Source organism: Equus quagga, chromosome 3 (genome assembly GCF_021613505.1).
Source record: "Equus quagga isolate Etosha38 chromosome 3, UCLA_HA_Equagga_1.0, whole genome shotgun sequence".
Taxonomy (NCBI): Eukaryota; Metazoa; Chordata; class Mammalia; order Perissodactyla; family Equidae; genus Equus; species Equus quagga.
Window position 1 is genome coordinate 49,209,123 of NC_060269.1, and position 72,089 is coordinate 49,281,211.

At 38.0% G+C, this 72,089-nt stretch overlaps 2 protein-coding genes across 3 annotated transcripts; one reads left to right on the forward strand and one right to left on the reverse strand.

The window, feature by feature from the left end:
- Positions 1-27,789: 27,789 nt before the first annotated feature.
- Positions 27,790-36,028, reverse strand: NPY1R (neuropeptide Y receptor Y1). 2 transcript variants are annotated; one of them, XM_046656886.1, is made up of 3 exons: positions 35,952-36,028; positions 29,600-30,449; positions 27,790-29,494 (listed from the first exon to the last, which is right to left on the reverse strand). In XM_046656886.1, exons 2-3 carry the CDS (start codon positions 30,296-30,298, stop codon positions 29,042-29,044), a joined length of 1,152 nt encoding a protein of 383 aa, XP_046512842.1. In that variant the 5' UTR covers positions 30,299-30,449; positions 35,952-36,028; the 3' UTR covers positions 27,790-29,041. The 2 variants fall into 2 exon arrangements, with proteins under 2 accessions (XP_046512842.1, XP_046512843.1); XM_046656887.1 differs by lacking the exon at positions 35,952-36,028 and adding an exon at positions 35,634-35,714.
- An 18,128-nt stretch (positions 36,029-54,156) lies between these two features.
- On the forward strand, positions 54,157-55,527 carry NPY5R (neuropeptide Y receptor Y5). Its single transcript, XM_046657462.1, has one exon. The coding sequence runs from the start codon at positions 54,157-54,159 to the stop codon at positions 55,525-55,527; it is 1,371 nt and encodes a 456-aa protein (XP_046513418.1).
- Positions 55,528-72,089: the final 16,562 nt, after the last annotated feature.

Here is a 72,089-nt window from a genome sequence, read left to right on the forward strand (position 1 = left end):
TTAACAGGATAAAGTCTGTTCTTGAAGAATGGGCTTACTTCTTGCCTTTGTTGCCATATTCAGTACCGCTTAAAATATTTTCAGCATTAGCGAAATTATATCCTCATTTGTTCAACAGCCAGATTTTACACTATTTTTATAGGTAAATTTGCTGAAAAGAAAAGAAGTATTTGAGTAGTCTATTAAAACATATTTTTAAATGGTAGAATTAGTCCTTGAGAGTGGTTCTACCTGAAGTCAGGTGTTTCAAATTCCATATGCTCTAAATTTACAATTTTCTTTTCCTCTAGCTGCCCTACCATCTTATCTGCTTTAGGATTGTTTGGAGCACTTTTCTCTGTACACCCTAATCTTGTGACAAGTCTATTATAAGCTCATTTTATTGTTAGCATTGGTCTTTGACTCTGGTGGAAAAGGCAGTGCCTGAGTTCCCTCATATAAACAGAGGGGGTTACCAACTCTCGGCTCCCTCCGTGCGTGGTGCGGAAGGACTGTGTTGCAAAAAGGGCAGACTAGAGTCCAAGGGAAAGCTGTTGGGTAGACTAAGCCCAACAGCAGCATCAGCTAAATTGTACTGCTTAGACTGCCGAGCTCCGTTCCCCCCCTCTAAACCGTAAGCTATAAATTCAAGGACTTCTAAGATGCTGTCTACATTTAAGTCAATAATTCTGTGATTTCTCCAATTCAGTGGGGGCATTTAAATTCAATTCTGTAGCCAGCATTTCCTAATGTAGGATGTTATCATCAGGAACACAGTTTCATTTCTTTAAAAGGATATAGTTGATAGGCTGGACGCAGCAATGTTAGCTTGGATGATGGGCCAGAGAATCTTTTCACTTATGACAGTCTGGCTCGGCCACGGCCCTGACCTTTGCACACTCCAGGCTAGGCAGTCTTTGCCAGGCTGTGAGCTGTACCAAGACAGAGCAGCAACAAATTGAAATTCCACTGCTCAGTTGCCAAAAATCTAGGATGATGGATGATGTGTGGTGTAATAGGAACGTGAGATTTGGAGCCAGACCTTGATTTGACTCCCAACCCACCTCTCACTGGCGGTGTTAATAGAGAGATAGGTGAATCAGCCCCTGGTGGTAGTGGGTAAGATTCGGTGCACTCACCACTTCCACCTGGGTTTGTTTTCTGGTCAGGGAACCATACCACCAGTCTGTCAGTTCTCATACTGTGGCGGCTGCATGTTGCTGGGATGCTGAAAGCTATGCCACCCGTATTTCAAATACCAGCAGAATTGGCCGTGAAAACCCTGTGAATAGCTGCAGAGCATTGTCTGATAGAGCGCCGGAAGGTGAGAGGATAGCGCAAAAGACTCAGAGGGTTCCACTCTGCTGTACCCAGGGTCGCTAGGAGTCGGAATCAACTCAACGGCACAACCAACAAAGGCAGATCAGGACTGAAGGAGAACCAGGGTGGGTGAACTCTGGACAGAATTCTATAAACAAGGACAGAAATCGTTTTGCTCTCTGCCTCATTTTAAACTGCCTTCTGGACAGAGATGCTCCTGGATCCAGAGGTGTGATCTCCAGCCAGGCAGGAGTGAAAGCTTGAGTGCAGATCGTGCCCTTCAAAAGTAGTCAAGAGAGGGTAAGATGACCTCACAGCAGGTAAGTTAGAGCCATGAGCACAATGGGTACATGAACGTTGGAATCATAGACCTTAAGATTTGGAAAAAGACTGTAATCAAGGCCTAGTCCTCACTGTCCTACTGTATCCTGACCAGTGGTAGTGAACTCTCTGCTTCAGTGTCTCCAATCGTGGGTAACTCACCATCTCCCGAACAAGCCATTTAGTATTCTGCCTTCCTAATTCAGTCCTTCCTAATTAAGTACTATCCTTAATTTTCCTATATTTTTCTTGTGTAATGGGTTGAGCAGAAAGTAAAAGGGAGAATGGAAGAAAAAACAATAGCTGTTCTTGCTAAATCTTGGCCTAAAGATTTGACAGTATCACAATTTCATTGATTTCATTTGCAGGAATAATTTAACCTCAGAATCCATGAATTGCAATGGATAGGCAATTCTTGGTGAGCATTTATTTTGGACTTAGTTTGAATTTTCTCACTTTAGAGAGAACTATTTTATGTTTCTCAAAATTTCACATTATTGTGACCAAGTTTTAGAAAAATGCCAGAACAAGTGGTTTCTGTTTTTATATCTATTTCAAATATATGGTTTGATGTTTTCCCCAAGCTCTTGCTTGAAGTGTGAAATTGTTCCCACTGCTCTGGTAATGCTCCTTGAATTTCTCATTAAAAACAAAATACAGAAGCTTACTGTATAGAAAAAAATCAACGTTGATAAAAACAGCTGATCTTAGATGGAACCAGACCTACAATGTCTATATCACATTTGTAGCCTCCCAAATGGTTAATGGGAATCATTTTCTTCTTTCCTCAAACTAGAGTGTTCTTTTGCATCATTCTCTGTTTCATTAAAAGACAGGGATTATATTTGAGGACAATCAGAACTATTAAAATACAGTGACTATATCTCAGAAGAATAATTCGTGTTTTCTGTAACCCCATTACCATTATATTTTAAAGTCTAATACACAATCAGCAGGAACTTGATTTCACTACTCAGCACTTCAGTCTTTGCACTCAGAAAGAACAAGCATTACTAATTTCTTCATGTATGCAGTCACAGAATAGGGTTATAATGAGGTTGAAGGGTCTAACTCTTAAGGAATCATCCATTTAGGAAATTAAAGATATTTCAAGAGGACTATTTATATATACTAGCCTAAACTGTGAAGATTATAATAAAGTCATACAGAAAAGAGAGCCTACTAGACTAAATTTTTCTAATAAAAGTTACCAATTTTAACACATGAGAACAGAGCAGTGCAGAGTTTGAGAGGGAAGATTCCAGAATTAGTCCCGAATGTGGATTCTGGCTTCACCATTATTACCTATGTGACCCTGAGCAAATGATTTGTATTTAAACCTAAGCCTATAATTATATGCTTAATGATAAGGCTAACGAGTGTTTCACCGCATTAAATTCGAGTGAGGAATAAATGAGAGAATACACAAAAACTATCTCCTATAGCGCCTAGCACACAGTAGTGCTTAATAAATAATAGAGACTGTTACGCTATTGCTTAATTTTGAATTCTAGAAATATTTATCATGTCTGTTATATTCCAGATCCTGTGTGAGGTCCTGGGAATATAAAAGTTTGAAGTCGCTTGCTTTATTGTGTTCTCAAAATCTGGTGAAAAGGAGAGGAACAGACACAAATGGCAGTAAAATGTGAAAAGTGCAGGGATGGAGGGACATGGGAACACAGCCTGGGGGGTTAAGGCAGACATCACAGCTAAGACAACATTAAGCTCTTAGATAGCTTTATAGTTAAAAGTCTTTCCGTTGATGTAGACTTCTAGAAATGCTTCTGATCCTTTATCAGCTATGCTGGATTCTCCAGGGATAAGATTTCTGGGAGTAAATTATGTGCTTCTAAAATCTGCCATAATTTCTTCAGACTGTTAAGGATGCTGTCCAGGCACTATTCTAGTGGTTATCATTAAAGCAGAGCATTCAACGCATTTCCAGAAGCATCAGGAAGGTCTATGAGGTTGTTCGGGACCCTTAGTTGATGGAGGAAACATGTCATCTCCTCTGATGGAATGGTTTAAAGTGTGGCCACTGGAATCATGCTCCTGAGGTTGAAGTCTGACTCTTTTGCCAGCACAGGTTTGCTGTGTGCAAAATACTGTTTCTCTAAGCCTCAGTTACTTCCCCTATCGAATGAGGAGCATAATATTGCTTATTTTATGAATTTTGGTGAGGATTAAAGGAAATAATATATGTAAGGCACTTGACAGATGTTAAGTGATAAATGGACGTTAGCTGTTGCACTTGGTTGAAGAGCTAAAAACTACTTTCATTTCAGAAAAGTCATCATTTTGTATTTGGTTTGTTAGGACTGTGACCTATTAATCAGAATAAAAAGGGAGTATATCTTTTGGAAAAAAAGGAAAAATCTAGAGATGCTGGAAAGAAGACCTCTGTTTGTAATTCAGTTCTTTTCTATTTCCCTGGATGGTGAAGGGTGAAGGATTCTCTAAGTGTCAAATTAGATAAGGGCTGGTTTCCATTTACATTGTTGTGATGGCTCCATTTTCCGTGTGCTTGTTCATAATGTTCTCATTTAATGTGTAAATATGCTTTAGTCCTGACATAGTGTGCTCCTGGTTTTATGACCAAATCTGTTGCCATGCTCCCATAGTTTTATTTTCTATATTTGAGTAAGAATTCACTGGTCCATCCTTTTTCTCAGATTCTTCTCATGAAAAGATTCATGTGAGAATCAGCTAAATAACAACGTTTTCCTAAATACTAAAGACAATCAAAAAGAGAAAAGCAGGGTCTTGGAAAGGAAGACTGTCGCTCACAGAAATATGAAGAATAGACTCTGGACACAGGAAGTGGTGGGAGTGTCATTCATACTAAAATAAGCATGCTGATTAATTAAAATCGCACTCACCATGCCTTGCCTGTGGGCGCTTCATTGTTAGGATCACCAGCAGCAAAGCTGTGTTGTGATTCTCTGATTTCTACAGTTTTTAGTCTGAAATGCTTTATTGTAACTGAAAAAGCAGCTCCAGAATCGTCAACTGCTCCCTGCCACATGACAATAAAAAAATAACCCATTCGATAGGTTCTAACAATTATCCGTATGTATAGCGTTTCAGCAGTAAGCCAAGCTTTTTTCTTTTTCAATTCCTAACCCCAAATACTTATTGCATTCAAATTTGATGGTATTTATGTGAGGTGTTCTGCTTAAGCAAGCTTTTTTAAGCCTTTTCAAAACTGTGAAATATAACACTCATACAGAAAAGTCCATAAAGCATAATTGAAGAGCTTAATGAATGATTACAAGAGAACATCCGGCATGAGAAATCAAAGATGCCCCTCTCTGAGAAGTCCTCCACCTCACTGTGTGTCTCTTTCAGATGCCGCTCCTTTCCTTTCCCGCTGGAGGTAGCCATTGCCTAGATTTTATAGTAACATCTTCTCTATAGTTTTCCCAAATATGTGTGTCCCTAAAAATGTAGTTTAAATTTGTGCTTGTTTGACATTCATATAAGTGGAATCACACAAAATGTACTATTTTTTATTAACTTTTTTTATTGAGGTTATGATAGTTTAAGACCTTGTGAAATTTCAGTTGTACATTATCATTTATCAGTCCTATTATAGGTGCACCACTTCACCCTTTGTGCCCACCCCCCTTTCCCCTGGTAATCACTAATCTATTCTCTTTGTCCATGTGTTTGTTTATCTCCCACATATGAGTGGAGTCATACAGAGTTTGTCTTTATCTGGCTCGTTTCACTTAACATAATACCCTCAAGGTCCATCCATGTTGTTGTGAATGGGACGATTTTATTCTTTTTTATGGTTGAGTAGTATTCCATTGTGTGTGTACATATATATATATACACCATTTCATCTTTATCCAGTCATGAGTCAATGGGCATTTATGTTGCTTCCACGTCTTGGCTATTGTGAATAATGCTGTAATGAACATAGGGGTGCATGGGTCTCTTTGAATTGCTGGTTTCAAGTTCTTTGGATAGATACCCAGTACTGGGATGGCTGGGTCATATGGTATTTCTATTTTTAATTTTTTGAGAAATCTCCATACTGTTTTCCATAGTGGCTGCACCAGTTTGCATTCCCACCAGCAGTGTATGAGGGTTCCTTTTGCTCCACGACCTCTCCAACATTTTTATTTTTTGTCTTGGTTATTTTTGTCATTCTAACGGGTGTAATGTGGTATCTTAGTGTAGTTTTGATTTGCATTTCCCTGATGATCAGTGGTGATGAGAATCTTTTCATGTGCCTATTGGCCATCCATATATCTTCTTTGGAGACATGTCTGTTCATATCCCCTGCCCATTTTTTGATCAGGTTGTTTGATTTTTTGTTGTTGAGCTGTATGACTTCTTTATATATTATGGCGATTAACCCTTTGTTGGATATATGATTTACAAATATTTTTTTCAGTTGATGCATTGTGTTTTTCTTTCAATCTTGTTTCCCCTTGCCTTGTAGAACCTCTTTAGTCTGATGAAGTACCATTTGTTTATTCTATCCATTGTTTCCCTTGTCTGAGAAGACATGATGTCCGAAAAGATCCTTTTAAGACTGACATCAAAGAGTGTACTGCCTGTATTTTCTTCTAGAAGTCTCATGGTTTAAGATGTTACCTTTAAGTCTTTGATCCATTTTGAGTTTATTTTTGTGAATGGCATAAAGGAATGGTCTATTTTCATTCTTTTACACGTGGCTGTCCAGTTTTCCCAACACCATTTGTTGAAGAGACTTTCTTTTTTTTAGGAAGATTAGCCCTGAGCTAACATCTGCTGCCAATCCTCCTCTTTTTGCTGAGGAAGACTGGCCCTGAGCTAACATCCATGCCCATCTTCCTCTACTTTATATGTGGGATGCCTGCCACAGCATGGCTTGCCAAGCAGTGCCATGTCCGCACCCGGGATCCGAACTGACGAACCCTGGGACACCTAAGCGGAACGTGCACACTTAACCGCTGCACCACTGGGCCAGCCCCTGAAGAGACTTTCTTTTCTCCATTGTATGTTCTCAGCTCCTTTGTTGAAGATTAGCTTTCCGTAGATGTGCGGTTTTATTTCTGGACTTTCAATTCCGTTCCATTGATCTGTGTGTCTGTTTTTGTACCAGTACCATGCTGGTTTGATTACTATAGCTTTGTAGTATATTTTGAAGTCAGGGATTGTGATGCCTCCAGCTTTGTTCTTTTTTCTCAGGATTGCTTTAGCAATTCGGGGTCTTTTCTTGCCCCACATGAATTTTATGATTCTTTGTTCTATTTCTGTGAAGAATGTCATTGGGATTGCATTGAATCTATAGATTGCTTTAAGTAGTATGGACATTTTAACTATGTTTATTCTTCCAATCCATATGTATGGAATGTCTTTCCATCTCTTTAAGTTGTCATTGATTTCTTTCAGGAATGTCTTGTAGTTTTCATTGTATAGGTCTTTCATGTGCTTGGTTAAATTCATTCCAATATATTTTATTCTTTCTGTTGCAATTGTGAGTGGGATTGTGTGCTTGAGTTCTCTTTCTGTTAGTTCGTTATTAGAGTATAGAAATACTACTGATTTATGTAAGTTGATTTTGTACCCTGAAACTTTGTTTTAATTGTTGATTACTTCTAGATTTTTTTTGAAATTTTTAGGGTTTTCTATATATAAGATCATGTCATCTGCAAACAGTGAGAGTTTCACTTCTTCATTGCCTATTTGGATTCCTTTTATTTCTTTCTCCTGCCTAATTGCTCTGGCCAAAATCTCCAGTACTATGTAGAATAAGAGTGGTGAGAGTGGGCATGCTTGTCTTATTTCTGTTCTCAGAGGGATAGCTTTCAGTTTTTCCCCATTGAATATGATGTTGGCTGTGGGTTTGTCATATGTGGCTTTTATTATGTTGAGGTACTTTCCTTCTATACCCATTTTATTGAGAGTTTTTATCATAAATGGATGTTGGATCTTGTCGAATGCTTTCTCTGCGTCTATTGAGATGATCAGGTGGTTTTTGTTCCTCATGTTGGTAATGTGGTGTATCACCTTGATTGACTTGCGAATGTTGAACCGTCCCTGTGTCCCTGGTAAAAATCCCACTTGATCATGGTGTATGATCTTTTCAATGTATTGCTGTATTCGGTTTGCCAATATTTTGTTGAGGATTTTTGCATCTATGTTTATCAGTGATATTGGCCTCTAGTTTTCCTTCTTCATGTTGTCCTTGTCTGGTTTTGGGATCAGGGTGATGTTAGCCTTGTAGAATGTGTTAGGAAGTGCTCCATCTTCCTCAATTTTCTGGAATAGTTTGAGAAGGATAGGTATTAAATCTTCTTTGAATGTTTGGTAGAATGCTCCAGAGAAGACATCTGGTCCTGGACTTTTATTTTTGGGGAAGCTTTTGATTACTGTTTCAATCTCTTTACTTGTGATTGGTCTATTCAGATTCTCTATTTCTTCTTGATTCAGTTTTGGGAGGTTGTAAGAGTCAAAATGTACTATTTTTGTCTAATTTCATTTATTCAATATTGTCTGTGGAAGATTTGGAATAGTGCCAGAATTTGTTTTGTTTTGTTGCTAAAAAATATTCCAATCTATGAATATATTATGATTATTTATCCATTCTACTGTCTTTGGACATTCAGATTGTTTCTAGCTTGAGACAATTAAGGACCATGATGATATAGACATTCTTTTACATATAATGTGTCCTAGTCCATATGGGCAGGAGTACTATCCTAGGGTTGAAATTGAAATTATAGGATGTTAAGATAGGCAGTTCTACAATTTTACTAGCTAATTTCAAATTGTTTTCCAAAACCGTTGTTCCCCTTTACAGTCCTACCAACAGTGTATGCAACTCACACAATTCCCATTTTGGCCAGTCTTATGGGTGTCTAGTGGTATTTTAGTGTAGTTTTAATTTGCCTTTTCCTGATTAACAATGACACTGAACACCTATTATATGTTTAGCAAAAACTTGAATTTCCTTATTTGTAAAATTCAAATATTTTGCCTATTATTCTACTTAGTTTTCTTTCTTTTTCTTAACAATATTTTTTATAAAATCTGGATACTAGTACTTTGAGATGGTTTTTTCCCAGCTTTATTGAGGTATAATTGACAAAATTGTAAAATGTTTAAAAGTGTACAGTGTGGTGATTTGATATACATATACATTGGGATAGAACTTACCCCCATCGAATTATTTAAGATATCCATCACCTCATATATTTACCTTTCTATTATTTTTTGTCAGACATTTGAGTTCTACTTTCTTAGCTAATTTCAATTATACAATACAGTGTTACCAACTATAGTCACCATGTTATACATTAGATCCTCAGACTTAATTCAACTTATAACTGAAAGTTTGTACCCTTTTACTAACCTCTTCCTGAATTTCCCCCCACCCTCAGCCCCCAGGAAGCACTGTTCTATTCTCTGTTTATATGAGTTTGACAATTTTTTTTAGATTCCACATATAAGTGGTACCATGAAGAATGTGTCTTTCTTTGTCTGACTTATTTCACTTAGAATATAATGCCCTCCAGATTTATCCATGTTGGTGCAAATAACAGGATTTCCTTCTTTTTCAAGGATGAATAACATTCCTTTGTATTTATACCACATTTTTTTATCCATTCATCCATTGATGGAACTTGGGTTGTTCCATACCTTGGCTATTACGAATAATGCTGTAATGAACAAGGAGGTGCAGATTTTATTCCCTTCAAGACACTGATTTCATTTCCTTTGGATATATATTCAGAAGTGGGATTGCTGGATCAGATGGCAGTTTTATTTTTAATTTTTTTGAAGAACCTCCATATTGTTTTCCATAGTGGCTGTACCAATTTACTGTCCCACCAACAGCGTACAAGAGTTCTCTTTTCTCCACATCTTTGCACTTTTGTCTTTTTGACAATAGACATCCTAACAGATATGAGGTGATATCTCATTGTGGTTTTGATTTGCATTTCCCTGAGGATTAGTGATATCAAGCATCTTTTCGTGTGTTAACTGTTGGCCATTTGAATTTCCTCTTTGGAAAAATGTCTATTTAAGTCCTTTGCCCCCCCCCCCCCCCCCGCCCCCTTTTTTTTGGTGAGGAAGATTGACCTAATTTCTGTTGTCTATCTTCCTCTTTTGCTTGAGGAAGATTGTTGGTGAGCTAACATCTGTGACAATCTTCCTCTACTTTGTATTGTCACAACATGGCTTGATGAGTGGTATGTATGTCTGCACCCAAGAATCAAACCCATGAACCCCAGGCTGCTGAATCAGAGTGCATGAACTTAACCAACTATGCCACCGGGCTGGCCTCCTCTGCCCATTTTTTAATTGAGCCACTTGGATTTTTGAGTTGTATAAGTTCCTTGTATATTTTGGATATTAACCCCTTATGAGATATGTTGTTTGCAAATTTTCTCCCATTCAGTAGGTAGGCTTTTCATTTTATTGATCATTTCCTTTGCTGTGAAGAAGCTTTTTAGTTTGATGTAGTCCCACTTGTTTTTTTTGTTTTTGTTTTTGTTTTGTTTGCTTTTGTTGCCTTTGCTTTTGATGTCAAATCCAAAAAATCATTGCTAATGTCAAGGAGCTTACCCCCTACATTTCCTTCTAGGAGTTTTATAGTTCCAGGTCTTATATTCAAATCTTTAATCTGTTTTAAATTAATTTTTGTGTATGGTGTAAGATAGTGGTCCAGTTTCATTCTTTTGCACTTGGCTGCCCAGTTTTCCTAACTGGATACCAGTACTTTGGTATATATTTTGCCAACATTTGTTTTCAATTCTGTGACTTATATTTTTAGTCTATTAATTATGTCTTTTGGTCGACAAGAGTTCTCATTTTAATGTGGTCAAACTTACCAATTTATTTCTTAAATATGCTTTCTTGTGTCTCATTTAAGAAGGAAATCTTTTCCTAACCTCGAGGTTATGAAGATAGTCTCCTAAAGTATCTTCTAAAAGCTTTATAATTTTGTCTTTTACATCTAGTCTATAATATACCTGGAGCTGTTGCTCTTTGTATAGTCTGAGGTGGGAGTACAATTTCTTTTCCGAGGGAGAGGACACCATTTTTTCATACATGTGACTATATTGAAAGACTATGCCTCACTCATTGCTCTGTAGAATAACTTCTGTCAATAATAGTACTAACAACAACAATAATAGTAATAATAGTCATGGCTAATATGGTGCTCATTTTATATACTCAAATATATACTCATTTAATAAAAACGTGGTTCTCTGTAGACTCTCTCTTTAGTTCTATTGGTGTATTTGTCTATTTATCTATTTCTGCACCAATTTTGTCTTAATTGCTATAACTTTGTACGCGATTAAGACTTTTTAAGTAATTACAGTGTAAAACTATATTGCGGGTATTACAGGATAGTAAAACATACACATCTCTTAGTCAAGTTTCATAGTTATTAGTGGTCAAATTGATGATCAGAATCTATGTAAGATGTTTAAATGTAGTTAAATCAAGTTTAACTTGATTTAGTTAAAGTTTAACTTTAAATCAAGTTAAATCAAGTTGCTTTTAAAACATGTTGATTGATTCTTGATGATCTAAATCTAGTTTTAGAAGATAATTTATAATGAAGCAAATGGGGAAGCAATGGGTCTTAAACAGGGGAACCCATCAGAATAAGTTGTGGAAGTTTTCAAATTCATGTGTGGTCGCTTAGTCCCAAGGAAGTCTGGGATATAGGGTGGATGTGTATTTTGATAAAAACTATGTGACTTCAATCATCATTGATGGTGATAATTACTCCAAAGACTCAAAAATTTGACTTCAAGTGTCAAATCCACCACTCACGAGCTTTATGGTCTTGAATATATTACTTAAACTATGCTTCCTCAACTGTAAAGTGGGGACACCTACCTAAAAGGATTTTTAAAGGCTAGTAGGCATCAATAAATCTTATTTCTCTTCCTCTTTTAATCTTCATTTCCTGATCTGTAAAGTGGAGCTAATAATTGTTGAATACAAAGAGTTGTTGAAAGTATCTAAATAAAGCAAACTGTATAGAAGTGATTTGTGAACTGGAAAACATGATTTAAATATGAAGTATTTTCATCTAAAAAGCTATCAGGTCAAGGAAGGGCTCAGGAACAAGTGTAGTGATTTACTTAGTACAAGGTCCGATGCAAACTTTAAGGGATTTAGTATCAGGCTTTAAGCGACACTGAAAATAGCTTTTTGTGCTCCTTCTGAGGCACCATCTTCTTGTGCATGTGGTCATTTGTCAGGTAATATAAAATAGCAGGGGGAGGAGTGGGCAATGGTGTTCCCTTAGCCCCGATACCACGTCAACCATATTGCAGGGTCTCCCTAGTGCCACTCACTTATAGGCTATGCCCACTTGAGCTCCCCTTACTTTACTTGGTTATTGTTCGGCAGCCAAAGTAACTTGGACAGCAAATTGGAATGTAATAATCTTATCAAACAAAAGTTAGGAGCAAGTCAAGACAGCCAGAAATAATAACCTGCTGCATACCCACAGACATCCCCAAGAGAGCCTCTTCATCCTGACTAATAAAACGGCTTCTGTTTCCAAAGCTGATTGCTTGAATAGCAAAGAGTTTCTGCTTAAAATAAATGAGAGTGCACTTGGGTGTCACATGTGTCTATCACCTTCAAATTTCTCACTTATACCATAGATAAATCCACAATAAAACCACACCTTCCTCAGTAAGCTTAAATACCTTTAACAAACTTCTGAGTCTCCAGGACTGTCAAAGGTGCTACCCATGTGCCAACAGCTGCATTCGAGGAAGAAACATCCCATAAACAATGAGATTTGGAACCAAGAAGTTAAAGAGAAGCCTGGTTCTTAGCTATGTTAATTATTTTTCCATCACTGTGAACATCAACTGACATTTTGTTTACACTTATCTTTGATTATCTCCTTTCTCAGATAAAATACGTCTTGTTCTTATTAAATGTTTAAAAGTAACTTTTGTTTTGAATGCATAAATTATGTATAACATAGGCAAAGGGAAAAAAAAGCAAAGGAATTCTAATAATTTTGTTGTATGCTATCTGACCCGGCCAGATGGAGTTTCTCTGTAATTCTTCCTGTCAAGTAGCAGCCTGCCTTAATGCCTGTAACGCTAGCTCTCACTTTCAAAGCTTGCTTCAGGTGTCTTCAAGAAGCTCCCTTCAGTCTTGTCTGAGTCAGGTATCTCACAGAAACCTGAATATACAATAAGGGTTACAGTCACCATCTGCTGTATGTTAAAATAATACATTTCTGAATATGTCTCCCATTGAACTTAACGTCTGTCAAGGGTAAGGACAGTCTTGTTTTCCTGCCAGCATTTTCCACAGAACTTCGCACCATTTGAGTTACTCATTAAATGTTAGTTGAATGGAACTGAATGGATACTACCTTTTGCTGAGACCCATTCTTCTCTTACACAGATAAACTGATACTGAGATGATCGTATTCTGCTAAACAAAGCGTGGATATGAATTCTTAACTATGGAGTCTGCTGTTTCTCTCTTACCCACTCTCCAGCCGAGAACACTGTGTTTTAACAAAGCTGGCTGGGAAAGGAATATTATGTCCAAACTATAGGAAGCATAAAAAGTAAATAAAAGAATTTATTTAGAAGTGTTAATATGACTTGGAAACCAGGAGCTATTGAAATATTTTCCAAGTGTAAAGTGTGTGATTCCCTCAAAAGTAACATATTTGAATGCTTAGCTGTATACTATTATATGGTTTCTACTTTATCAGCTTACTTTACTTTTACTCCATTCTTATCTGAGTGACTTTTTTTTTTTTTAAAGATTTTATTTTTCTCCTTTTTCTCCCCAAAGCCCCCCGGTACATAGTTGTATATTTCGTTGTGGGTCCTTCTAGCTGTGGCATGTGGGACGCTGCCTCAGCGTGGTCTGATGAGCAGTGCCATGTCCGCGCCCAGGATTCAAACCAACGAAACACTGGGCCGCCTGCAGCAGAGCAAGCGAACTTAACCACTCGGCCACGGGGCCAGCCCATTGAGTGACTTTTTTGAAGACTCTCTAGTAATGCTGAGGTATTTAGAGTACTATCATGGCTATTTAATTATAAATTATAATTATTTTCAAGATATGACTTTTAAAGTTTCAAGATGTGACATTATTTAATTATATTCAGGTACAATTTTCCCCTAAAAAATACTTAAATGGTAAAATATTTCCTTGAAAAATGCACTTTTTTTCAAAATTATCTTGGGTTCTTATTTAGCATTAAACATAGGCTAATCATAGTATCTTGAGATTGGAAAAAAAAAAAAGACTAGCTGCATTGCTGTGCTCAAGCTGCAAGCCATGTACGTATTTTTTAAAACTCCTGTTTGGCTGCTGGTGGGAACTGTAATAATCCAGTGTTTAAGTGGACATGCTTTGGAGTCACCCAGATACGGGATTAAATTCAACTTTTGCAAATTACTGTGATTTGGAAGATACTGTGTAATCTCTGTGAGCTGCACTTTTCTCATCTGTGAAATAAGCCTGTCTAATTTATGACGTTCTGAGCTACTCAGTGCTCAGTCGGTAACTTAGTATAGCCTCTGTGAATAATTTTTATTACCAGTCACGTCACTTGATTCAAAGGATTTCTTGGTCTTTAGCCCCTTTCCTTCGTTCAGAAGGAGGTTGTTTTATTGCTGTTGTTATTGTTGCTTGCTGTCATTTTGCATTAGTACTTTCTAATCGAATGTCTTCCAATTTCAAAATTTTTATTGGAAAGACAGGTCACTGTCTTCCTTTGAATACTTACTAATTGCTAATTTCCTCTAGTTCCTTGAACCTCCCCACAATCTCAGGGTCTCTCTGATCCTATGCTTAGTGTAGTCTGTATCGCATCTGAAGTCCATCTTGCATGTGGTCTGTTAGTTTGGCCAATTTGCTTTCCTCTCCCCAGCTGTATTTCTAAACGTCTTGTTCTCATCCCAACTGCAAAATGTCTTTTATAGGACCTTTAAAAATATTGTCCACTTTGAAAATTTGGTGCATCCCCCCGGTCGGCTCCTCCATACCCCCTACTCCCCCAGTCTGCCTCAGTCTTATATTCTGTTCCAGCCAAACTCATCTGCCTTTGGCCACATGCTTCAGCTTCTACATCTTTCCCCAGTCTGTCCTTATGTGTGGCACAGGCTTCTCTCTGACTTTACTGTACCATGTCTCTCCTTCTTTTTCAGGGTGCTTCCTCTTAGAGGATGTATTATAGATAGAACATTTTATCTACAAATAGCCCCTGACCAGATCTCCCCTTTCTATTAGCGCATTCCTAGACTTACTTAAATGGAATCATGTAATTCTGGAGCTGATATCTATCTTAGGTTTTATTTAGTCTAATTTCCTCATTTTGCAAATGAGGGTGCTGAGGCCCAGAGAGACTGGTACATAACAAGCACTGCCTGTCTTTTCTGTCCAATTAAAATCACTCTGTGAAAGTAAAGATTAGATTTTATGCACATTCCGAGTGTCTATAAAATCTAAGTATGCTTTGGTGCTGAGAAAATAATTTAACATTATAAAAGATTTTGATAGAATTTTAGCGCCTTATTATCAAAACACTGTGTCTGTAACAGGTGATGCTTGTAGTCAGTGCTTAATGGCAATGGCAGAGGGTGAACGGGAACTCTCGCCTCTGCCGTGGTTCTCTGGTTGTCCCCTGCCATCCATTAGGCCTTTGGATAAACTCAACGCCTATAAAGGGCAGGGTGTTGTGTGTAGCAAAGAGTTCATGGGCTTTGGGGCTGGACAGATCTGGATCAGAATTTACTACTTACTAGCTCATGGCCTTGGCTAAGTCTCAGAACCTCTCTGGGCCTTAATGGGAACAATAATACAAACCTGAAGCGAGAACTGGAGATAGATGATGATAAGCACCCAACACATAAATACTCTGTGTTTGGCCGCTATTATTATTAAAGTCAATTCCTTATTGTCTAGAGGGAATGCGTGTGTAAGATAGATGCAACAGTCTCCAAAGTAGTCTTCCAAAAGACAATAAGCAATAAAACAAAAGGAATGAACTAGAGAAAATGTTTGAAAGGGATGCTCATTCATTTCATTAATTTTTTAAAAGCTGTAAAATACTAAGGCTCAAGAAGAAAAAGAAATAAAAGCGTGGGGGCCAGAAAAACTAGTAAAATTTAGTTAAAAAAAAACAAGAAAAACAAGTCACACGTTTTTTTTTTAAGCACGGTCTTTTGCTTTATTGCCTTTACTCCCTTTTCGACCAGCAGTGTGGGTTACATGAAGCACAGGCAAAATGAGTAAACCGTATGGTGTCATCTACTTGCTCACTGGTGAAGACGTATAGAAGAAACAGCCATGGATTTTGCAATCACATTGATCTAGGTGTGAATCCTATCACCTCTTATGGACATCAATCTACTCATTTATAATATCATGAAATAATGTAGAAATAAAAGCATCTGACAAAACACCATGAGTCAAACACATATTTTAATGCAATATTCCCAGCACACAATTTTAATCAACAAATCTTTCTCTTCTATCTTCCTTAGTAGAATAAAATGCAAATGAAAAGCCTGACATCAGTATAAGTCTGAAGATTTGTGGGTGACATTGTCTCTAGGGGATGTTTAGTGCATATCCAGTGAATACATATGGGCACTAATGCAGCAGCTCTCAGTGGAAGACGTTGAAATATTGCACAGAATTTTCTCATTTAAGGCAAACAGTAATCATCTGAATAATTTTGTTCTGACCAAGTTGAGGAATGTTTAGAAAATGAGGGACGTAATCAGATAGACTGGAACTGGCACAAGTGTTAGAGTCAGACATCAATTAAATGCCTTCTTTGCCCTTTATGGACTCAAGTGAGTTTGGAATGCCCTTTAATCTGTCTGAGCCTCAGTTTCCTTATTTGTGAAATGAGGGTAAAAGAGGCTACTTTGCAGATATTTTTATAAAGACCAAATGAGATAACATATATCAAATTTCTGGCACATAGTAGGTGCTCAGATATCATTTCTCTTCTGGTTTTCTGTACCTTTTCCTCCCCTTTAGAAATCACTGTGGAGGTGGGCCCGGTGGTGTAGTAATTAAGTTCCCATGCTCTGCTTCAGGGCGCCCAGGTTCGCTGGTTTGGATCCTGGGCGTGGACCTACACACCCATCAAGCCATACTGTGGAGGCATCCCGCATAGAAGAACTGGAAGGACTTACAACTAAGATATACAACTATGTACTGGGACTTTGGGGAAAAAAAGAAAGAGAAAGATTGGCAATAGATGTTAGCTCAGGGCTGATCTTCCTCACAAAACAAAAAAGAAATCACTGTGAAAATGAAACTAAAGTTTGATAGTCATTCAAATGCTTCTAATGTCAGTTATCCTCCTAGGAATTTACTTTTTAAAAAAATTATTTTATTGAGGTCATATTGGTTTACAACGTTGTGCAATTTCAGGTGTGCATTATTATATTTCAGTTTCCATACAGACTGCATTGTGTTTGTCACCAACAGTCCAGTTTGTATCCATCACCATACATATGTGCTCATTTATCCCTTTCACCCATCCCCAGCCCCCTTGCCCTGTGGTAACCACCGATCTGTTCTCTGTATCTATTTGTTTGTTTATCTCCCACGTATGAGTGAAATCTCCCTGTCTGACTTATTTTACTTAGCATAATTCCCTCAAGGTCCATCCATGCTGTTGCAAATGGCACTATTTTGTCTTTTTTGTGTGTTTGAGTAGTATTCCACCATATACATACGCCACATCTTTTTTATCCCTTCCTTTGTTGGTGGGCACTTGGGTTCCTTCCAAGTATTGGCTATTGTGAATAATGCTGTGATGAACATAGGGGTGCATGTATCTTTTTGAATTGTTGATTTCATGTTCTTAGGATAAATACTCAGTAGTGGAATAGCTGGGTCATATGGTATTTCTATTTTTAACTTTTTGAGAAATCTCCACACTGTTTTCCATAGTCGTTGCACCCGTTTGCACTCTCGCCAGCAGTGTATGAAGCTTCCCCTTTCTCCACATCTTCTCCAGCACTTTTTATTTCTTGCTAGGAACTTATATTTTAAAATTAAATTTAGAAAGGCAACTCATAGAATGAAAGAAAATATTTACAAACATATATCTGATGAGGGACTGAAATCCAGAATATATAAAGAACTCTTTCAATTCAAAAAGAAAAAGAAATAACCCAATTTAAAAAATGGACAAAAGACTTAAATAGACAGTTCTTCAAAGAAAATATGTAAATCCCCATTAAGCACATGAAATCGTACTCAACAAGGTTAGTCATTAGGGAGGTGCAAATCAAAATCATGGATGTCACTTTGCAAACTCTAGGATGAGCATAATCAACATGACAGACAAGAGTGGAGAATCTGGAAACTTCATACATTGCTGGTAGGAATGTGCAATGTGCAGCTGCTTTGGAAAACAGTTTGGCAGTTCCTCAAACGCTAAACATAGAGAGAACAGATAATCCAGCAATTTCACTCTTCGCTATATATCCAAGAGAAATGGAAACATATGTCCACACAAAAATTTTGTGCACAAATGTCCAAGCAGCATTATCCATAATAACCAAAAAAGTGGAGACAACCCAAATATCCATCAACATATGAATGGATAAGAAAAATATGCTATATCCATCTATTGGAATACTGCTTGCAGTAAAAAAAATATATAGTATTGATACATGTTACACCATGGGTGAACCTTGAAAACATTATACTAAGTGAGAGTCAACTCACAAAAGGTCACATATTCTATGATTCCATTTAATGATGTGCCCAGAATTGGCAAATTCCTAGAGACAGAAAATGGACTAGTGGTTGCCAGGGAGGAGGAGGATAAAGGAATGAGAGGTCCTAGCGGGTATGGAGTTTTTTTCTTCTTCTTTTTTAAAAAAGATTTTAATTTTTAGACCAGTTTTGGTTCACAGCAAAACTGAGTGAAAGATGTAGAGATTATCTGTATGCTTACCGTGTATCCTGCAAACTTACTATAATTGCTTATTGGATTCACTAGTTTTTTTGTTGGTTCTTCTATATTTCTACATAGATGATAATATCGTCTACAAACAAAAAACAGTTTTGTTTCTTCCTTCCCAACCAGTATACTTTATATTTCCTTTTCTTGTCTTAGTGCACTTGCTAGGATTTCCTTTATGACGTTGAAAAGGAGTGGTGAGAGGGGTCATCCTTGTCTTGTTCCTGACCTAATGGGAAAACTTCAAGTTTCTCACCATTAAGTATGATTTTAGCTGTGGGTTTTATGTACGTAGTCTTTATTAAATTGAGGCAATACCCTCTATTCCTAGTTTGCGGAGAGTTTTCATTATGAATGACCCTTGGATTTTGTCAAATGCCCCTTTTTATGTCTGTTGATATGATATTTTTCTTTTGTCAACTGTTAATGTGATGGATTACATTAATTTTTGAATGTTGAACAAGCCTTGCATACCTGGGATAAATTCCACTTGGTCCTGGTGTATTATTCTTTTTATATATTGTTGGATTCAATTTACTAATATTTTATTGAGGACTTCTGCATATATGTTCATGAGAGCTATTCATCTTTAGTTTTTTTTTTCTTGTAATGACTTTGTCTCATTTTTATATGAAAGTAAGGCTAGTTTCATAGAACGAGTTAGGAAATGTTCACTCTGCTTCTATCTTATGAAAGATATTGTAGAGATTTAGTGTAATTTCTTTCTTAAATGTTTGGTAGAATTGACCAGTGAACCCCTCTGGGCATGGTGCTTTCTGTTTTGGAAGGTTATTAATTGTTTATTCAATTTCTTTAATAGATGTGGACATAGTCATATTGTCTATTTCTTGTTGCGTGAGTTTTGGCAGATTTTGTGTTTCAAGGAATTCGTCCATTTCATTTAGGTTATCAAATTTGTGAGATAGGGCTGTGCATAGTATTCCTTTATTATTCTTTTTAAAGTCTATGGGATCTGTAGTGATTGAACCTCTTTCTTTCTTTCTTTTTTTTTTTTTTTTGCTGAGGAAGATTAGCCCTGAGCTAACATCTGTTGCTAATCTTCCTCTTTTTTTTGCTTGAGGAAGATTAGCCCTGAGCAAAATATCTGTGCCAATCTTCCTTTTCTTTATATTTGGGCCGCCAGCACAGCATGGCTGAAGAGTGGTGTGAAAAGTGTTGTAGATCTACACCTGGGATCTGAGCCTGCAAACCCCGGCCATCAAAGTGGAGCACGCCAAACTTAACCACTAGGCCATGGGGCTGGCCCCAACCTTCTTTCACTGTTAACATTAGTAATTTGTGTCCTCTCTCTTTTTTTGCTAGTTAGCCTGTCTAGAGGCTTATTGATTTTATTGATCTCTTCAAAGAATCAGCTTTTGGTTTCATTCATTTTCTTTCTGATTTTCAATTTTATTGATTTCTGTCTAATTTTCATTATTTCTTTTCTCCTACTTACTTGGGATTTCATTTGCTCTTCTTTTCTAGTCCTAGGATGGAAGCTTGGATTACTGGTTTTAAATTTCCCTATAAACATTGCTTTTATTGCATCCCACAAATTTTGATAGGTTGTATTTTCATTGTCACTTAGATCAAAATATATTTTAGTTCTCTTGAGATGTCTTCTTTGACTTCTTGTTCCTTGGAACTGTGTTGTTTAATCTCCAAGAATTTTGAAACTTTCTAGCTATCTTTCTGTTATTGACCTATAGTTCAATTCTATTGTGTCTCAGAGCAGACATTGTATGATTTCTGTTGTTTCAAATTTGTTAAGGTGTGTTTTATGGCCCAGAATGTGGACTCTATTGGTGAATGTTTCATGTGAGCTTGAGAAGAATGTGTACTCTATTGTTGTTGGATAAAGTAGTCAACAGAAGTCATTGTTTCCAGTTGATTGATGGTGCTGTTGAGTTCATTTATATCCTTACTGATTTTTGCCTACTGAATCTCTTCATTCCAGATAGAGGACTCTTGAAGTATCCAACTTTAATAATGGATTCATTTATTTTTCCTTGTAGTTCTATAATTTTTTACCTCATATATTTTGTTAGGTGCATACACTTTAAGGATTATTATGTCTTCTTGGAGAATTAACCCTTTATTATTATGTGGTGCCTCTCTTTATCCGTGATAACTTTCTTTGCTCTGATGTATGCCCTGTCTGAAATTAACATAGTTACCCCTGCTTTCTTTTGATTAGTGTTAACATGATATATGGTACACACATTTCTCTATCTCTTAATTTTTTCCAGTTTTTTTATTGTAGTGAAATTCACATACCATAAAATTTACTATCTTAACCATTCATAAATGTACAGTTCAGTGGCATTAAGTACATTCATATTGTTGGGCAACCATCACCACCATCCATTCCAGAATTCTTTTCATCTTGCAAAACTGAAACTCTATACCCGTTAAACAATAACTCCCAACTGTCCTCTCCCATAGCCCCAGGCAACCACCATTCTACTTTCTGTATCTATGATTTGGACTCCTCTAAGTACCTCATATATGTGGAATCATGCAGTATTTGTATTTTTATGACTAGCTTATTTCACTTAGCATAATGTCCTCAAGGCTCATCCATGTTTCAGCATATGTCATAATTTCCCTCTTTTTAAAGGCTGAATAATATTCCATTGTATGTATCTACCACATTTTATATATCTATTCATCTGTCAATGGACGCTTGGGTTGCTTCCATATTTTAGTTATTGTGAATGTTGCTGCTGTGAACATGGGTGTACAAATATTTCTTTCAGACCCTGCTTTCAATTCTTTTGGGTATATACCTACAAGTAGAATCCTGGATCATACAATAATTCTATTTTTAATTTTTTAGGAACCACCTTACTGTTTTCCACCCCAGCTGTACTATTTTACATTCCCACCAATAGTGCATAAGTGTTCCAATTTCTTCACATTCTCATCAACACTTGTTAGTTTTTTTTATATTAGCCATCCTAATGTTATGAAGTGGTACCTTATTGTACTTTTGATTTGCATTTCCCTAATAATTAATAATGTTAAGTATCTTTTCATGTGTTTATTAGAAATTTATATATCTTCTTTGGAGAAATGTCTATTCTAGTCCTTTGCTCACTTTTGAGTTGGGTTTTTATTGCCATCCCCTTTCTTTCTATTTAATGTTGGTTTCTTATAGACAACATATATTTGGGTCTTTTTTCCTTTAGTCACTCTGATATCTGTGTGTTTTAATTGGTGTATTTAGACCTTTGACATTTAAAGTGATCATTGATACAGTTGAATTAATATTCACCATATTTTTTACTCTTTTCTATTTGTTGCCCTTGTTCTTTGTTTCTATTTTAGTCTTTGACTCTTTTACTGTCATTTGTGGTTTTAATTGAGCATTTAATATGATTCCATTTTCTGATTTTTCTTACCATATCATTTATACTTCCTTTTTTTTTACTTTTTTTAGTCATTACCCTAGAATTTGTATGTTTACAACTAATCCAAGTCCCCACTCAAATAAAACTATGTCACTTCATAGGTATTGCAAAATTATAATAACAAAATAATCTTGGGGCCGGCCTGGTGGTGCAGAGGTTAAGTGTATACCTTCCATTCGGAGGCCCTGGGTTCACCAGTTCAGATCCCAGGTGTGGACATGGCACCACTTGGCAAGCCAGGCTGTGGTAGGCATCCCACATATAAAGTGGAGGAAGATGGGCACGGATGTTAGCTCAGGGCCAGTCTTCCTCAGCAAAAAGAGGAGGACTGGCAGCAGATGTTAGCTCAGAGCTAATCTTCCTCAAAAAAAATAAATAAATAAAATAAATAGATAATCTTAATTCCTCCCTCCTATCCCTTGTATCATTGCTGCCATTCATTGTGCTTATATATAAGCATATATATGTATATGTATATATATCCATATATGTTAAATTATGTGTTTATATATGTAAATTAATAATAGCAACAATGTATTCAATTATGTATGTTTATTATGTATTTTTTGTTATTATTATCCCTATTATAATTTTGAACAAATTGCCATCTGTTAGGTCAATTAAGAAAATGAAAAATAAAAGCTTTTATTTTATATTGACTTATTCCTTCTTTGAGGTTCCTCTTTTCTTTACATAGATCTGAGTTTCTGACATATCATTTTTCTTCTGTCTGAAGAACTTCTTTTAATATTTCTTGCAAGGCAGGTATACTAGCAATAAATTCCCTCAATGTCTGTCTGAGAGAGTCTTTTTATTTCTCCTCCACTTTTGAAGGATAACCTCACAGTGTATATAATTCTATGTTTTTTTCTCCCAATACTTTAAATATTTAACTCCCCTCTCTTCTTGGTTTCTGAGAAGTCTGACATAATCTTATCTTTGTTCCTCTATAAGTAAGCTGATTTTTGCCTCTAGCATCTTTCAAACTTTATCTTTGATTTTTTGAAGTTTGACCATAATATGTCTAGGTGTAGGTTTCTTTGTGAGGTTTTTTTTTTCTTTAATTTCATTTGTCCTCCTTGGTGTTCTCTGATCTTCCTGGATCTATGGTTTGGAGTCTGACATTAATTTGGGAAAATTCTCCCTCATTATTGCTTCAAATATTTCTTCTGTTCCTTTCTTTCTTTACTCTCCTTCTGTTATTCCCATTACAACTAAGTTACACCTTTTATAGTCGTTCTACAGTTCTTGGATATTCTGTTCTGTTTTCTTCAGTCTATTTCTTTGCTTTTCAATTTTGGATGTTTCTGCTGATGTATTCTCAAGCTCAGAGATTCTTTCCTCAGTGGTGTCCAGTCTACTAATGAGCCCATCAAAGCCCATTCATTTCTGTTACAATTTTTTTGACCTCTGGCATTTTTTAATTGTTTCTTATAATTCCCATTTCTCTGCTTGCATTGCTCATCTATTAATGCATGCTATCTACTTTATCCATTAGAACCCTTAGCATATTATTATAGTTATTTTGAATTCCTGGCCTGATAACTCCAACATCTCTACCATATCTGAATCTGATTCTGTTACTTGCTTTGTCTCCTCAGACTCTGTTTCTTGCCTTTTAGTATGCCTAGTAATTTTTTCTTACTAGCTGGACGTGAGGGACTGGGTAAAAGAAATTGTGTGAATAGGTCTTTAGTGATGTAAAGGTAAAGTGTGGGAGGAAGAGGATGCATTCTAGGTCCTTAGATTAGGTCTCAGTGTTTTAGTGAGCCTCTTAACTGTGAATTTCACAAGTGCTTCTCAGTTGGTTCCCTCCTCCCTGCCTTTCCCTGCCCCCCGCCCCCAGCTGTAGTAGGATAGGAAGGCTAGAGTGGGCTGGATTTGAGTATTTCCCTTCTCCCATATGGAGGCCTACAGGTGGCTAGAGTTGGGTATTTCCATTCTCCAAGGTCAATTAAGTTTTGATAAAACCCCAGTAGATTATGCTTTGATAAAATCGTTTCTCTTAAGGGAAGGACTTGTTATGAAGAAGAGAATGCTCTGGTATATTTCAAAATGGTTCCTTTTCCCCTCCTCCGGCTGGGCACAGGAGGGGATTTTTCTCTGATATTCACTGTGAGAACTTGGCCAAGCTCTTGGAGGTAAAACACACAAAAGTGTGGGGGGCCCCACTATAACGGGTCCCTTTGGAGTCTCTAACTCTTGGACTAGCCTACTCTAAGTCTCCATCAAGTCAGCAATTCCAGTTCAGGTGTTTCTACCCCAGAAGGAGTTCCCATGGACGTTTCTGCTTAGTGGTTTCTGCTCTAGTAAGTTGTGATTTTCTGTATCTGCCTATCTGTCTCTCCAGTTTTGGGGGTATCAGTCTTGCTCGTGACCTTACTTTTCTGAAGGATCTAAGAGGAGCTATTGGTTTTTCAGTTTCTTCAGCTTTTTACTTGTTAGGACTGAGTGACATCTTCCAAGCTCCTTACTTCCCAGACTGGAAACTGGAAGTTGGGGTTTCTTTTTGGAGTGATGAAAATCCTCTGGAGTTAGATAGTGATGAGGATTTCACAACTCTGTGAATATATTAAAAACCCCTGAAAAACACTTTTAAAAAGTGACTTTTATGGTATGTCAATTATATCTCAATAAAACAGTAAAGGAAAAGATTGGCCAGAAATTCAAATGACCTTCACAATTTTCATTCCTGATGTGAAAATAAACAGAACCTTAGGCAAGGCTGTTTTTGACAAAGGTACTCCTGTAATAAAATACAGTTTTTGTTTAAAATATGTCAAAAAAACACAGCCCATAACATAACGCTGCTAAATGAAGAGGTAGTTTTGTAATTCCATCAATAAACTTTGCTTCAGTATATTTTTTGGCTTCAACGAAACCCTGTTCACCTTTAGTCAACAATTTTAATTGATAGCCCTTTGCGTTCTCTCCTAGGCAAGATTCAAGAAGTAGAAGTCAAGCCGTCCTTGTTCTAAGACTTTATTCAATGGCAGTTCCCCAGCCTGTGGGCCAGAGAATGAGACCATAAGGTAATGCTTCAGGCTCCAAAGAGGAAGCTTGAGAGAAACTACTCAGGTTTCAAACCTGAGCCCCGAACTAGGAAAATGATCCTAGAAGATGATCCATGCACTGACTGGGAGACTAGAAAGACTAGGGATTGTATAAACCGGGAGGGCAGAGGAGACAGAGACCTGGAGAGACGGAAAGCTGATTTGCGCTGATAATCCTTGGGGGGGAACAGATCTGTGTCTCAATCCTGCAACTGCACCCTTGAAAAATATCTATTTTCTATCTTTCTGAGGTCATTTAGGGTTGGGGCAGGCCTGGTCTGTAGATAGAGGTCATGAGTAGATCCAATAATGGGAAGATAGGAGAGACAGAGGTTGGGGATTTCAGGCAAAGTCTGGAATGTGGGCAAAGTTTTCACTGTATGTTAAAGACTCACCATCACTTTGAGACTCAGGAACCAAATTGCCTGGATTTGAATCCTGGCTACATCACTTACTAGCTGTGTGACATTGGACAGGTCACATAACCTCTCTAAGCCTCGGTTTCTTTGTGAAATGAGGAAAGCAATAGTTCTACTTTATTAGGGTAGTTTGTGATAACTGTTATATAGGTGATAGTCTTTATAAGAAATTAAGAAATAAATAGCAATGAAAATAAACCCACTGAAGAATTATACAAGTTTTAAAAATATAGATTCATACCCATACAATGTGTGACATTTATAAACACACTTACACACACACACATTAAGAGAGAAATCATTAAATAACAGAAATTTGGGAAATCTTATTAATTTGCCCTAGAAAGCTGTGCTCTCAGTCTCACCGGCTCAGACTCTTAAGTCCAACATGCCGTTTGATAGGCCTCAGGGATAAGTAGATAAAGAAAATCAGGAGACTGTGAAAGAATCCATGTTCACTGAGAACCTACATTTTCTAGCAGAATCCTTGATTGTTAAGGAAAGCAATCATGGCTGTGACAAAAGACCTAGCAGTGCCCCAAAACTCACTGAATTGCATTGAGAGAATGAGACCAGCGTTATTCCTGAAACCCAAGCTTAAATTTGTCTCTTTCCACCAGTTTTACTGTGCACGTGGAGTGATACTTTCATTTCTAAAATATACATTTTTTTGGCTGTCAAATTTTGAAATTATAGTATGATATGGATTTATATTTCCTTGGAAATTTGTGTAATAGCAAAGGGGATGAGAATATCCAGTTAACAAAAAAGAAACAAAGCTGATATGAATAATCAAATTCTATTTTTAAGTAGAATTCTCTAAGTCAGAAGGTAACTATGGATACATTACGTAATCACAGTGGCCATTTTATCCCCAAATCTCCCACTTCACACCATTCCTAACTGCAGCTAAAATCAGGAAGAAGATGAATGGTATTGTTATGCTCTAATAACTAACTTGTAAAGGGAGAAAAACAAATTATTTTCTAAAACTCTGTCATACGTTCAGCTCATTGATTAGTTTAGTAGCTCTTGACAGACCTTGGGCTGATTCCTGCTGCACCTGTTACTCAGTGTGGGGCTCAAACTTTTCAACTTGAGCTTCAGTTTCCTCTTATATGAACTAGTCATAATATTAGTCACACATCCTCACAGGTACTCAAGTACTTGACATAGTATTTGGCACACGCCAAGTGTTTAAAAACTCTAGCTATTATCATTTGATTCTAAATTTATATAAGCTACATTATAATTATGCTCCTGTAATAAACCAATTAATTGGCTTTTGTTCTTGGCTTGAAGAAAACCCAATGGTTCCATAGTTTGCATTTAACATAAATGTTTCTTCTTGAATTAGAATGGATCTGTTGTTGACCCTAGACTTTACCAGCATTAGTTCATCAACATCTTTGGATAAAAGAGAAGAATTTGGTATCAGTTCATTATTTATGTAAAGTTAAGGAATCAGCAGCCTACACAGCTGAATGAGAAGCTCCGAAATGGCCATCTCAGCAAATGCACTAACAAAAAGCACCTACGTATTAAGGCTGTTCTCAAGTAGCAATTTGTTTCCATAGAACCTAAGTAGAGAAAGACAAAATTTCCCAATATTCCCCCAAAACAGAAAAACATCAAGTAGTTTAAAAAATTTCAGGTTTTGGTAAGGAAAGATGATGATAATTTCCAACGTACATTAAAAGTTGATTTTAGAATTTTTTTTCTTTGTTCACTTAACAGAAAGTCATTCTTAGGATCTAATTTGAATTCATATTATATTCAATGTAAAAAAATTTGATATTTGTTTGACTTACAAGACTAATCATGCAAGTTTCTAAAATCTAAAGTGTCATTTTTGCTTAATTTAGAAGGGAAAAGCATAATAAATACCTCCTTGGTAAAGATGAACTTAGGAGGAGTCCAAGAAAGATTCAGGATGTGAAGTCAATATGATCATAAATGAGAAGAAAGGAAATTTGGTCATTATTTATTCATTCATTTGTTTTAGAAATATTTTTTGAAAATCTTCTAAGTACCTGGCACTGTGCAAATGCACTGGGGACAGAGAGTCACATAAAACAGTCCCCACCTTCAAGAAGCTTAAAGAATCACAGGAGGGAGACTGGGCCATCCATGGTTGTACCACACTGTAGAAAATGTTCTATTATCAAGCAGACATAGGATTCTGTGGGAACATCATGGGAGGGAAGGCATGGGACCACAAAAAACCAGAAATGAAGCTGAAGAGACACAAAAGGGACTCCTTAGAAAAAGCAAAAACAATTTTAATAAAGAAAATGTCTGCTCTTCTAAAATCAAACACATTTAATACTTTGACTGTATAATACATCGAAGATACATCTTGTTCTTTAAGTTATCTTTTCTCCAAATGATTCTGAGGCTCGATCATGATTACAGGATACATGAAATTAAGTATATCAACGTGACACAACTACTCACTGCTCTATGTAGTGCATTACTTATAAGACTCCACAAGGCACACAGTTTATACACGTTAACACGGGCTATATGAAGTGTTCTCAGCTTTCAGGTATTTAGCCCTGCTAGCCAGGGTGAACATTCTTTTAACATTGTACCTTGGTGTCCTTCTTTGAAAGATGGACACTGAAAGTTAAAAATAAGTTTTACTATATAGGCACTGATGTATGGAAAATACACTTTGTGTTTTTATATACTGTAAGCTGGAAACGCTTTTTGAATTACGTGTGTATTATGCTAGAAAGCTTGACAAACACTGAACAGTCTGTGAAGAATGGAAAACCTCTTGATGATCAATTCAAAGGACTATAATTCAACTATTTGCAGCAATAATAATTTACTTGTTAAACCAATTATTCTGAAATCCTTTGGTTGTCAGGTACCAAAATAATTTTGAAGTTAGGGAGCTGCTTTGCCACTTAATTCTTGTGGGTGGCCCAATTCCCCATGTTATTCACAGCTGAGAAGTATTTTTTTAATGCATTTTTATCTTAAGTGATAATCAATTAGGAGCAAATTAAATCCTGTCTTAAAATTTAAAAGAAAATTGTGAATCACACCTGAATGACTTCAGACTGCAGGGATGCAAAACATAGACTCTCTTTTAGCTCCACATCCTGAATGTTGCTTTTGCATGCTGTCGCCTCTGTAACAAACTGAAATGATGCCTATCATTAGGTCAGGATTGCCCAATCTATTGACAGTCTAATCTAATCAGGATGGCCCAAACTAATGAGAGTACCAGATGTAGGGCTTCTAAAGTCAGTTAATAGTAATACTTTAAAGAAATTTCATTCCAATAAATACAATATAAAAGCCTTTATATTATATGCGTAAGTTTACAAAAAGCACTTCAAGGCTGTCTGGTCAAAACTATTACCAGAAGATTTCCAAACCCATACATTTTGTTCCAAATGTAATTATGACAGCTACAACAGAAGCAGTAAAAAGCAAAACAAGAAAATCCTGGTCTTTCTTTAATGATTTCAATCCCATTCCTTGGGAGAACAGGTTATGAAAGCATGTTCCAGGTTGTGCTTGTTTTCAAATGGATGTCATCTGTGACCATCTACTACAGCAGTTTCAGATTTTGTCATTATCATCGTTGTTGATTTTTTTAAATGCGACTGGGCTTGCTTGCTTTAAAGAAGTCTTGGAAACATCTGTGTGCATGGTAGACATGGCTATCGTCTCATAGTCATCATCCCGAGACCGGAAATCACAAAAGTTAAAGAAGAATTGCAAGTCTCTCTGAAAATTTTTGTTCAGGAATCCGTAAAATATGGGGTTGACACAGGTGGATATCATTGCTGTGAGGTGGCAGAGCAGGAATAACAGATTATGGTTGCAGGTAGCAATGATCTGATGATTCCAATCGAACACAGTGTTAAAGATGGTGAGTGGCAGCCAGCAGACTGCAAATGCCACCACGATGGAGAGCAGCATGATGTTGATTCTTTTGGTTTCACTGGACCTGTACTTACTGTCTCTCATCTTGTCCATCATGTTGTTTCTCCTTTTTAAGCGTATATATATCTATAGAAGAAAAAACAAAAAGTTCAAATAGAACCACTCGTTTAATGAGGAATTCTGTGGAAAAAGGTAAAAACAGAAGTGGTAAGGGGAAAAAAGCTTTCTTACCTTGAAGTAGCAAATAAATATAAAACAGAGTGGGCCAAAATACTGCAGCACCAAGAGCAGAGTGGTATAGGACAACCTATGAGAGTCCGATGGAAATTTATCAAAGCACACATATTTGTCCTTGTACGTATCGAGTGTTAGATTTTGGAACGGTTCATCAGTCAGTACTTGATAGATCAGGAAGGGTAGAGAAGAAGCCACAGCAAGGACCCAAATGACAGCAATACCTATGTAAGCATGTCGATTATTTGGTCTCCACCCTCGTGGGTTGATTATTAGCTGATGTCGTTCCACAGCAATGAGAACCAGAGAGAAAATGGATACAGTGATTGAAACACATTGCACAAAAGGATTCAACTTGCACATTGTCTCACCAAAAACCCAATGGTCCATTAATGTGTAGACAAATGTAAAGGGGAGACACATGATGGCAACAAGCAAGTCTGAGAAGGAAAGATTCACAATTAAGATGTTGGTAACATTTCTCATCTCCTTTTGTTTCAAGATGATTACGATCAAGGCCAGGTTTCCAGAGACCCCAAGAATGATCACAGCTCCATAAGCAAGAGCTAATGTAAATATCATGGCCAAAGGCAGATGACAATCATCATTTTCAAAAGCCAAAAACTGAGAATTCTTGTCTGAAAAATTATAGTATATTGAATGATTTTCAACCTGCGAAAATAATGTTGAATTCATTTTGATTGGTTTGGTTGTTATAGATTACTTTAGACAAGTGGACAGTAGGTTTCTTCAAAGCAGGTCAAATATTCAGCTTATTCTTATTCCCCATATTGGAATCCATTTATCAAAGTTATCCTGAATTCTTCATTCCCTTGAACTGAACAATCTGTAAAGAGAAAATGACCAATTGCATTACTAATTTTATTGAGGGCAGTTGAAATGAATTCTGACTCATAAAACTATTTAAAGTGAAGACATTGAAATAAATAAAATGTAATCTGTATAAACATCTTTTTAAAATAGCAGAAATGGTACAACATTTTGAAAAAAAGTCATAATGTTTTTAATTGGACTTGCTTACACATGAGTTTTGGCAAAACAGAGTGGTCTGAAAGTAGTAAGGTGTGTGTAAACCTCACGCCCCAAATCTTGTATAAGCAGTCTATCAGTATATTTTCTAAACACTGTAAGAATACAAAGATGTAATCAAATCTTAATGCACAGCTTAAAAAATATATGAAACAAGCAAAGCAAAACAAAAAAATTACCTAATTCTTACTGTAGAAATGAAAGAATTCATTGCAAGGTCAAGTTGTGGTAATAGTTCCACCATACACTGAACTGCTCCTTAAGGGAGACATTATTTACTACAAGTATATTCAAAAGGACATGATCAATAAAGTGAAACATCAAAAAACTTTGTCATGTGAAGTACTATTGAAGGAACAGAAGATGTTTAGTCCAGAAAAGACATAATAGGCATGGTAGAGACGTCTTCTCATATTTGAATGGGTAGCACGTGGCCTAGGGCGCTGGGCTTAGAATAGTATGTCAAACTACACAAGTTTGAAGTAGGACCAAGGAAAGTCTATTATATTAAATAACAAATTTCACATCATTATGAGAAAGAAAAGTTTAATCAAATGAAATGAACTGCCAGCAAAATTAGCAAGTACTCCATACACAAAAGATGATGACTACTCGTTGAAGGACTTTCTCGGAGTTCTTGCATCGCGGAGGAGAGTCAACCGGATAACTCCGAAGTTCTCCTCTAACATTAAGATTCTATGATTTTATTAACATGTCAGAAGCTTCCAAAGGATTTCTAAAGTTTTATTCACGTACATATCTTCCCTCTTCACCAGACTGTATACAGATAAAATGCAGGGCTCTAAATTAGAGTCATAATTTTAATTTTTCACAGCATTTTGTGATATAATCTTTTCTTACCAACAAGACAAATGACAATAGCGTTGTGGAGATTAAAAGCTCCTTTTTAAAAGATCTCTGATTTCCCCTACATTACTAAGTCAATTTATAAGACAGGATATCTCGTGTTAATTAACAGGCCATTGTGTCTGTGTTACGAAAGAGAACTGCATTGCTTTCTTTCTTGTGTGAGAACAATACGGAAAATCATGCAGATTTTCTTCCATTGAAAAGGAGATAAGAAATTTAATGAGAAAAAAATGCACTTGCCTTTTAAGTGGTGCCTCTAACGAACCTTTCCTTGAGTGTTTTTGCTTTCTAGAATATGGAGTGTTTTTTTATTATAAAACCACAACTCGGCTTCATAGCACTGAATAAGAATAAAAAGAAAGGTTGCTAACATTAAGTGAGAATGAAAGTATTAAGAATAGGAAGGGTAGTGGAAAGATTTCAAGGGTGAACATTGTATGAAATATGGTTCTCCCCTCCTCTATGCAACGACCTCTAATGATTCCTTAACTTATGTGGCAATCAACTTTTTCTCTCAAGAATACCAAAGGCAGAGAGAATGACCTGTGTCTCAGCGTCTGAGAACAAACCTTGAAGAAGCAATTAATAATTTAAAAATTCTTTGGAAATTTCTCACTGAATTCAAGAAAATTTTGCATCATACTTCACATTCAGGTTGCCATCAGGATATTTAACATTACTTTTCGGTTAACTGTGAGTTTTTCTTCATTATTTAAAGGAAAACTAGCATGATAGGAAAGTGCATCTTCTTTAACTTACAGCTTCTCGTGGCTCCCTGTTACCAGCACCACCTCCCTGTACCATCAGCTGAATAAGCATCCCCGTATGTAACAGAGGAGGTATGGACCATTGAGTACATTCCTCAGCCTGCCACTTGAAGACCTCTACATTGTGCCTTCCTTCTGCCTTTCACTTCCTGCTTTAATAATCCCATTGTGAATGCTCTGTTCCAGGCAGGCCAGTCTCTTCACAGTCCAGCAAGTGTGCCTGACCTGTTTTAGCATCTCCATCTGCGCCACTGCCATTCCTGTTGCTGGGTGTTTTGTCTCATCACCATTCCAAATTCTACCCATTTTCAAAGCACTATTTAGTCCCTAGAATCCTTGATTGGCTCCTCTCAATTATAACATACCCTCTTCAAGGTAGGTACTGTGTATACCTCACAGTACCTCGCAAATATTAGATTTAGAATAAGAATGCGTTGACTGACATAGTAGATGCACGGTTGGAATAGTAGGCTCTTGTGTGACTTCACCTTAACATCAATATTTCAATTCCATCACAGTCCTTTTGCATGCAAAATGGATGCTAACTGCAATAGTCATTTTATTAGGTCAGGTAAATAGGGAGAAATGTTCCACTTTGTGTAAAAAAACAAAAAGGAATCGTCTCTGGAGGAAAAGTCATTCATTAAATAAATATTTATTGAACCCTTATTTTGTGTCAGGTGTGGTTTTAATGGAGACAGCAGCAACCTTTTCATTGAGTTTTGTCTTGGGGGCAGAGAAAGACAAGAAAAAATAAACTAGTAAAAGAGATAGTATGCCAGATGATAATAAGTGCTATGGAGAAAAATAAAGCAGGAAGGGGGAACTGGGATTACTGGGAGTTGCAGTTTATTCCTGGGTGGTGGGGAAGGCCTGAGAAGATGGCATGTGAGTTAAGACCTGAAAGGAGGGAGTGAGGGAGCCATGCGGTTATCTTGGGGAACCACATCTCACACGGAAAGAACAAATGTAAAATGCTTAAGGCTGGAGTGTATCTGGTGTGCTAAACAGCAATGAGAAGTGGAATAAATAAGGGAGAGGCTAGTAGGAAATTAACTGGAAGGGGTAAACAGAGGAAGAACCCACTGTGTAGGGCCTTATTCCACGGGACAGTCTGACTTTTACTCTGAGAGAGACGAGGAGTCGCTGGAGAGTCTTTGGTGAGGGCATGAAGGTACAGACTTGTTTGAATATTATTACTCTAGCTGCTGTTCTTAACAAATTAAGACAGGAAAGAGAAGAAGTAGGGAGAGTCATTAAGAGGCTAGGGAAATAATCCAGGTGAGACATAATGGAAGAACAGACCAAGGTGTTAGCAGTGGAAAGGAGGAAAAACAGAAATTTTACATCCACTGACTGACTTTGGCAAAATTCAATACATATGTGAATTAATGTAAACATTTACTAAATCATTATAATGTATCGGGTACAGAGACGGCTTTCACGCAGATGAGTTAGATAATATACTGACACTCTATTCTGATACCTTTGAAATTATATTTGATAAACACGCCTTGTGAGAAACAGCAGTTTTCCTACTAAGTAGAAGTTAACTTAGCTCCACACAAAATGCAAACTTTATCTTTTTTAAGTGTTTGCAAGCTTCCTGCTAAGTGCACATTCGGTAGCCCTTCCAGTTGGATGAAATAGTTCTGCCTTGGATAAAATGTGTATTTTCAGCCTACTTTAGTATAATTTCAAGAAAGAAGAACTGTCAGAAAATAACAATACTAAGAGAGGAAGAATTTACATACATTATCTCTGCAAGAGAAAATAATTTGATATTTACAATTCCAATATATATTTCTAAAATAGGGTATGCAGCTACAGACACTGAAAAATTACACGTTGCTAAATCTCAATATAGTTGTCGCGCATTTAGAGACAAATTAGAGACACTACATACATCACCACTTGGCAAATAAGCCCCCTTCCCATGGGAAATTTTCTTGTTCTTTCCAATTAGCATGTTGGCCTTTCACTGCTTGCTGTTGTTAGCGTGTTACTAACTGAAAATATAGCTTTCTGGTCATAACGTGCTGCAGATAAATTTTTTCATATACTCAGAACGGCTGGTCACCTCACTTGTTTTGGAAAAGAAATGTCAGCCTTGTGACACGCAGCCTCCCAAAGTTACTGTTAGTTTATCTACAGGAGTTACATAATTCTCTGTTCCTTCCTGTCCGAGGAGGGCTTGTTCAACAGACAGCCGCCTTAAAACAATAAGGAAAGACTAATAAAGCAGTAGCCACCCACCGAACAGCACTCAGTCTTTCGTCATGGGTGGGGAACTGGGCCAGACAGCTTTCTGCTCTCTCTTGCTTCACCGGGGAAGCAGCCTAGAGTCTTGGGATTGACAGCTCCTGTTTCTCCGTTTCTGTCCGGTCAGAGACAGGCATAGTCTGCGCTTCCCCCGCCCCGCCTGTGTGTGCCACCTAGCAAGTTATGCTTTCTCGTAGCCAAATTCGAGACCAATGAGGGGAAAAAAGAGTGGAATGCTAAAACACACGCCTTCTCTCTTCCCTCTCAGGTTTTTCCCGTGCTCCAGGAGTTACCAAAGAATGAAATGGGGTGTGTTAAACAAATGGGCATGCTTACGCGCCCACCTTTTTCATATTGTGTAGCTAGGTGAATCGTCCCCAATTTTCCCCATTCCTAACCTCGCGCCCCCCTCCCCCATTCGCCTTCCATCTATTCGGCAACGTCTCTACCCAAGATGATGAGAGACTGGCAAAACAGAACACATCCAAACCAACCAAGCACAGCGAGCAGAGCCCAAACTCAGTCAATTCTCTATCCCTAGCCCAACATCAGTCCTTAAAACATCCGCCTCTCTCCCGTCTACCTGGGGACCAATGGAACACTCTTAAACCACCTCCGCCTCCTGTCTATCCCTAATAGCCAAACCTTGCCAGGCTCCATCATCAATCTTCTAAAAGGAGCTAAAGAGTTCGATGATTAAAACTCAGAAATAGGACGGTGTCTACCAGGGCGCAGCGACAGACTGGGAGGGCCCTGCACAGGGGGAGCAGGGCTCGATTCCAGCCCAGTCGCGGGGAAGCCACAAGGGTCCCGGGGGCCACGCCTGCTGGGGTCCGCGGCCCCCGGGGCGAGCCAGCGCCTCCGCCCGCTCCCCGCCGGACACGTGCCGCGCGAGGAGGACGAAGGCGGACGATCCTCCAAACCCACCCTTCCCAGCCCATGCCAGCGCTAGTTCCTCCGCGAAAACTCCAGCGCAGCCGTCCCCAGCAGAGGCTCCAGCCAGCTCCAGAAAAATGCGAAAGATGAGAGAGATGAGGGCAAGACCAACTAAGGGCACCTTCCTAGCCCACCGGCTTTCTTACCAGAGAACCCGACGAGAGAACTCGGATCCCGTCCAGAAATCCTCCAGGGGAAGCGTTTGCGGATGCCGCGAACTCCCGGTTACCAACATCGGCCCCACACCCTTGGGCAGGAGCCCTGGAGTTATCCGATCAGTCGGAGCATCCTGCGACCTGAGCTCTCGGGGAATGAAACCTTTTGAAAGGCTGACTCCGCACCCCACCTCAGTTCCCCGGAGTCAATTTCGGGCACTCATCTGCTTTTTCTTCTTCTCTCATCCTTCACCTCATCAATAAGAGATTTCTCAAAAGTCCCTTCAAAGGTGTAAACTTGAAACTTACCCTCTGTTGGATTTGTCTTTTTTGCCCCTGTTGATTAAAGCGAGAGGGGTAGTAATGGAAGGGAGCAGAGACGGGAGAAAACATCTGCTAGTATTTCTCCTGCTCAAATCCCAGAGATTGATGAAGATAGGAAGAGACGCCCCCTTAAAGCCTAACTCCACCTCATCCCGGGATCACGTGAGGGCGCCTCGCGAGTAGCGCCTAAAGCTCCCCCACAAACTCCTCACCTTGGATGTACACCTCGGGAGTGCGTTGCCTGGGAATTCTGGAAAGAAAACCAATGAAACATATCCACACATTGTTAGACATATACGCACGGTGCAGAAGGAAAGTACGCCTCATCCCCATACAGTCCTTGACTCCGGGAGGGCTAGGCAATTTTTCAAGGCTTTTAAAAAGTCAATGCCACTGTATCTTCCTTTGTTTGCAGGTCAGTGCCATCTTGTGGCCGAAGCCGTACCCGGCTGAAAAACTGGAGAGTAAACCCAACTCAAGAATTGAAAGGGGCTATTTACGGGAAGAGGAAACGTGAAATTCACCGCAACAATGCCACTAATATGTTTTTTATTTTCTTTTGTGACGTTCAAATATTTCTCATGCCAGTACCGAGAAATTTTTTCCCTCATTTTAAAAGTGAACAAAGAGAAGATCTTAAAAAAAGTAGAAGTATAGCCTGGCCTTTTAGTCCTCCTTTCTTTCCACTGAGAACATGCTTTGAGTCAGATTTGTTCCCAGCGCCCAGCTGCTTTTTTTAGGGGAGCACGACGAACCGAGCATTTGCCTGGCGGTCAAAAAGAGTCAATGCCATTTCCTCGGTGCTTAATCTACTACAGTACTGAACGTTTTGAAGAAGAGAATAGAATGTACAGGGAGTACATTGATGGTGGCAAAACCATCATGGTGCCCGATGATTCAGGCTAATTACTGAAACAGTGATCTCAGATGTTTTACATACGTAGCTCTGCTCTGCTTTGAAAAGTCAAGGTTGTGTAATTCACATGCATACACAAATTATTTACTGAAGTAGATGGACAAAACTTCTGCCAAATCAAACCATCAGAAAATAAAGTCTTCCTAGTAAAGCTATAGGACACCACCTAGGCTATGCATAAAAGTTTTATTACATAACAACTGTGATTGTATTCTGTCCTCAAACTAAAAACAAAACAAAATCCCAAGACCTATGGAATCGCCTGAACTTTATACTGTTAAGAAATGTTTTCTTTTTTCTGGTTGTTAGGCTGAATAAACACTATTTAAAGCTCAGTATAAGCCAGAGCTCATTTATGTACATAGATAGGGATGTACACTATCTCTGATTTATTTTTTTCCTTAGGAAAGCTTTCTAAAATATTTGTCATTAGACATATTTTTATATAGTTGGAAAGGGATTATGATCAAGAACTAAAATATCATGGTCATGTAAGAAATGTACTATAAGAATATATATGATCATACATTAAAAAATCCTGTAATAGAGTAAAATGACATATATATTTTCTTTTTTTTTCTTTACCAGCGATGAAAATACAAGGCATAGTTCAGCATTTCAGTTCTTTTAAAGAGCAATAACTCGTTTAGGTTTCTATTGACCCTCCGCTACTCCAACCCTCAAGTCACATTCTGTTCCTAGAAGCAAGTTAACCCTAAGGGCTTGATCATCGAATTGGCTACTTTTAGCCTGCTGCAAAAACTGCAAATGAAGTAATTTAATTCTTCACTAAGAGTACATTTTTACATAAGCATTTTTGCTATATCAGCAAGTATTTTGGGCTTGAGAATATAATTTGGACTCATTAGACACTTTCCTTTCTGTGTTTTCAAAGGATGCTAACAAAGGCATGTCAGCAACAATGCCTGAACTACTGTGGCCATTGTATTTTGTCATCTTATTAACTTAATTTTTATAAAGTGATCCCGTAAGGCAAAATTATAAAGCTACCTTCTGGAGATATTAATATCAGTTATCAGTCTTCGAAAGATCACTGGCCTCAACAGACTTTTTTCTATGCCAAATTTTATGGTACAAGGGGAAGTTTTGAAATGTTCAAGAAAAACAGCAAAATTATATAATTCTCTAGGAATGTCATTTACTAAGGACTCTTTGCAATGTGCGAACTAGAAAAAAATAAGCATAGTATAATAACCAAATACAACATAAGATCCTCTTATAACGTAATCTTATGGAAGGTTTCGAATAAAGTAATCTGAGTTCCTCAGAAGACGCGTTAAAGAGAAGATATGTGTTAAATACAGATCATTTCTTTTTCCACTCTTGAGCGGTCAGTTGCATACTTTCGTACTTGGGATTCAAAGTAGATAAAATCTCACCTTTGCTGAGGAGAGAGAACTTTTTTGCATTCTGTGTATTTCCTCCTAGAACTTCATAGCAGCCTGACCTATAAACCATGACTAGGAGAATTAAATTAATGACCTCTTCTCATATTCTCTTCAGCAGCAGTCTTGTTCTGTCATTTAAACAAGGAGATAAATCTACTCATTAAATCTCTGTAGATCTTATCATCTAAAAATTAGAACATGATTGTAGTCTGGCCCTTCAAATTCCATGATTCAATAACTGTCTAGATAAAAATGCGTCACTATACTTGCTACTAGAATTTATCCACTGTAATTACTTTATGGGTCTCCTGATGAATTTCTGCTGCAAGGGTTAAAGCTCCTGAAATGCTCTTAGACCTTGATACAGGTAAAGCATCCTAAATTATCATTCAGAAAAATCTTGATAGGCATTAATACTATATGTGAAAACTTGAATGGACATAATATTGATAAGGGGGAAATTGCATCGAGGTAGAATTTACTATGAAACATGTTGGTAAATCAGTTCCTATTCTATGAATTAATTATACACCAGTTTTTCCTTTTTTCTATGACTTAGCTACTGCATTTCTTTGAATCTATAAAGCCGCAGAACGTTAGTTGTGACATTATTTTATGAACCACCAAGAAAGAAAAAAAATATTTCCAGTAAAGCAGTGACATACAATCAATTGTAAATGAATCTCAAAGTTGGAGTATCAAAATGTTAAAAAAAAAAAATCTCCATCTTGGAACCAATGAAATATAGTAGGTTAAGAGTTTTGACTAAGGGCCGGCCCCGTGGCCGAGTGGTTAAGTTCGCGCACTCAGCTTCGGTGGCCCAGGGTTTCGAGGGTTTGATCCTGGGCGCGGACATGGCACTGCTCATCAGGCCATGTTGAGGCAGCATCCCACATGCCACAACTAGAAGGACCCACAACTGAAAAAAAAACAACTATATACTGGGGGAATTTGGGGAGAAAAAGCAGAAAAAAAGAAAAGATTGGCAACAGTTAGTTCAGGTGCCAATCTTTAAAAAAAAAGTTTTGACTAAATTGGTTCGTACAGTTAGTCAATGCAATCACTTTATTCAGTTGTCTTTTTGAGAGAATTAACTAGCAGAAAACAATAACAATTTACTTAAAACGTTAGTATACAATTATATAGACAAACAACTCAATTATCTTCCTTGTGTAGAAGAAGACAAATACTATTTGTGGATTTACTCTTGATTTTAAATGGGAATGCACTTCAAGAAAGTCTTCACCTGATTACATAAGCTACAAATTTAGGGCATTAAAAAAAACTGTCAGAAGAAGACTCTAGAAGACTAGGATCTTAAAATTATTTAGTAAATATCCAAATATTTTCCCACAGATCTCATATTGTCAGACACCCTTTAGACATTCAAGGAAGTGTAATGTTAGGTTATAAAAGTATAACATTATGCATTTATTGCATGGTATAATAAAAAGAGCATTGTGATTATTACTATTACTGTTTTTGATTATAATTCTTATTATTTCTCTCATATCTCCTTTCAAGGAGATGGAATAGGAATAGCTGGTAAGAAGGGCAAGTATGAATGCCACCACTGAACCTTCCATCATCTATGACACTCTCTCTGACTGTTCATCTTGCCTCATCCCACCCTCAAAATCTCAGGCTTGGCATTAGACCCTTTCACAACACAGTGCTTCAGGTAGCCAACATCAGTAGATCAGACTTGGTCCCATGATGTACAGCTATTTCACACTCCTGAGATAGGGCAATTTTTCCCAAAGATAGGATAAAAATTCCTTATGCGCAGCTACATAATATCACAAATGGGCACACAGGTGGTATGAAGGGTTCCCAGGTACACTTTGCTTAGGTTAAGTATCCTTTCTTTATGCCTTTGTTTCAGCTCTAGCTGTTGCTTTTCTTTCCCCAGATACATATAAATCTAGAAAGTGGGTAAATATCCAAGGATGAGCTGTGGTATAATCTGACTATTCTCAACCTAGGAAATTGCTCAGCTACCACTTTCTGCTAGCATAGCAGCTAGTTGAAAATAACGCAACCAAACAGACTTGCAGCTACAAATTCAAGCCTTGAACATTACCCAGAAATTCTTGGGCTTGGGTGACAATCAATTCTTCTCCTGTTAGAAGTTATGTCAAATTATCACCCCTTTCCCCCAGCCACCTACCTCATATTCTGTCTCAGTGGACTCATTCTTCCTTCTAAGATGAGTAAAAGCCATAGGGCGTTCACTCCCTAACTTTCATATCCCTCATTTTAGCAATAGATCCCCCTGCCCAGCTGTTTCAGCGCCCAGGCTTTGAGTGACCCTAGCCCACTGAGTTTTCCCAGCTGATGCCCCAAACATCATGTGACAGAGACAAGCCATCACTGTTGTGCTCTCTCGACGTGCTGATCCACTCAATCCATCAGCACAATATCTGAGTTGTTTTATTCCCCTGAGTTTTGTGAGGTCTGTTACATAATAAGATGACTATAATACCTGTTTATTCAATGATTCACTTTTTTTGGCTCAAGAATAAAATCAAAACAAAAACAAAATTGTTCAACCCTTTCTCATTGTAACTCTTTCATCCATGTCATCTTCTCTAGCTGACTTCTCTTTCCTGGCTAGCTTTTCCAAGAATAAGGTACATTTATTGTCTTCTCATTTGCTCCTCAAATAAGGCCCACCTGAGACTGCTTCTGCTCAGGACACCAATGGCCAAGGTCAGCAGATACAATTCAGACTTGACTCTATTCTTTCTGTTGCATTTGACTCTCTTGACCATCCTCTCCTCCTGGAATCTTCTTTTCCTTTGACTTTCCTAATTCTACACTTTAGGCTTTTCTTTCCTAACTGGCTGTTCCTCATTCTTCTCCCCCAGGATCTATGGTCTCCATCTACTTCTTAGGTGTTTTTTCTCCCTAGGATCCTGTTATATAAATGGGCCAGTGATGGCTTTTGTATACTAGCCTAAAATGGTCCCCATATTCCTTCTTCATGGCAGGCTAGGACTATTAGCACAAAGCCGGACAGCACCAAACTCAAATTCACTCACATCTAATTGCTTTAAATGTAGTCCAAATAAGTATATTTTTAGCCATTTAGAGCCTGCCTACTTTACATATCCTGAGAGACGGCACCCGTCACCTGCCAACCATAGATAAGACAAATCCTGTAGCCACAGCAGACACCAAACCACTGCTTTCCTTCAGAGCTCTCTGATCCAAGTCTCTCCACCGTGCTGCTGAGTTACGTCACCTAGACAGGTAAGCTACCTCTCTATTTTCTCCTTCTCCCCTGAGAGTCCCCTTGTCCTACCCGCCTTCTGTGTGGCAGCTCCACACTGTTGTCACTGGAAGCTCTCGCTGGGAGAGTTCCCTGTTATGCAACCTGGTCCAAGACCACCAGAATGAAGCTCACGTGTCCTGCTTTTTGTACTCCTGTCTCTTCCTTGCTCAGCCCTGAAATCCTCCAATTTACCAGAGATCTCATTCTTAACCTTCACCTTTTTTTCATTTTTAATGCATAATTAAACCCTCTGCCATCAATTGCATGATTGTATGCTCACAAGCCTAAATTTCTATGTCAATTACAGAACTCCCTCAGATTTCCTTGGCAAATGTGCTTTTCAGCTGGTGGACCTAATCTTAATCAATGACATCATCTCTATCACTCAAGCCAGACCTAAGAATCGTCCCAGTATTTCCCTCTTTCACACGCTCAAATTCGATTGGTCACAAATTCAATTGGTCCATTGGGAACCGATCACAGATTCTTGTTGATTTTACCCCCCTAAATATCTCTCAAATGTGTTCTTTCAGATCTACCAAGCTCTACTTATTTCTCTACTAAATGATCTCTCTGCCACCAGCTGCTTTCACAGCAGTCCAGTTATATCCTTCCCCAGCTTACATCATCTAGTTGCTCTCCAGATCCTTCAAGTAAAGTGCAAACAATGTTTTTTTTAACCGACATTTTCAGTATCATCCTCTACCACTTCCACTTCCCACACACTTTCGGTCATACTGAACTATCTGCACTTCTCTGAATGCTACACTCTCTCTCACCTTCATGCTATTCCCCCACTTATTTCCTATCCTCTCCATCTGCTGGTTTAACTCACCATATCCTCAAATTTCAGTTCAAGTAGCTTCTCAACTATGAAGCTCTCCCTTCTATCTCCCCAGCTCCCCAAACCCCTGCGTAGGCTGAGTCCGCATTCTTATTTATATTCCTACAACATTCCAAGTTTATTCTAACACAGAATTTATCCCACTATATTGCAATTAATTATTTATTTGCACAGATTGACAACTACACTGTGATCTCTGGAAGGCAGTGACACTTTTTTTCACTTGTTAAACTTAGAGCTTAGAATAATATCTGGCATATCATAAGATACCGAAAAGAGTTTTGTTGAAGAATTGAAGAACAAGAAATAGAGAGGATTACATAAATTGGGAACATCACATATGAAGCCCATTTGTTCAACTCAAACAATAAAAAAAATGTCTTGAGCAAAGTTGTGATGGATTATTATTTTTATACACACACATAATGCATGTATACATTTTAGACATGTATATGCTTACTACTATACTCCTCTTGATAATTCTCATATTTTTAGATTTTCTTACGTGTTGATTCTGCTTTCCCCATTAGGTGTAACCTTGAAAAATGTGCCCTACTGCCTTTGAAAATGTGTATAATGTCTAGTAAAGGAAATGTCTCATATCTTTTCTACCTGCTGAATAATATACTTTTAAAAGCTGAATTACCTGTGAGGATGATAAGAGTAAGAATACGGTAACACATGCACTTTTGAGGACCATATTATTCAATCATATCGACTTTTGATTCTGGGCTTATGCTTTGAACAGTTCTCTAAACATTGTTTTCAAAGACTATTCAAAACAAACCAACATACCAAAATTAAATAAATAAACTGTTCCTCTTTCATTTCCACTTAGCTATATTTAGACTTATAACCAGATTTAAAATATTAACCACGAAAAATTAGCTAAGAAATGGAAATTTACTTTAAAAAAGCAATATTGGGGGGATACTTCCTGACAATACCACTTTTTGTGAGGAGTTTTAACCTACAAAAGGGAAGAATATGTGGCCTATATATGGATTTACATGGTAGAATATTTTGCCTCCAAAGGAATCCATGTTCTCTTCTTTTATATTTTTTTGCTGAAATTTTAAACATAATATAATGAGATAAAGAATGATTTGTTGATATGTATGACACTCACAACTTTTTAAAAGAATGAATCAAATATCACTATACAGTTATTAAAGCTGCAGGGAAGAGAATGTGCCAGTAATAATGGGAAGCTATCAACAGTATTTCTTTCTTCTCTTTTTTCTCTAATACGGAGGGGAGACAAACAATTTATGTGACTATTAAATTTTTCTGAAGATCAAAAAAGGTTCTTTTTCTACAAGTATGTCTGCCATGCATGCTTGTTAATGGCATAAAGTCATAGGTATTCAGAGCTGAAAGGAGGCTCCAGATCTGCCAGTCAAAACATTTCATTTTACAGACAAAGAAAGTGAAGACTAAAAAGATTAAGTGCTTTGCCTAAAGCCGCACCATTAATTTGGGATAAAACCTGGCTGCAATCCAGGTGTTCTAACAAGTGCCCATTATACACATACGTATGTGATATGTGATTGTATAACTATATCTGTGTGTATCACCTATGAGGGTATGCATTTTTAGCATGGAAAATTTACTTTAAAAAAAGAAGTGTAGGGGCCGGCCCCGGGGCCGAGTGGTTAAGTTCCGGCGCTCTGCTTCAGCGGCCCAGGGTTTCGCCGGTTCGTATCCTGGGCGTGGACGTGGCACCGCTCATCAGGCCACATCGAGGCGGCATCCCACATGCTACCACTAGAAGTACCCACAACTAAAATATACAACTATATACTGGAGGGATTTGTGGAGAAAAAGCATAAAAAACAAAAAAGATTGGCAACAGTTGTTAGCTCAGGTGCCAATCTTTAAAGAAAAAAAAAGAACTGTACATTTTTTCTCTGAATCAGTCATTGCTTTATATTTAATGATTTAATCATTAGGGAATCAAAAGGAGAGAGAAAATTTTGCTAAAGTAGCACTGCGCTTGTCAGAAGAAGGTAATGAAATGCTTATAGTGCCCCCTTAGGACCTCAAACTTATCATTGAATTGTCTGGGAAAATAACTCTATGCACACAATACTTTGGTTTAACTTTTTAAAAAAAAAATAGCTTTTGTTCCTTAAAAAAAGAATTTCACGTATCTCACAATTATAAGTTAGTTCCTTGTTTTAAGTCCTAAATATTGATTATATGACAAACTACTACTATTCCAAATAAATCAATGCAGCAAGGAACATCATAAAAATATTTTTGATGACGCACAGAAATGGTCCTTTCCACATCTTTTAAAAATTAAGAATTTAAATTTACCATGATAGAAACACTGGATAAAGAAATGTTTACTCTTAATGAATATAACAAAAATTGTCACAGAAAAAAAATACATCAAATAAGATGATATTATTTTCTCTAGTTTATTTATCCCCACTGTTCCTATAATTAATATATCAAGATCACAAATCATTTGAGATTATATCAAAACACTTCAGTAGCTGTCCTTCACAAATGGTAGCTGTTATTAAAATGCAGCAATAACTTTGGCAAAAACAACAGGCATGTTGCTCAGAGAAACGTTACCCGCGGCACTGTTTGGAGATTGTTTTATTATTCTAGAATTTGTCTTCGGAGCCTCTAGTGATTTTAACTTTCACCTTCGTAGATAGCGCTTTCTTTCATAACTGATAAAGAACCATAAGAAGTGGGAAATAGCCAGTTTAATTTTGTAACACACATAAAACCCAACTTAATTTCCCAAATGCGTATTTTATAAATACTGAGTAGGGACAGCACACAGAGTAGAGGCGGACATTACTATTTCTGTTACTAGGAGGAGGAGCCCTCCTGCCTCAGAGTTACTCCATAAAATAGGAACAAAATTACTCTTAGGTTCTACAAAGAGTGATGAACATCAGTCTGGAATCCCTCCTGGGAAATTTGAAGATAAAAGCACACTTATTCTCATATCTCCCTCTTTGTGTAGCGTATTGTTGGAATTTTCAAATTGACAGTATCTTCAAAAAAAGGATTCTTAATAATTTTTGCCATGTGTATCGAATGTGTACTTAAAGAAGAAATTCTGCCTGCCTTTTTGAGGCTTGCGTGTATGTGTGAGGGGTGGGAAGGGAAACGCTGGCTTAATAAAAATTTTCATCTCCATGACATGCTGGCCTTTTATACTTAATACTCTAATAAAAAGTTACTACAACCTAAAAGTTCATATTATCAAAAGAAAAAATAAATTTGTGGAAAAGAAAAAATGAAATTCATCTTGAATTTTAAATATCTGAAAGCCCGTACCATAGACTGGTTGTTTGGAAGACAATCGCAATGGGGTTCATTTGGAAGTCATTTTAGAGCCAATGTTATTCCAAGTAGGTGTGTATTATAACTGTGCATGGGATGAAGGATAGAAATTTCTGTGGCAATGTGTAGTACATTGACTGCACAGAGGTTGGAGTTAAGAAAGTCTAAGAACCAAGCTTTACTTTCTCTCTGGCAACCCCTTCTTGACACTCCCATCCCTGCCCTCACCCAGGCAGAATCCCATGGGCCTGCTCACATTGGCTATCTGTTAAGCTTTGGGAGAGAAGACACTACTATTCCAGAAGGAAAACAGAAAAGAATGAAATAGGAACTGGACTGACTTGAGGTATTTAAAAGCTCTTGGATGACTCTCCGGCAGATACAATGACAATCTATACAGACCACCTGAGGATCAAATGGTAAAATTCAGCAGAAAAAGGGCACAAGAAACTTTGTCTGACTTCTGGGATAACAGCTAATGTTTGCTGTCCCCAGAAATCAGATTGACAAATTGCACTGCCCCTAAAGGATACAGCTCTCTCCAGTTTACAGTGCCGGTCCCACAGAATTGCACTCATCACCGGACACACGAGGTTGTGACTGTCACTTAGTGTCCAGCTTGAAAGTGTGCAATAAATATACGCTTTCCCTGGCATGGCTATGGTCAAAGATATACGAACCCCTCCCCAATCTCTCTCTCTTTCTCTCTCTCACACACACACACTCACTCACACAAACACACACACTACAAAGAAGCCTAAAGTACCTGCCAACTAATGACTAGCTAAAAGAAGGCAAACCTGCGCAATACATTTTTGGAAACACTGGGAATGGAAATCACGTTGAGGAGAAACAGGAGCACAAGTTTTGTTGTTTATTTTTTAACCTATGACAACTCTTTTTGCCCCCTCATCTTTTCTCTCACTGAATATAGACTTGAGACGCGCTGATTCCATTTCACCCTCACTCCTGGGCTCCACGCCGCTGGCCATGCCCACCACTCCTGCTCCTTAGCACTGGGAAGAAATCCTTTTCGCCTTCGCGGTGCATCACCCCGGACTCTCTTGCATCCCCGACACGTTCAGGTCCATCTCTCTGCCTACACTTCTCTCTTCCTCCCTCCAAAGAAGGTGGAGAATAGAGCAGTCTTCGATTTTGGTGTTGTTTTAAATTCTTTTCCGAACAAAGAGAAAACCTGGGCTTTCAAGCTTGTTCTCAGGGAGTCTAAGCTCTTAGAGATACCCCCGTAGCCGCACACCAGCCCAAGCCTCCTCCGAGTTCTTCACGGGCTGGGGACAGAGCGGGCAAAAATCCCACTGTCGAGTTAACTTGGCCTCCGCGGGGACCAGAGGCCGGGGAGACGGGGTGCCATCCCGGGGGCCTGCAGCTTCTCCCTAGGGTCCCCAACAGCAAGGTAGGGGCAGAGACGCTCCAGCCCCGGGCTTTGGGAGAGGCTGGCGCGGAGCAAGCGCTCTGGAGCAGGGGCTCGGGGGTCGCGGGAGCAGTCACGTGCTCCCGAGGCGCCTCTAAAACCCCCGCGGCTCCCCACCCCCTCCTCCCCGCCGCCAACTCCAGGTCCTCCTCCTGCAGCTGCCGCCGCCCAGGCGAAAAAGCCACAGCACTCGGCCGCGTCCCCCGGAGCCGATGCGCCGGCAGCGGCCAGGGCACCCCGAGGTACTGGGGTAGGACTCTCTCCGCCGATCCCCACTGCGCGGGGGTGGGCCCGCAGGGAGGGGTCGTGGCCGACCCCGGCGCGGGCGGTGAGTCCGCGCGGGGCCCCGGGAGCCGCACTCCTGTCCCCTATCCCCTGGCGCTGTCCGTGCTCTCGAGAGGGTGGGGTGGGGAAGCCAAACTGGAAAAGTGGGGGTTTGAGTGGCGGATGAGGCAGTTGTTTGGCGTGAAGGGAGATGGGGGGAAGGGAGCGGGCAGCATCCTTTGGTGCGGGGCAGGTACTCACCCAGGGTGGAGCAGGCACAGGCCGAACCCGGGAGGAGAGTCCGGGATCCGCGTGGGAGCCCAGGCGCAAGGCGCTGGAATGGGGTAGGGGGGCTCGGGGAGGACGAAGCGCGCCCCCTTCGGCGGAGCGAGCCCCGGGTGCGCCAGGCTGGCGTCCGAGGCTGGGGAACGGCGGCCCGCTGGGGGCCCTGGCCGGTGCTCGGCCGTGGCCGGGCTCCGGCGTGGGCCCGGGCGCAGTCCACCGGACGCCTCTCGGGCCATCCAGCTGCCGCGCCGTCCCGCAGCTGGCCGGAGAGCCGGAGGCAGCTGCGCCTCAGGGGCTACGCTCCTCTTTGCAAGGTGGCCTCATTTGACAAATGCGAGCAATAACACACGTCCATAAACCTCGAATTTCAGAAACAGGGAATTTCTATTTCCAAGTTTACCGACCTTTAGTTATCTTTTAAAGGAACGGAACCATCGTGTTGGATCGAAGCCAAGAGACTTTACAGTAGACTACGGAAATAGCTTAAGGTTCTTTCAACAAAATTTTGCAGCCCTATGCAATTTGAAATTGCGGATTTCTTAAGGGAAGAGAAACTCGGCGCTTAGAATTGATGAGAAGGTGGCGCGTGCCTGTGTGTCTGCTGCAGAGCTGTATTTATCTTTCCAACTCAAATTTTGCCAGATTCTAGCTTTAAAAGTAAATCGTGGGAATATTTGGGAACGTGGAATCTTGCCATTGTTCCAGGATCACAATATAGTAGGCAACAGTTGATAGTTTTATCATTGCAAAAAAATTACATGTGTTTTATTATTTTGTGTGATTGGCATCCTTTGTGAGAAGAAAGAAGTGCATTTTCATAAGGCAGGAAATTATCCTAACAAAGAAACCTTATTCAAATGTATAAGCTCAGTCTTTTAGTGTCCAGCTCCCTGCAGTTCCTCCTATTATTCTTTTTAAGGACTATCTACTTAAAATACTGAAAATCTATTCAGAAAATTTCGTTTGTCTTGGTGTCAGATATAGATCAATTTTTATAAGAAAGTTGCAATATAAGGAAATTACAATGCTTTTACAAAGACCTTACCTTTAATTTAAAGTCGCCACAGTTTGACCAAGAACTTTTATTTTTTCCGCTTTTTCTGGGAATTCTGAATGTGGGAGATAAAACGATGCAAAAGAAAAGAAGGGAATCTGTTAATAGGCACAACATGGGTTTCACAGAATCGATATCGGATTTCTTGTCAAATAATATTTCATATTTAAAACATTCTTTCTGGTTATATATCATAATTTCTCTAATAATCTGAGATGAAGTAAAGTGTATGAAATTACTATTATGTATAAAATATTTATGTTGTATAAAATAGTGCAGCATCCATTATAACACTTGTTGAAAAGCAGAGAATTATTCAACAGATTTACATTTCCATTATAGGTTTGCTTATTGTGCTTTTCAGGAAAAAGGAAGTGAAGACATAAGTTTAGGAAAGAAATCCTTTGTGCTTTTTTTCTTGCATTTTAAGGTAGTTTCTCTACCTTAATTTTTCAATTTAGAAAACAGAAGACAAATCTTATTGGGTAGAATTTTCCTAATGTTTAAAATATCTTCTAGCTATAAGGAGGCACTTTCATCCCCACCCAACCCATTTGCAGTATCTGTTATTTAGTTGTGAGAGATCATTCATTGGAGCAGAGATTCATGGAATGCTCATTTTGTGCAGAGCACGATATTGGGTGTTAGGTGTCTATATGTTTGCGGTAGATGGGGTGGGGTGAGGCTAGAGGGAAAAGAGATTGACTATGTAGTCACACCAAAATAAAATGAATAAATGAATGTTAGAACAGAGAAAAAGCATGTGAAAAAATGATAATTTATCAATCTATCAATAGGTACAAATTAGTATCCATTATATTCAGCAACAGGGCAAGTGTCCAGGCTCTAATGAAAAGAGCACATCACTGGCAGTCAGGAGAATGCCAATCATTTATTCATACATCATCCATTTAGGGCCTTTTATATCTCTGGCACTTGCAGTCTGCAGTTACTCACTGTGTAACCTTGAATTAATCTCTCATAGAATATTCCTCACATAGCACATTTTATTGGTTATCTCTATGCCCCCAGAGCCTAGCAAAGTACCTAACATATTAGGTTTCAATAAATACTAGTTGAATGAATAAAGAAAAGAACAACTTATCTTTCTTAGCTATTCATTAATGAGAAGGGTCTCCCCTCTTTAAAATTATATATAAATTAGTGGTTTTTAGGGAGGGAAAGAAATGTTGCTCTGTTTTTCCTATGTCTGATGAATATTCAGGATGGCATTTCTTTCACTTTCTTACTAATGATACAGTAGATTTTATAATTTAATGAATTCAATAATTTATGTGCATATATTATAATAGAAAAATTTTAGTGACAAACTGTGAAATCTGATGTACTTTTTCATTTAAATAAAAACATGTTGTAAATATTTTTTATTTTAGTTTTATGTTGCTTATGTGATAGCCTTTATCAATGAAGATAATCTAATTTAAAAATTTAAAGTGCTAAACTATCACATTTGCCTTGTCAACTTAAAAAGTAAATTTGCCTATTTTATCTCCAAATGAGTTTATTCGGGAATAGCCAAAAGAAGTTCAATTCAGGATGTTCATGCTTCGACAAACCATAAGCAAATCCAGAAAAGAAAGAAGGGGGGAGTTACTTTTATAGAGGAAAAGAGGGAGTAGGGAGGAGCTGTTCTAAAGGAAAGTACTTTGGGAGAAAGTACCAGTTCAGGGCACAAAGGCTTCTCATTACCTGAGCTGCACCATTACTCATTGGCTGGGCTGTTGCCAGGTGGGGAGAGAAGTCTTCCCTCAGTAGAAAAGTAGTTTTACTTCCTGTCCAAGATGCAAGCTTCCCTCTTTTCCTGTTTGGCATAATTGACATGTGTGATAGGGCATGGGAGCTCCCCCTATTAGTTAATGTTTCTTTTATTAGTTTCCACAGTCTGTGTAGGTATCTTCTCATTTCATTTTGGGCCCTTTGGAAACTTGTCTAATTTCAGTGGTTCCAATGTATATGTATATATAAATAGACATACACATTATATATTCCAATATATATGGATATGTGTATATATGTATATGTCTGTTTACTCAGACATATACATATATATACATACATACACACATAGTGATACTCTATCCTGAATTTGCCCATAGTTCCAGGATGATTAATTTCTATTATTTTAAAGCTGGGAAAATTAAACTACTTTTCTAAAATGATTAGTAACAAATATTTATTTAGCATCCACTATGTACAACATACTCTATTAGGCACCATTATTATCATGAAAAGAATTAAGACATCTTCCCTTATCTCCATTAGAGTTCACTGGAGAGGACTGACCACATACATTGGAGGCAATCTGAGATTTAGACTCACAACCACATTGTTTCTATTACCACAAATTGTGCTGCATTTCCTCTTCAAAAAGTTCTGTACGGTAATGTTTTACTCCAAATGAGTGTCATCCTAGAGTTCCATGCCCCAAGAAAGCACAAAGTCCTTGTAAGATCAACTATCCAATGTCTCTCTTGTCCTTGCCTTTGTAGTAGAAATGGCAATCGGTAATTACTGATCTACAACAAAAAAGGATTCTTTGAAGAAAGTAAGTCAAAAGAAGAATAGCTAAGCAGGGTCACAGTAATGAATGGCCTGGGCACGTTGTAAATATAAATGGGATCAGGAACAAGCTGCACGGAGCCAGGTGGCCATCAGAACTCAGGAAATCAGGCAGAAAGGCCAGGCAAGGCTGCTTTGATTAGAAGCTCACTGACCTATCCAGGGAAGTTGCAGGGGAGCCATTGACTAGTAATATGATGAATAAGATGATCCAGTAGGCCACATGAGTCACTTGTACAAGTTATGCTTTCTAACTTGAGATGCTATCAACGTAAACTGTTGGTTAAGGTCTAAGAATGAATGAATGAGATGCTGAGCTTTTTGAATTAATTTATCTTTAAAGGGATGAAATTAGCTTCCAGAAAGTAATTCCATTAACATAGAATCAGTTGTAGAAGTGTGAAAAACTTAAACTTTCAGATTTTCTCATAGCACGATGATGTCTGTATCATCCTGTTTGAAACTTACTGTGCATAAAACTGAAGTTAAAGTTATTTATAATGAATGTATGTATACAATAGGATTTCCTGTTTGGAAATTTATTGGACTACGACCTATAAGTCCCTTATAAATTGAAGATAATAGTATTTACTATTAATTTAAATATATTTTTTTTTATAGTTTTAAGTCTAATTACCCAACTATAGATCTAGAAATAGGTAGATAAATATATATTGCTCTTAGTGAAAATGCTTTTTTAAGCTACATATGTATCAAGATCTCTATAGCAATGTGTATTCATAAGAATTAACTATTGCTGTGCTGGTAATTCTGTAAGAAATTCTTACTAAAAAGGTGACAGGGATTACTTTTTTAAAGAGGAGAAGGGATTCCTTTTGCCTCATTGAAATTTAGGCGTTTTTGTGCTTCATGAGATGGTACTGTCAAATTTCTAATATGTAGAGGTAAATAAGTAATACCATTGTGGTATTAATAATATTATGTTATTAATCTCCTTTGAAATGAGAAAACTTATTATGGGGTGTTATATTAGTATCACTTCTACCTTTATTTATTTATGTTTTTAAAGATTTTATTTTTTCCTTTTTCTCCCCAAAGCCCCCCGGTACATACTTGTATATTCTTCGTCGTGGGTCCTTCTAGTTGTGGTATGTGGGACGCTGCCTCAGCGTGGTTTGATGAGCAGTGCCATGTCCGCGCCCAGGATTCGAACTGATGAAACACTGGGCCGCCTGCAACAGAGCATGTGAACTTAACCACTCGGCCACGGGGCCAGCCCCTACCTTTAATCTTAAGATACAATATTTTCCTTAAACAATGTGAGTACGTTGAATCTTTTTTAAGCTGAGATCTATTTTCAGTTTTTTTTTTTTTTTTAAGGAAGATTAGCCCTGAGCTAACTACTGCCAATCCTCCTCTTTTTGCTGAGGAAGACTGGCCCTGAGCTAACATCCATGCCCATCTTCCTCTACTTTATACGTGGGATGCCTACCACAGCATGGCTTTTGCCAACCAGTGCCGTGTCCGCACCTGGGATCTGAATCTGTGAACCCCAGGCCGCCGAGAAGTGGAACATGTGAACTTAACCCCTGCACCACCGGGCTGGCCCCTCAGTTTTTAAGTTAAAAAATAAACAGGTAAATTTTGTTTTTAAAAACACTAGCAGCACTGGTTCAGTGGTTCTAATTTGTAATAATCTGGAACAATATTCAAAGGACTGAGGATTGATCATGGAATGATTTTGCCATCCAGCATTACATTCACATACTCATACAGCTTGATAAACTGAGTGCCTATTATATACATTTAGGTCCTGGGATAGTGTTTCTCCCCTTGAGAAGCTTAACTTTGAACACTGCGTGAACTGGATAGTATTTAGGATACTAGGTTTTTGTTGAATTTTTCATTTTCTTATCAATATTTTTTTAACACCTGCAATGGTGAAGTTACTGTGTCCTGTATTGTGGTAGATACCATGGTGAATGAGGGACAGTTTCTGCTTTTGCCGTTACATTTAAATTGCCTTTAAATTGATAAGGCAGACGGGTATGCGTTGTCATTGCAGTGCAAAGCAGACTGTGACATGTAGCATCAGATCACTATAAACAGAAGAATATGGGCTTCTGAAGAGGAGCTCGCATCTGGCAGAATAGACAAAGGAATAGTTTAGGACAGGTGACTTTTAAGTTAGGCCTGATTCAAGTAGGAAAGGAAAGAATGTTTAAGGCAAGATTAAGCAACTGTACCATGTATCAGGTACCTTGACTAGAAAATAACATTAATGAGCTATTGTAAATTAGGTATCTTGAAGTTCTTATGTACATTTACCTTTTCTGTCCCTTATGTTATTTCCTACACAAATTTAGAAAACAAGTTCTGCTGCTGTAACAGAAGTTAACACACCGTAGAAATGATAGAGTTAAACTTACTGTAATTGTTATTGGCTGATATTTGCACTCCACTTGGAACCAATTAAAACCTCAGGAAAGGGGCTGGCCCATGGCCGAGTGGTTAAAGTTCTGCGTGCTCCACTTCGGCGGCCTGGGGTTTGCAGATCCTGGGTGCAGACCTTCTCCACTCGTCAGCCGTGCTGTGGAGGCATCCCACATACAAAGTAGAGGAAGATTAGCTCAAGGCTAATCCTTCTCAAGTGAAAAAAAGAGGAGGATTGGCAATGGATGTTAGCTCAGGGCGAGCCTTCCTCACACACACACACACACACACACGCACACGAAAAATCACTACACTCTCTTCAGAGATTGATAAGGTAATGGGAGCAAATTGTCAAATTTAGTTTCCCTCTCCGTGGATTAAATTATAGTAGTCATGTAATTTTTTTCAAGTTGTTAACTAATGTCTTTTTATTCCAAGCAGGATTATAATATGGATTTAGAGCTCAAGGACTATTACAACAAGACTCTTGCCACAGAGAACAGTACTGCTGCCACTCGGAATGCTGATTTCCCAGTCTGGGATGACTATAAAAGCAGCGTAGATGACTTGCAGTATTTTCTTATTGGACTCTATACATTTGTAAGTCTTCTTGGTTTTATGGGAAATCTACTTATTTTAATGGCTCTGATGAGAAAGCGTAATCAGAAGACTACAGTAAACTTCCTCATAGGAAATTTGGCCTTCTCTGATATCTTGGTCGTGCTGTTTTGCTCACCTTTCACACTGACCTCTGTCTTGCTGGATCAGTGGATGTTTGGCAGAGTCATGTGTCATATTATGCCTTTCCTTCAATGCGTGTCAGTTCTGGTTTCAACTTTAATTTTAATATCAATTGCCATTGTCAGGTATCATATGATCAAACATCCTATATCTAATAATTTAACAGCAAACCATGGCTACTTCCTGATAGCTACTGTCTGGACACTGGGTTTTGCGATTTGCTCTCCCCTTCCAGTGTTTCACAGTCTTGTGGAACTTCAGGAAACATTTGGCTCCGCATTGCTTAGCAGCAGGTATTTATGTGTTGAGTCGTGGCCGTCTGATTCATACAGAATTGCTTTTACTATCTCTTTATTGCTTGTTCAGTATATTCTGCCCTTAGTTTGTCTAACTGTAAGTCATACCAGTGTCTGCAGGAGTGTAAGCTGTGGATTGTCCAACAAAGAAAACAAACTAGAAGAAAATGAGATGATCAACTTAACTCTTCATCCATCCAAAAAGAGGGGGCCTCAGGAGAAACTCTCTAACAGCCAGAAATGGAGCTACTCATTCATCAGAAAACACAGAAGAAGATACAGCAAGAAGACAGCATGCGTGTTACCTGCTCCAGCAAGACCTCTTCAAGAGAATCATTCAAGAACACTTCCAGAAAACTTTGGCTCTGTGAAAACTCAGCTCTCTTCATCCAGTAAGTTCATACCAGGGGTCCCCACCTGCTTTGAAATGAAACCTGAAGAAAATTCAGATGGTCATGAAATGAGAGTAAACCGTTCTATCATGAGAATAAAAAAGAGATCTCGAAGTGTTTTCTATAGACTGACCATATTGATATTAGTGTTTGCTGTCAGCTGGATGCCACTACACCTTTTCCATGTGGTAACTGATTTTAATGATAACCTTATTTCAAACAGGCATTTCAAGTTGGTGTATTGCATTTGTCATTTGTTAGGCATGATGTCCTGTTGTCTTAATCCAATATTATATGGATTTCTTAATAATGGGATCAAAGCTGATTTAATGTCTCTTATACACTGTCTTCATATGTCATAATTCTCATTGTTAACCAAGGAAAGAAAAAATGGGATCATTTAAAAATATATTTATGATAACTATGTATGTATAATAAACAAATTTTGTTAACATATGGAATTTAATTTATGTAAGCGTTCTGGATTTGAATGTCAGTTCATGATATATGGAAGATAATTTTAGTGTGTTATAATACAAAGAATTCATTTGGTTGTATTAAGTCAGTGTCAATCCAACCTGTAAGGTTAATTTAAAAAGTAGTTATATTACCTTTCATTTCATCTTGTCTTGTAAACAAATGAATTATAATTTTTTGTTTAAAATAAAAGCTATGCCTAACCAACTCAGTATTTTTTGTTCAAAATTATAAGCAAACTATATCTTTCCTGAGGAACATTTAACTTCAAATCTGAAGAATATTTATCTTTGTTTCTATAGGCTTCTTACTGTTCAGTTTGTGAAAATACAGAAAATGTTTAGTGTGCCCCAAAAATCTTAACTAAATGACACATGTATGCCCAAGCCATGATTATAATTGTAAATATTGAGGACAGTTTTGGAACTCCTACAGGAAAATTCTTATCTTCTTTTATGGGTAATTGATCAAATTGTCAACTTAGCCCCACTGTCTTAGTAATATACAATTAATTTACCAAATAAAAATGGATATTAAATCTTTTCGAGGCTTATACACATTAACACTATCAAATAAAGATTGTTTTCATATACATCTTTTACATTCTAAAGTGTGAAGTATAGATGGTATCTGTGTTTCCAAGTATTAAATAATTTTAAAGAATACTTAAAAGTGTCCACAGGGGGGAAAGAAAAGATAGTTAATTTTTTGGGCCAAGATAGAGAATGATTAATGTGCTTTAAGCTATTTCGGTACTGAGATCTCAGTTGCTATCTTACTAAATTGAGGTCAGTCTTTTCCATTGGAAATTTTTGCTTGTTTTAGCCAGTTATCTAAAGAACAAAGTCCCCGAAAATAATTGAATATTTTCACATAATGCTCAGATGTGTAATATAACATTGCTGGCTTAAGTTCCTATAACTGATTTAACCATCCCTGGTATTGATTCTTTCATAAGGGGAAACAACAAAACAAAACAAGAAACTTTTTAAGTTTGCAAATAATTCGTAATTTTCGTAGTTAATGAATTGAAAGTCCAAAATCTCTTTCCATCCCCTTGTTCCCATCCTCCTTCCCTAGCTGATGTCCACACACAGGGAAGCTGAAAATGGTGCCGGTCCACACAGGGCCCTCTGCTGGCTCCTGCTTAACTCCAGTTAAGGAGTAATCATCTTGCCTGGTCTCCATGTGACATCAGCCTCTGCCTGTGCTGTATCATGTATGATCTGAGAGTCTAGCCCCAGAATCCTCCACTGCCGCTGACATTGTCCGATGTAAATTCTCGTTGACTATGTGGTTACTCTGAGTCTCAGCCACATCCTCCATTTTATTCTGAGCCTAGGCTGTCTACTCCATGGGATCTTGCCCTTGCCAACTCTGGGGACTATTCTGGAACTTTAAATTCATCTGCAGGAACTTAGGAAATTCTACTCCTCACATAGGTCCAGGAGAATTGAGACAGGCAGCAAGGCCCTACGCAGGCCTTCTCTGTTCAGACACTGTGAGCTGCCACATCTACGCTGTTGTGTTCACCTCATGTGCTACAATAGCGCTCTGCTTTTTAATGCCTTTCTAGATTTTCAAATATGAAATGGTACAAGCCCTCTTGGCTTCTAGCTTCCCTCTGATCTCTCTGGTGCTATATGAGTGTCCTCCCCCAGTTTTTATACTATAGCAGAAAGAAAAAGTGAAAAAACTTGGTTCACTTTTGCTTTTCTCTTTCTTTCCCTCTCCTTTTTATTCTAAAGGCTTCTATTATTTCTGTCTACTAGGAATGTCCCCTACTAATAATGTCATCATTTTTCTCTGCACTATGGCTTACAGTAAAACTATGTTCAGAACATCAAGGTTTGCTTTTGGAAAAGGAAGCTTTCATGATTTAAGACTTTCTCCCCTTTCAATGCTTGGATTCGAGACTATTGTCTCACCATGGACCAAAACCAAATAAGTCTTAAACTGAGGAAAGATCTCTTATTTAAAAGCAATAGGTTATTTTCACTTTCACTGGGCAATCAACTTCAAGGTTTAACTTTAGTGGCTCAAGGGGACAAAACTCACTGATAAGGGCAAATGTAACCACATAGGGAGGTGTTTTATCCTGTCAGAGTAACTCACATTAGCAAATGTACAATAACTGTCAAACTTCACCATTTTATGGTTGCTGATAGATGAGTTTAGTTACACTGGATAAACCAATTTGGGGCTCTTCAACTATTGAACTCCAAGGAAGCAATTTATCTTCCCTAACTAGAAATGACTGAATGTTCTTAATAATTGAAAGTTGAAAAGTTTGAATGGATCGGTGGATAGACGTCATTAAGATGAGGATTAATGGTTTTAGAAGATTATTATGAAGAATAATTTATTTCATGTAGACTTGCTTAGTGTGTTAAACAATTTATGTTTGATCAACTGGCTATTACTCAAGAGCTAATTATCTACCTTTTTTTCCCATTCTCTCCTGGTGTCTGACTTGATTACTTGTTCCATTGCACCTTTGCAAAGCACGGTTAGGGGAAATAAATGGAGATAAAATTATAAACAGTCAACCTCATTCCTTTTTAACAATTATTTTAAAATATTTTATTCAGGAAGAGATTTAAATTGAGTTTTAGTGGTTATTTAAATTATTCCTGCTAGCCACATTGCCCATTACTGTGAATAATAAATACTGTAAATAATAGAAAACTAAATGGAAAAAAAAACTAGGAAAAGCAGAAAGCGTAACTAACATGATTAAATGATGAGGAAATGTATATGAGGATTATTTTATTCAGATATCAATTCAATACTTGTTGTGTACCAGGAACTCCTCTAGGTGCTTGGGATATAGCAATGCAAAGATCCCTATTCCTTTGATGTTTGCCTTCTGGGAGGGGGCTGATGGGGGTGGGGGTGTCAGTGGCAGGAGGTGGACAAACAATAAGCGATAAGAACAATAAAAAGTGAATTCCATAGGAATGATTTGGTGGTCCTTGCAGGCGCATAACTAATCTCTGCGTTTGTCATCAGGTGACCTTCCCCCGTGTCTGTGTGTTCAAACTTCCCTCTTCTTATAGGGACACCTGCCATGTTGGAGTAGTTCCCCCCATCCCAATAGTATCTTGTCTTAATTCAACTAATTATATCTGCAACTACCCTATTTCCAAATAAAGTCACATTCTGAGTGCCGGGGGTTAGGATATTAGCATATCTTTTGTGGGGGGCAGTGGGGATACACAACTCAACCCATAAGAATATACTAGTGATAATTAGTAATGATAAGAGCCTGAGTGCAATACAGAGCAGAGTCAGGGTGTGTGTGTACATGTGGCAGGAGAGGGAAGAGCGCTGGATGTAAGTTCTAATGGGATGGTTCCATAATCCTCATTGAGAAGACAGCTTTTGTGTGAAAATGTGAAAGAGGTGAGGGAGTTAGCTGTGTAGCAATCAGAGAAAAGAGCATTCCAGGAAGAAGAAAGAGCCAATGCAAAGGCCCTGAAGCTGGAGCACACTTCGAGCGTCAGAGAACAGGAAGGAAATCACTGTAGCAGGAGTGCAGTCAAGAGAGAGAAATTAAATAAGGAGCCAACTCAAGGACAGTTCTTACATGTCCTTATAGGCATTTGTAAGGACGTCAGCTTTCACTCTTGGGAAAATGGAGAGCTATTGTGGATTTTTGATCAGAGATGGGATATAATCTGATTTATACTTTAAAAGGATCACTCTAGCTATGAGAAGAGACTATGTTCCTCTCTTTTCTTTTATGATGTTAGCAAACATGAATGCTTAATGCTTCTCTCTCTCTCTCTATATATATATATACACACACACGAAAATACACATGCTTAGTGCCATTTTACTCCTATAAATACGAAATTAAACATATCTAGGCATTAAGCATATATATGTGTATATATACATACACATGTATATAGGCATTAAGCGTATATGTATGTGTGTATAGAGATAGACATTAATCATTCATTTTTGCTAACATTTTGACTGTATATGTATACGTATATGCATTAAGGGGGTTGTAAAATGGTGATGTTTTAATTCTATCATTTCTTTTACATTTATTAGATTAAATACATTAATGAAAAGATACTCTCCTTTATCCGTTATTTGGTTACCCAGTTGTACAGTTCTTTCAGAAAAGACAGGGTGAATGTTTGATACTATTTATTTATTTACTGGTTGTCAGAAAGTGATCAACTCATGGATTTAAACACATTTATTGGGTTTTGACTCATTGCTTTTATTGTCATTATTGAAGAAACTCAAATAGTTTCACCTTTGGCCAGTGGAAGTCTTTTGAAGTTTGCTCTGGGTCATTTTCATTTTTTTTCTGACCTAGTATTTATAATTGTTATCTATGGGAGGGTCAGGTCCAGTAGACGCTGCTCATCCACATTAGAAGTGGAACTCCATTATGTACACTCTAAATCATGAATGATAAACAGAAAATTTGAAAGAATGAGAGTTTCTTAACCATGGGATTTCAAATCTCTCTCTCTCTTACCAAGGGATTGAATATCAAGCGCTGGGCAGTATAATATAGAACCCAGATAATCTTGAACACTTAATGACTTTATTGTACCCATTTAATCTGTTCATAAGTCAGGCATGGGACTGCTACTGACACAGTCCAATGTAGATTAGACACATTCTCAAAAGAGTTAAAAGCCAGAACTTTATTGTGGTGGATATTCAGGAAGTAATTTAAGAGGTAACCTTTTTGCACAGTATGGTGGCCAGAGTCCTGCGTTGCTCTCAGATTTACTATAGAAGTGTTTTGAGGACAGTGATTAAAGGAAAACTGTTTCTCTACCACAGAACACTTTGACACCAAATATGTGGTGTTTTCCCTCACACCAACAAGAAATTCTCCAACTCCAGCTGGTGTCCTACAATTTAATTCAATTCTAACACTATCTAGAGCTAGCAGACCCCACAGGCAAGGACTCAGCCCCACAACACTGCCCCTACTTCAGATATCAGTCGTTAAGTCCCAACGTGTCAACCATCTGGCTGTAAATCTGGGGTTCCCACAACCTCTCCTCAGGTTTAATAATTTGCTGTAATGGCTCACAGAACTCAGGGAAACTCTTTGCTTACATTTACCAGTTTACTATAAAGGATATAGATGAATAACCAGATGAAGAAGTACATAAGGAAAGGTCCAGAACGGTCCCAAGCACAAGAGCTTCTGTCCCTGTGGAATTGGGTGTGTCACCCTCCCAGCATGTTGATGTGCTCACCAACCCAGAAGCTCTTCAAATGCCATAATTTAGGGATTTTTGTGGAGGCTTCCTCACATAGGCGTGATCAACTATTAACTTAATTCTCAGCTCCTCTCCCCTTCCCAGAGGATGGGAGGTGAAGCTGAAAGTTCCAGGCTTCTAATCATGGTTTGGTCTTTCTGGTGACCAGCTCCCCTCCTGATGCTATCTGGGAACCTACCAAGAATCATCTCATTTGAACAAAAGACATTTCTATCATCCAGGAAATTCCAAGAGATTTAGGAGCTCTGTGTAAGACACTCCTATGACCCCATCACTCAAAAAATTACAAGGGTTTTAGGAGCTCTGTGTCAGGAACCAACGGCACAAACCAAATGTATATTTCTTATTATTTCACAGTGATAACAGGATGCCAAGATATTACAATTGTACTCCTGTAAATTATACATTAAAATTCTTCTTGTTCCTAGTATTCCCTCATAAATGCATGCCAATAAACCCTTATCTCTAATTACTGACCTGAGATGATCTAAACTCACGTGAAGCTAATTATGGACTTTATTTATACCACTTAGGAGATATAGTCAGGATTTTGCTGCAGAAATATTAATGTTTTTGATTATAGAATACTACTCCAGACCATACTTGGGGTAGTAAATAATATATGGTATAGATATCCTGACAGTAATATTTTTTACACATCTGACCCAAGTTTTGGATAACGGCTTGTGTATATAATCTATAATTTATATATCTACTACTTACTTATTCCCCATCAACCACATTTTAGTAAATATTTTCCTTCAGTAATCTTTCTATGCCTTATGCATGTATGTATGTATCTAAAAGGAGTCACAGTAGATCCATCACACAATTCTAAATTTCCTAGTTCTAAACTTTATGCTTCCCTTGGATGCTAGTTTGGGTAATCTACTACTATTCAAACTCCCTAATCCTTCAGAGAAGACCTTTAGAACAGCAATAGTTTTTGTCAGGCATAGCAACTCTGATTAGTCTTGGATGCTTGGACACCATGTAGCATGGGTTGTAAGGTTCCTCTGGTCTCTGGACAGAGGGGTGCTATGACTGAAGATCAGTGTCTTCCCTGGAGGGAGAGAAGCCAGAACAGAGAGCAGCATTATTATGGACCACACTCCAGTCCATTCTCTAATCCAGGCACAATCTGTAGTCACTCTCTAAGAAAAAGAAAAAATTGAATTGACACATGATACCAAGAAAGCACTATACTTGTCATTAATGTGATTAAAAAGTAGAGTATTCATGTATCGTCAACATCATCAGCATCATCGTCAACAACAGATGCTTTTTATTTTCCAGACATACTGGAGGCACTCTACATGAATGATCTCATTTGCAGCCTCATCTTCAAGGACAGTGCTATCTAGCACTGCTTTGGAGCATTGTTTCCTTACTGTGTTCTATAAACCTTCACGGAGCTCATGGAAGTGTTTTGGGATATTAAAATCCCAAAGGCACAAACAGATGCTGTTTAAATGTCTATTAACATAATACTTATTATTTAATCTCCTTTCTTTGAACAGAAGAGTTTTGAGAGTTCCCATGTGCATTTGGGTAAGGAGTATAGGCCAGAAGCGCATGCTGGTGACACAAGCTGAACTTAAATAAAGCACATAGCTGTACACTTAAACCGCAGCGGTACTTTTGACCATTATAAAGTTCATAATTGTTTTTAGTCATGAACTTCTGCTGTTTAATACAGACCGCTGTTTCATAAGAGGCATAAGGAACACTGTGTTAAACTACAAGTTCATGAGGAGGATGAACATGATGATAAGTTTGCAAATTTGTCTCAAGATGCTGTCGACGAAAATAATCCATATCCAATCTATAAGTGAAAATTTGGGTGAGTTTATTCTGAGCTTAAATCTGAGGATTATAACCCGGGAGAGTCTTTCCACAAAGGAACAGAGCACTCCAAAGAAGTGGGGGTATAAGGGTGGTTATATACCCTCAAAGAGGATGTTTCACATAGGATTGAAATGTCCCTTTTACAATAGTCGCGAGACTACTCTGTCGGCACAGCGATTGATGGAAATAGCAGGTAGGTCTTCTGTCTCAGTGAACACAGCAGGGTGTCAGTCTGTTGTCTCCAGCTGGGTGGTCACAGGTGAGCTGGGAGGTGAGTGCAGCAATCAGTTCCTAGCCTAAGGAAAAATGCTAATGTTGGGGGGAAGTTGCATCTTTATCTCAAGGGCCTTTGTTCTGGCCCTAGGAAATGTCTAAGCAGATATGCAATGCGTGCTCAATAGCCAGTCAGGCCCTTTGGGAGGAAAAAAAAGAGAAGTCAGGCCGAATTAGGTTTATACCAAATGGCTTCCTCATATACTCCAATATATCCTATTGCTTGCCATTTTTATTTGTCAATGCTATTCAGCAGTTTTAGAACCTGCATTATCTAATTAAAAACTTTATATAGCATATTAAGATGTCTTTATACCTAATAAAAACATTGTTGGGGCCGGCCTGGTGGCATAGTGGTTAAGTTTGCACGCTCTGCTTCAGTGGCCTGGGGTTTGCAGGTTCAGACCCCGGATGTGGACCTAGCACCATTGGTCAAGACTCTGTGGCAGCATCCCACATAAAACAGAGGAAGATTGGTACAGATGTTAGCTCAGGGCCGATCTTCCTTACACACGCAAAAAAACATTGTTAAAATGAGAAAATAGCTGGACTTCTTTGGTGTTTGATTTATTGGGAATAAAGATTATGCAAATTTATGATAAAACTTTGGAGTGAAGTGCTTTATAAATAGAAGTCTAATTTCCTTTTTTTTTTTTTTTGAGGAAGATTAGCCCTGAGCTAACATCTGCCGCCAATCCTCCTCTTTTTGCTGAGGAAGACTGACCCTTAGCTGACATTCGTGCCCATCTCCCTTTAATTTATATGTGGGATGCCTGCCACGGCACGGCTTGACAAGCAGTGCATAGGTCCACATGCAGTATCTGAACCTGAGAACTGGGGGCCGCCAAAGTGGAATGTGCGAACTTAACCACTGTGCAACCAGGCCAGCCCAAGAAGTCTAATTTCTAATATATTTAACAATTTAGAATCAAAACACACAAAATATTTTTATCAAAAAGTTGAATTTGTGAAGTGCTAATTGAAACAATTCCTAGCATCAAGTTATGAAAGCAGGATTTTCTTTTTATATTATTGACTTCAAAAACATTTAGTTGCATCTAACTCTATAGTTTGATATACTACCTATCATAAAACATATAATTTTCATTTGTAAATTTGTGAAGTTATTCCAACTTATTTTAAAATAAGCGAAAATATTAGGTGTTAGATGTAAAAAAATCAAAATCTCTCTAGAGATATAGTGAACATTGTTAAAGTTCATTTAAAATAATATCTTTCCTCTCCTAACATAAAATAAAACATGTTAAGCAGCAGCTTCAGCAGTCTCTAGAAATACTTTAGTTGTGAATACGTACGCAGTACTGAGCTAAGAGTTTTGGTGGCAATTCAGGAGATAGGAAAGAAAGGGGCACGTAGGGTGACTGTAATCTCGGGTTTTTTGATTATTTGCTCTTTTTCTCTGTTCAGGTCTGCTGCCTCAGGCTCCCACACTCAATAATACCAATTTGAAGTCCTCTTCCCCAATTAATCTGTCTCACCTGTTTTCTCCTCAAGTTAACCAAGCATCTGTCACGTTTGTTTTTTTCTCTTACTTTTTCTACGTCTTTTCCTCTTATTCTATTACGCATGCTGATTAAAACTGTGGCAGATTGCTCTCTGCCTTCATTTTGATGATTTTCTATAAAGAATAATAGGATTCTTACCAGAAAGAGTTTCCTTCTTTGACTTATTAGAACAAGATAATGAAAAGAGCAGTTTCTTATTTGAATCTAACTCTGTTTTCATAGATCTCTGTCAGAAACAGTGACATTTTTCAGGTTACCATATTGGTGATCTCAGAATTTAGACAGTAGATACCTGAATTTAGATCTTTCTTTAATTCCTAAATCCTTTAAGGAATGTATGTACACTCTTTACTCCTCTGCTATACCAAAACCCAAGTTTCTTTGCTTCTTGTTTTCCCATAAGACAAGAAGTCCCATTTCAGACACCCATAGATAGCTGGAATTTTTCCCATCCTACTTGTAAATATTTTAGAAGCTGTAGTAAGTTAATATGTAATCAAAAGGAATAAGGATGGGGAGAGATGACATAGAGACACAGATAATCCAAAGAGAATACCTTCTTGACTTTGTTATGCCTTTTTCGCTTTGAAAAACTTTTTTTTTAACATATTCTCTTAAACTGTTGATGAAATAGGTGTGTTTATTAGCCTGAGTACACTATGCTAGGTAACAGTAAGGAGTGGCAAAAAAAAAGGTCCCCTACTGCTTAGATGGGTATGAGGGATTTATTATGGTGGTCAACACCAGAAACTGGTATTTCCATTGTATCATTTTCAGGAAGTTACAGAAAGCTTTGAATTACCTATTAGAAAAAAGTCAACTCACCGGCATTATACTCCTTTTACTCCTATTCCAGCAATCTGATTAAGATCTATTTTTTATAACAGCTTTATTGAGATATAATTAACATACTATGAAATTCACCCTTTTAAAGTGTACAGTTCACTGGATTTTAGTATATTCACAGAGTTCGGCAACCATCACCACTATCTAATTGTAGAACATTTTCATCACCCTAAAAGTCTCTGTACCCATTAAGAGTACTCCCCACAACCACCCTCATCCCTTCCTCTGGCAGCCACTAATTTACTTTCTCTTTCTATGGATTCGTCTTTTCTGGACATTTCATATAAACGGAATCATACAATCTGTGGTCTGCTGTGATTGGCTTCATTCATTAGTATATGTTTTCAAGGTTATCCATGTGGTAGCATGTATCAGTACTTCATTCATTTTTAAGGACAGTTAATATTCCCTTGTGTTGATATACTAAACTTTATTTATCCATTCATCTGTTGATGGACATTCAGGTTGTCGGCATGAAGCAGTATCACCTGTAGTTTGGATTTGCATTGTCCTAATGACAAATGATGTTGAGCAACTTTTTATGTGCTCATAGGACATCTGTATATCTTCTTTGGAGAAATGTTTATTCAAATTCTTTGTTCATTTTTTTTTTTTTTGAGGAAGATTAGCCCTGAGCTAACATCTGCTGCCAATTGTCCTCTTTTTGCTGAGGAAGACTGGGCCTGAGCTTACATCCATGCCCATCTTCCTCTACTTTATATGTGGTACCCTTTGAAGCACAAAGCTTTCTAATTTTGATGAAGTGCAATTTATCTTGTTTTTCTTTGTTACTTGAGCTTTTGGTGTCATATCTAAGAAACCATTGCCCAACCCATAGTCACAGATTTACTTCTAAGTTTTCTTTTAAGAGTTTGATAGTTGTAGGATTTACGTTTTGTTCTCTGATTCATTTTGAGTTAGTTTTTGTATATGGATGAGGCAGGTGTCCAACTTTATTATTTTGCCCGTGGATATCCAGTTGTCCCAGCAACATTTCTTAAAAGACTTCTTTCCTCATCGAACTGTTAAAAATCAATTGAACATAAATATAAGCTTTATTTCCGGACTCTGAATTCTATCCCAATGATCTATATTTCTGAATAGGTCAATACTACACCATCTTGATGACTGTAGCATTGTAGTAAGTTTAGAAATCAGAAAGTGAGTTGTCCAACTTTGTTATTTTTCAAGATTGCTTTTGCAGGGTTGGCCCCATGGCCGAGTGGTTCAGTTCATGTGCTCTGCTTCAGTGGCCCAGGGTTCTCTGGTTTGGATCCTGGGCATGGACCTATATACCACTCATCAAGCCATGCTGTGGTGGCATCCCACATACATGAGCTAGGATGACTTGCAACTAGGATATACAACTATGTACTGGGGCTTTGGGGAGGAAAAAAAAAAGAGGAAGATTGGCAACAGATGGTAGCTGGGGGTCAATCTTCCTCACCAAAAACAAGATTGTTTTGGATCCCTGTATTTACATGTAAATTTTTTGCCCTCTCTTCTCTTTCTGGAACTGTCATTACACCTCTATTGGTCTCATAGTAAATTAAGTTTCTTTTAGAAAATTTTCTATATTTTAATGCATTTATCATTTTCCCCATGCTGTTTTTTGCTACTTCATTTATTATGAAAAATATTCTTGTTTTATCCTTATGCTTATAAGTATTGCTCCTTTTGAAATCTTTTGTGTATTTTCTTTGATTTACACTTTAGATAAGTTAGGTATTACAGAAGCATACAATTTCTCTTTTCTGGTAATCACAAACAATTTTCATGATCACTTGCTGCTCAGGGTAAGCCCAACTCTCAGGTATGAGGACAAGGGTAGGAAAGGCAAGCTAAATAACAGACACCCAACCCTGGGCATCGTGCCCAGAGCACTAGGAGAATGAGCCTCTGCCTTTTCCCACACCACAGTTGCCTCGAAATATCAGTGCCAACTACATCATGAAACAGGTATAGTGGTCGTAACTGTCTTGAACTGAAGAGAGCTGATGAGAAGGAGGAATTGTCCAGGACCTGGAAATGCACATTGAGTTTAGTTTTATTGTTATTGTTCCTGTTTTGACTCTGACCTTCCTTGAGGGGTTTTCTTCTGCCCTATGGGTGCAGCCTATTTCAATGCTCGAATTTGGACTTAGAGATCCACCACTTATAATGCAATGCCATTAGATATAGAGAGTAGCAGAATCGCTAATACCAGTTTATTTTCTTCTAAGTGTGAACAAACTACATAACCAAAGACAAGATGTTTGTTTTCATCATTATATAGAAACCTACTGAAGTGTTATATTGCTCCGTCTAATTTTTCAGTGTCCTTGTAATTTTTTGATGCTATCCTTTCCCCCTAAGATCAAGTTAATTTTTCTAAAATGTTATTTGAACATATTTTTATATTATAGTGTCAATTTGCATTCACCACATTTTATTCCTCAACAGTAGGAATTTATTATTTCATACTCTTTCCTTTCAAAAGTGCTTCTCTCAGGTAATTTTGATTTCATTCAAGCATTTTTATTATTTAGCCACTAGCATGTAATCATATTGAAAATGAATTTTAATGTTAAGAGTTTTAAAGAGGAAATTTCTTCTTATAGTAATCTGCAGATATAAAGAAAATATATTAAGTTTAACACTATGGAATGGCCAGTATTCAATCATTTTGATCTATAAAAAATGGTAATACCATAAGCTTCAACCTACAAATAAAAGCCTGGGAGCTGTCCAACACTGGCAAGGTATAGAGCTTTAAGACTATTCCAAGAAGGAGATTTATTTTTTTCTATTTGTTTATCTTTGTATAATGTTTGATTTAGGCTTATTAGTTATAAAAAACCTAGTTATATTAAATAAATGGGGTTCGCTGTAAGGGTAAATGTGACAAGAGGGAGGTGAAGAATCTCTTGAGAACATTCTCTGAGAATATAAATCCCATGAGGGCAGAGATTTGCCTGAGGTATTCATCAGTATATCCTCAGAGTGTATTACAGAGCCTGACACAGAGCAGGTGATACATAAATCTGTGTTGTAAGACCAAATCTATGAACAGATGTATAGCAAGTCCTCACAAAGGATTAAATATATTTTGGGAATTGAGCGTGTCCATGAAGCACTGGGGTTCTCAATCACAAGACACCATGAATCTTCAACCTAAGGTTCTGCTCCTGAGGTGATTCAACTATGTGTCTGCTTCTCTCTGTGTCACTATCAACTCTTTAGGCACTCAGTCTCCTCCGTATATCATTCCCTCTGATCATTTCTTGCTTTCTCCAAAATTCAGCTTGCTATGACTTTCTCCTCTTCCCAACCTCAATTTCACCTGAGGATCCTAAATGTAATATCTAGCATCTCATAATTGCACTCTCTTAAATTTGCGTACATTGCTAACTGCTTTATATTTTCATAATTGGGAACAAGCTTAGTAGCTGCCTAGATACATGGTATTTTTAGACACTGTGGGGACTAACAAAATAGCCACAAACACATATTCAAAGATGTTTTGGACATCCTTTATTACCCTTGGTCTAGAGGTAAGAGCTCCAAAGTGGCAACTCGAGAGATGAGGAGAGAAAAAATTTGATAGTGACACAGTCCCCGTGGCAAGGGTAAGGAGAAACTTTAGGCTAATGAGTGCCATGTTCAGTTTTCTACTGCCAGCTCTGCTGTGCTGTGATCCTGCCTTCTTCCTCATTATCCTGCCCCATTTCCTCAGGAAAATCTACAAAACATAATAATCTTGCTTAAAGCCTTGTTGAGGGGATGAATGAAATGGCATTGAAATGATATTCCATGTGAGGGGAGTCCTGGATGAGAGAGAGGGCAGAAGCTATAGGAGCAGAGCACAATAGCTTGAAGACAGATAATAATGAGAACTAATGTTCAGCATGTATTAACTCAGGAGCAGACGTGAGGGGGAAAAAGAAAACATGTCCCCCCAAAATATTAGACAAGTTGGCTGTTGAAAGGGTTTATGCTTAAGACTAAATGCTTCTTGTGTTTCTCTCTGATGGTGATACAATTTTCATCATTCCTTTGTCCTATTTTGCTTCAGCTTTCTCTGTTCCTCCTCACCCCTGATGTTGTTCTAATTGGGGAAAACAAAAATAAAATCTCCCACCAAGCCAGCAAATTCTTTCTACAAAAGCAGTAAAGAATTTAGCAGTTTTATTACTGAACAAGCATTAAACTAGACTTGCTGTGCATCACAGGGAATTTGCTAAAGAGATTGTAAAGATGGAAAGAAAATATTTGAAAAAAATACTGATAAATACTTGATAAAAATAGCCAGGCAGGCGCAATCTGTTACCCACACATTCTCAGATAAATGCTAACTAGCCCACTGGTAAGAGAACTTAACAGAACCATTTACTCTGCATAGTTCATCCTAAATTCACTTGGTACTGGTGTGTTAGCTAGTTATCTTTATCTGACAGAAAATCTCTGCAACAAGCAGATAGTGACTACTTGGAGCCAGCCACCCAGGATAAACTCCCACAGACATGGGAGACAGGATGTTGGTTCCTTTGATGTTTTCAATTCAAAGAGAAGGCTCAAAGTTGCTTAAGAAAAACTTTCCTGGATTGTAAAATTGGCAAAAGGCTTTTTTTAGCTTTTTAAAAGACTTATAAATCAAAGGGACAGAGAAGGAATTTACAATGGCATTTTTAAAGGAAAGAATCTAAGAAAAGAGGAGACCTCTTTCTCTTTTGGCACCAGAGAAAATTCCACTTTTCTTTCTTTTGGAACTGTTTTTACCCTTATACTGTATGGCAGTGGTTCTCAGAAGGGGGTTGTTTTGCCCCACAGGGTCATTTTACAGCACCTGCAGGCATTTTTGGTTGTCATAAATTGGAGAAGGGGGCTACAGACTTGTAGTACGTAGAGGCTGCGGATGCTGCTAAACCTTCTGCAATATGCAGGACAGTCCCCCAAAACAAAGAATTTTCCAGCCCAATGTATCAATAGTGCTGAGGATGAGCAAGCCTGCTCTGAAAGGAGAGTGACCACAGAATCTACCATCGAAACTGGGACACTTTCTAGAATGAAAAGCCAGTACTGTTAATTAGGCTGGGAGAGCAGATATATAAATATGATATATAGTACTTTGTCTGTAAATCGATTTCTAATGATTTGACTGTCGAGAATTATGCTCAAAACACTTTTATCATTGACAGAGTCTCTCAGGATACGCTGTTAAACTGAAACGGAGTGGGAAGGCCCTGATTTGTAGGGCTCGTGATTTATGGAGTGTGAATACCACCAACACGGTCGATTTCAAGCTATCAACATGACCTCACTAACTGTGGAGCTGGGAAGAGACATGCAACAGCACACCATTGAATAGCATTTACACCATACAGATACAAAAGATGTAGATAACCTCAAGAGCAAAGAAGATAGCAAAGAACATTAGGAAGTGATGAATTTGGAATACTTGTTGTCTTTGTTTTTAATATCATTTACAGTAGTGCGCTAAATAATGACATTTCAATGACCGGTTGCATCTACAACGGTGGTCCCCTAAGATTAGTACCATATAACCCAGGTATGTAATATAGGCCAATACCATCTAGGTTTGTGTAAACACCTCCTATGATGTTCGCGTAATGACAAAATTGCCTAACAGCGCATTTCTCAGAATGGTATCCTTGTCGTTAAGTGATGCATACCGTATTTAATTTTAAGTTTATGTATTTTTAAATAATGGCTGTTTTTAACAACTGACTTGCAAATTCCCTGCAAATTTAACAATAAGGTTTCATGAGATGATACAGACTGGCTCCAACCCACTTCTATTCCTTGCTTTATGATATAACTTGAAATAAGAATTCACTTCTCAGCTCTTAGAGTTTGTAAAATAAATACAAAGGGTGAGGATTTGCTTTTGTTCCTTTTCTTACTGCAAGCACCCTGCTGCCCAGATCCTTCCCTTTCTCCCCTTTCCCCTCAAAAGAGAAGAATCCATTAATTTAATGGTTTAGAGCTCAGGGTGTTTGTTGAACCATACTTTCTCAGTGAAAAGGGTACCTCAAAAGCAGGAATCTAGGCTCCACGTCATCTCTGATGCATCTAGCCTCTATTCACCAATTAAACCCTGGTCTAGACAAACTGGCAAGTTCAGAGATAAGGAGAGAAAAAGTGGGAAAGTGTCTGTGGCAGGATCTGAATTTCACTTTAGTTGGAAAAAGTCTTCATAGACTGTAATTGAGATTGTGGCACTAGGGTTCTTCCAAGTCTTGGCTGTTGTGAATAATGCTGCAACGAACGTAGGGGGTGCATATATATTTTAGAATTAGTGTTTTCATGTTCTTTGGAAGAATACTCTGAAGTGGAATATCTGAGTCATATGGTATTTCTATGTTTAATTTTTTGAGAAACGTCCATACTGTTTTCCGCAGTGGCTGCACCAGTTTGCATTCCCATCAGCAGTGTAGGAAGGTTTCCTTTTCTCCACAACCTCTCCAACACTTGTTATTTCTCATCTTTTTAATAATAGCCATTCTAACAGGTGTGAGGTGATATCTCATTGTGGTTTTCATTTGCATTTCTCTAATAATTAGTGATGTTGAACATCTTTTGATGTGCCCATTGGCCATCTGTCAATCTTTGGAAAAATGTCTGTTCATATGCTGTGTCCATTTTTTGATCAGGTTGTTTTTGTTGTTGTTGTTGAGTTGTATGAGT

Excerpts from the sequence above, each read along its gene's own strand:
- NPY1R (XM_046656886.1), bottom strand. The coding sequence starts at position 30,298 with ATGAATTCAACATTATTTTCGCAGGTTGAAAATCATTCAATATACTAT. Across the intron at positions 29,495-29,599 it reads TATTTATTTGCTACTTCAAG|ATATATATACGCTTAAAAAG; the intron begins GTAAGAAAGCTT and ends TTTCTTCTATAG.
- NPY5R (XM_046657462.1), top strand. The coding sequence starts at position 54,157 with ATGTCTTTTTATTCCAAGCAGGATTATAATATGGATTTAGAGCTCAAG.